General features: G+C 36.7%; 1 protein-coding gene, 2 long non-coding RNA genes and 1 pseudogene across 3 annotated transcripts; 2 read left to right on the forward strand and 2 right to left on the reverse strand.

The window, feature by feature from the left end:
* Positions 1-10,918: 10,918 nt before the first annotated feature.
* Positions 10,919-31,882, forward strand: LOC113737729 (eugenol synthase 1-like). The gene is made up of 6 exons (XM_072056133.1): positions 10,919-10,937; positions 12,272-12,435; positions 19,656-19,790; positions 30,919-31,156; positions 31,294-31,497; positions 31,597-31,882. Exons 1-6 carry the CDS (start codon positions 10,919-10,921, stop codon positions 31,758-31,760), a joined length of 924 nt encoding a protein of 307 aa, XP_071912234.1. The 3' UTR covers positions 31,761-31,882.
* On the reverse strand, positions 12,952-19,409 carry LOC113731044 (V-type proton ATPase 16 kDa proteolipid subunit-like; annotated as a pseudogene).
* On the forward strand, positions 21,444-25,450 carry LOC140009850 (uncharacterized). Its single transcript, XR_011817255.1, has 3 exons — positions 21,444-21,875; positions 24,038-24,118; positions 25,289-25,450. It is a non-coding gene; the product is annotated as an uncharacterized lncRNA (long non-coding RNA).
* Positions 31,883-35,846: 3,964 nt separating the features above from the next.
* LOC113713594 (uncharacterized) lies at positions 35,847-40,848 on the reverse strand. The gene is made up of 2 exons (XR_011817256.1): positions 38,096-40,848; positions 35,847-38,005 (listed from the first exon to the last, which is right to left on the reverse strand). It is a non-coding gene; the product is annotated as an uncharacterized lncRNA (long non-coding RNA).
* Between the last annotated feature and the right edge of the window lie 31,241 nt (positions 40,849-72,089).

The following is a 72,089-nucleotide window of genomic DNA, read 5'->3' on the forward strand; positions in this document are numbered from 1 at the left end:
TAACATTCTTGAATAAATCCGGTCAGAACAGAGCAAATGTAAACCCTAAACCTGGAATTTCGTATCAAACTAGAAATTTTCCGCAGCCAACTTCAACTAACATATACAAGCTTCATTTTACACCATTACCAACCATCATACCATGATTAAACTATGATTATCATATAAAATCAGAAAAATCTCCATAAAATCAGAAATTTAGCTAACTTCACTCTAATCCATAAAATCTTCCATAAAATCACATATCTAGCCACCACAAGTCATGAATTCACCATTATTGGAAACAAACAATGAATCTTTACACACCGTACCTAGATACCTCACAAAAGATAGTAGCTTAGTGGTTCCTTCTCCAAAATAACTCCACCAAGACTTTGGAATCTCCTTAGTAACCAACTTCTATGGAGTGATTTGCAATTCCATCGGTTAAAACTCAAAATTGAAGTAAGAAATTGGAGTGAAAGATGAAGGTTTTTCTCTCTCTCTTGCTCTCCAAGTTTCAGCCATGAGAAGGAAGAAATGGCTTGATTTTTGGTCAAATTTTGGTTTTAGTAAAGATAAGTTTTAAACCAAAAAGTGACAAGTGTCACCATCCTATTCACTTTTGGACTTGTTCTCGCCAGGACTACGGAGTCGATACACATAAACCTACCATGGTACGCGCGAAAGCTAGGCAAGCGGTCCGCCGAACCCTTTGGCTCGCCTTAGGGTGAGGTGGGGCTGTCACAGAAATAAATACGAAGAAATTGGATCGCCTTGTCTAATGCCCCGCTGTGGTCGTAGATAACCAAATTGAACACCATTTAGCTGAAAAGAATAAGAAACAGTAGAGAAACAACTGGAAACAAGATCAACAAACAAAGGATTCAAATTTTTTAAAAATGGTAACTTGATGATAATGTTAGTGAATTTGTTTGTAAAATTATCCTTGAAAATTCAATTTTAAATTTGAATTAGTGTCAAATATTGATAAATGTGAGAACAATATTGAAAAAAAGATTAAAAGTAACTTTGAACTTAGTAAGATGACAAGTTTAAAAATTTTAAAATGAAAAGCATAACATTTTAACGAAACGGAAGTAATAAAACTAAAACAAATAAAAGAGACAGCAATATGAGTTACAAGTTAAGCCAATTTTACATGGGAAAGAGAGAGCCAGTTGTTTTGGCCAATAAGAAATGTGACCGATGAGTCAAGTTGCAGGTTGGCTCACATGGTGTGGCTACAAGTTGTCGGTAACTCCAGGAAGTCGCACACATTGATATTCACGTTTTCCAATTGCTTAAAGAAAGTGCTTAGATAACCGAGGCCGTGATCCATAAATCAGGGACACCTGCTAGAGTTGTGCTTTCTAAAGCCTTAATATTACTTTCTAGAGCCGTGATCTATACATTTATTATTTTTGAGATAATGTGTAATTTATGTATAGTGATATTAGTTAAAAAGAGAATATTATTTTTTTCTTATATTTTTAGTTACTAAATATTTTTTATTTGATGTATTGATAATTGTAGAGAATAAGATCAAATAAAAGGTAAAAATAACATTTTATTCAAAAGGGTAAATTAATATTTTAAGATAAAAATAATTTGATACAAAAAAATAATAAATACGACAAATTTTATGAAACAAAGAAAATACCAAAGAGCATGAGGATGTCTGGTATGCTGGTGGAAGGAGTGGAGGCTCAGTTGGGTACTCGGTAACGCGATAAAAGTTTGAAGCGATGTCTTTAGAGTGTAGCTATGGCCCATCGCGTCAGGAGTGAAGATAGAGCGTGGAGGGAGGAGGGGCTGGAACGGTTGTCCCTGACAACCGTTCCGGAAGGTTCACGGCCATGATTAGGCTAAAAAAAGAAGAACAAGAAGAAATCAGAAAGAGAGAAGAGGGGGGAAGAGAGAGAAAGCTTAACAGAAAGGAAAGAGAAAGAGATTCTACGCATTTATTCTCATAACCGAATTACAAATATAGGGGGACTATTTATGCAATTTTGTCCCAACTGAATTGAGCGCTAATTACCTCCACCGCCACTCTTTAAGTAGAACGGTGTCGTACTACTACTTATTAACTAAACGCAAGAATTGCTACATTAAACAACCTGGTGGCAGTTTATTTGGTCCTGACAATCCCACCCTCTTAGCAAAAGCTTGTCCTCAAGCTTGGAAGTCTAGGAACTGGCTGTCTATGAAGCTTCTATCCTCCCAGGATGACTCCAATTCTAGTAAATTCTTCCATTTTACCAGATACTGGATGACTGGTTGAGCAGCTCTCATTATTGCCCTTCTCTGGAGAACCTTCTCTGGCTTTAATAAGCATTGGTCTGTCGCATCCAATTCTGGCAGGTTGGAATCCATACTCTGTGCAAGTCCTATCTTCCTTTTGAGTAATGAAACATGAAATACTGGATGAATCCGGGCTCCTTCTGGTAATTTGAGCTTGTAGGCTACTGCTCCCACCTTTGCACTAATCTAGAAGGGTCCATAATATTTAGCAGCTAGTTTTAAGCTTCTACAAATAGCAACTGACTGCTACCTATATGGTTGTAATTTGAGGAATACCCAATCCCCTTCCTGGAATACTCTCTCTGAACGATGTTTGTCAGCAAAAACCTTCAAGTGATTTTGAGCTTTGGCCAAGTTCTCTTTGATGAGAGCTATGACCTGAAGCCTTGATTAGACCATATTGTTGGCAGCAGGTATGATGCTATCGTGGAAGGGTCCCAAGGGTATGTGACTAGGTTTATATCCATAGAGCGCCTCAAAGGGTGTTATCTGCAAGCTGGTATGGAAGTTAGTATTGTACCATAGTTTAGCTGTAAGTAGCCAGCTGCTCCAGTGGGAAGGGTGTTCACTGCACATACATCTGAGGTAGTTTCCAAGCACTGATTGACCCTTTCAGTTTGTCTATCTGATTGGGGATGATATGCTGAACTATAGTGTAAATTCATCCCCAGTAAACTGAATAGCTCTTGCTAGAAGTTACTAAGAAAAATCCTATCCCTATCAGTTATGATTGTTTCTGGTAGGCCATGTAGCCTGTATACATTATCAAGAAAAATCTGAACCAATTGCTGTACAGAATAAGGATGAGTAAGCTTGATAAAGTGACTGAACTTAGTGAATCGATCCACCACTACCAGTATGGTGTCAAATCCATGAGATGGTGGTAATTGCTCAATAAAGTCCATGGTGAGGTGTGACCAAGCTTGTTGAGGCACTGGGATAGGCTGCAGTAGACCAGGATAAGGAGCATTTTCGTGTTTGTTCCTCTGGCAAACATCACAAGATCTGACATATTGGATAACATCCCTCTTTAACCCAGGCCAATGGAATAAAGCCTGTATTCTGTGTAGACATCCCCTTTGACCTGAGTGCCCCCCAATGGCTGAGCCATGCAAGAGCCTGATCAGTTTGGCCTTGATGTCATTAGCTGTGCCCACATACAATTTCCCCTTGAACTTGAGTACTCCTCATTCCACCTGGTAATCTGGATCTGCATGGGGATCCAGTAGTAACTCAGCTAACTTCTGTTGAACCGCTGTATCCCCAGTATAACTCTCTAGCAACTCCTACATCCACCTAGGCTGGACTGTTGAGATGGCACATATCTGGTGCTCAGCTTGTTCATTGCCTATGTTAGTCCCTTTCCATTCTCCTTCTGGACAGGACATCAGCTACCCCATTTTCTGAGCTCCTCTTGTATTGTATTTCATAATCCAGTCCAAGTATTTTGGTCACCCATTTGTGTTGCAGAGGATGAGTAAGTATTTGCTCTAACAGATGTTTAAGGGCTTGGTGGTCAGTCTTGATGATAGAGTGATGGCCAACTAAGTAATGCTTCCATTTGCTCACAGCTAGTACCAATGCAAAAAGCTCCTTCTCATAGACTAACAGCCCCAAATTTTGAGCTGATAAAGCTTTGCTAAGGAAGGCCAAAGGATGCCCCTGTTGCATCAATACTGCCCGAATGCCAACCCCACAGGCATCAGTTTCGATCACAAAAGGAAGTTCAAAGTTTGGCATGCTCAACACTAGAGCTGTGGTCATGGCCTTTTTTAAATCTTCAAAAGCCATCTGAGCATTATGGTTCCATGCAAACCCCTCTTTCTTAAGCAGGAGTGTGAGTGGCTTACTGATCACCCCATAACTCTTTATAAACCTTCTGTAGTAACCAGTCAGTCCCGAAAAACCCCTCAATTCCTTTACTGTTTTAGGAACAGGCCATGATTTGATGCACTCTATCTTAGTGGAGTCCATGCTCACTCCTGCTTCAGATATTATGTGCCCCAAGTACTCAATTGAAGTTTGAGCAAAAGAACACTTTGACCTTTTGCAGTATAACTAATTTTCTGCTAACACATTGAGCACAATTGCAGGTGCTATGCATGCAACTCCAAAGTTGGGCTGTACACCAGAATGTCATCGAAGAAAACCAAAACAAACTTCCTTAGGTATGGCTGGAAGATTCTGTTCATCAACGCCTGAAATGTGGTTGGAGCGTTTGTCAGCCCAAAAGGCATCACTAAGAATTCAAAGTGGCCATGGTGTGTCTGGAAAGCAGTTTTGGGAATGTCAATTGCCTTAACTCTTAGCTGATGGTAACTAGCTCTGAGATCTAGTTTAGACATATACTTCGTGCCATATAACTCATCTAACAGCTCATCTATATTGGGGATAGGAAATTTGTCCTTTATAGTTAATTCATTCAGCCTCCTATAGTCTATACAGAGCCTCCAGGAATTATCCTTCTTTTTAACTAGTAATACTGGGGAAGCAAAAGGAATAGTGCTGTGCATAATAATTCCATTAGTGAGCATCTCAACAACCTGCTTTTCAATTTCTGCTTTGTGGGAGTGGGGGTACCTGTATGGCTTGAGTTTAAAAGGCTCAGCACCTGGTTTGAGGTTGATCTGGTGATCCAACTCCCTCTCTGGTAGTAAGCCCTTTGGAGTGGAGAACACCTCTGAATGCTGTTGCAGGATTCTCTTCCTATGGAATCTAGAAGCTGATCTTCTGGCCCCCTTGTTGCTTCTGTCTCCAAGGCTACAAAGCTCTTTTGCTTCTCCTGTATGAACGTTCTGAGGTCCTTGCCCCTCACTAGCCCCAGTGCAGGTTGATTCACAAAATCTTGCAAGTGCAGTAAACTCCCTCTGTCACTAAGTGCAATACTGAGGGAATGGAAATCAAATGTAATGGGACTGAATTGGCACATCCAGTCTACCCCCAATATTATATCCCATCCCCCTAACTCCATTATCTTTAGATCAAATTGGAATCGATAGTCTTGTATCAACCAGCTTACATTGGGGCTAATGGCACCACTAGTGATGTCAGTCCCATCTGCCAAGGTCACAGTAAAAGGACTGACTGAGTGGTATGGCAAGTGCAACAAATTGACAACTTTATGGTGGATGAAGCTGTCAGAACTTCCTGTATCCACCAAGATCTTGACTGGAAGTCCCCCTAAGTTGCCTATCAGCAGGATAGACTTCCTTTTTATAGCTCCAGATAATGCATTGAGGGATATCTCTGCTAGTTCTCCAACCCTTCTAGTGAGTTCGTCTTGCTCTCCCTCAGCATCCTCAAATTCAACCTCCTCCTCCTCTTCAGTATTTAAACAGTTCAGATTTTCTTTTTTGCACTGGTATCTTACTCCAAATTTTTCCCCACATCTGTAGCACAGGCCATGCTTATGCCTATACTGCATTTCCTCAGCTGATATCTTACTGAGGTCTCTATGGATTGAATCAGTTTTCCTAGGGGTAGGGATGATAGATGGTAACTTATATGAGTGTTGGCGAGCTTGGTCATTTGGAAAATTCTTATACATTCCAAATCTTGGTCTACTGCCCCCCTTCCTGATGCCTTACTTTGTTTGGACTGGATTTCTAGGGAGCATTCTTGTTGTTCTGCAACTTCGAAGGCCTTCATTAGTGTCTGTGGTCTAAACATCTTCACCATAGGTTTAATCTCATCTTTGAGTCCATGAATAAAACTAGAAACAAAATAAGATTCATCTAACCTAGGATTCTTCATCAGCATAAGTGTTTTCAATTCCTTAAATTTCTCCTCGTAATCTTCAATAGTGCCTTTCTGATTTAACTTATTAAACTCCTCCACTATGTCACGAGAGTTGCTTCAAGAGAACCTCTCACACAGTAGCTCACTAAATTCTCCCCAAGACAGTCTAGGTTTCGCAAGTTTTACCCCTTGAAATCAGTTGTCAGCCCTCCCTTCCAAAAACATTTCTGCTACATCTACTTTCTGACATTCTGCTATCCGATAATTCAGGAAGTACTTTTGACATTTTCTCACCCACTCCCTAGGGTTCCCAGAACTAAACATTGGCAACTCCATTCGAGGCACATTAGGAATGAACTGCCTACCTCTCAACTCAGGTTGACTCCCTGACCCTTCGTTTGGAGGTGCCAATCTTAAGTGCAATGGAGGCATCAGCAAGATTGGTTTAGTTCCTTCTCCGTCCAAGTCAGAGACGCTTTTCTCCCTCATCAACAGCTTCATCATTGTACTGAACCTCTGCTCCATCTTATTGAATTTCTGGTCCAGACTCCCCACCATTGCTTCCAATTTCGCATTATTTTGATCCATCTCGGCATGAAGCTTCTACTGCAGCTCCTCGACACCTGAGTTCTGCATTGTCGCCATGGATTCCATCAACTCCCGCAACTTACTATCTTGTTTCTTGAGTTGATCTTCCAAACTCCTAAATCGAGTGCTTTCCACCATCTTAGATATCTTCGCGGCCAAGAATCAACCGCTCTGATACCAAATGTCAGGGTCGCAGGTTAATTTCTGGAATTGGAATTGAGTTTAGAGGGCAAGAGGGAAAGAAGAACAAGAAGAAATCAGAAAGAGAGAAGAGGAGGAAAAAGAGAGAAAGCTTAACAGAAAGGAAAGAGAAAGAGATTCTACGCATTTATTCTCATAACCGAATTACAAATGTAGGGGGACTATGTATGCAATTTTGTCCCAACTGAATTGAGCGCTAATTACCTCCGCCGCCACTCTTTAAGTAGAACGGTGTCGTACTACTACTTATTAACTAAACGCAAGAATTGCTACATTAAACGACCTGGTGGCAGTTTATTTGGTCCTAACACGGTTACTCCAGGAAGTCGCACACATTGATATTCACGTTTTCCAATTGCTTAAAGGAAGTGCTTAGATAACCGAGGCCGTGATCCATAAATTAGGGACACCTGCTAGAGTTGTGCTTTCTAAAGCCTTAATATTACTTTCTAGAGCCGTGATCTATAAATTTATTATTTTTGAGATAATATGTAATTTATGTATAGTGATATTAGTTAAAAAGAGAATTTTTATTTTTTTTCTTATATTTTTAGTTACTAAATATGTTTTATTTGATGTATTGATAATTGTAGAGAATAAGATCAAATAAAAGGTAAAAATAACATTTTATTCAAAAGGGTAAATTAATATTTTAAGATAAAAAATAATTTGAGACAAAAAAGTAATAAATACGACAAATTTTATGAAACGAAGAAAATACCAAAGAGCATGAGGATGTCTGGTGTGTTGGTGGAAGGAGTGGAGGCTCAGTTGGGTACCCGGTAATGCAGTAAAAGTTTGAAGTGACGTCTTTAGAGTGTAGCTGTGGCCCATCGCGTCAGGAGGAAGGAGGGGCTGGAACGGTTGTGACAACCGTTCCAGAAGGTTCACAGCCATGATTAGGCCAAAAAAATTTGTGCGGCTCAAATCACTCCTTGTAACTCGATTTTCACGTCGTGTGGGACCCACAAAAATGTTGTTATAGTGTTACTCGCTATTGTTATATTGATACACCTTGTACAGATGATGTTATACCGTGTGCAAATGGTGTTACACCTTCCGGAACGGTTGCTCTGACAACCGTTCCAGCCCCGGATCCGAGCGTGGAGCGGAGCTGGGCAAATTGCAAAATAAGACCTCATAAAGTGAAAAATTTTGTAGGTTGGGTTGCAAATTACATTCCTGCAAGTTTTATGGTAACGATGCAGTAGGTTGGTTGAAATCTTGTATTAAGGAAAGTGTTTTATCAAAATTTTTATCTTATATATTATAAGAAATTTTTTGATATATACTAATAAACCTAGAATGGTTGTTAATTATAAACAATTAAATAGTGAAACCATATTTGATGGATACTTTTTACCACATAAAGAAACCCTTATAAATATGAGTAAAAGAAAGAAAATATATTCTATATTTGATTGTAAAAGCGGATTTTGGCAAATAAAAATGCACCTTGATAGTATTAAATATACAGTATTTAGTACTCCTCAAGGACAATATGAATGGTTAGTTATGCCCCATTTGGATTAAAAAATGCCCCTCAAATATATCAAAGAAAAATGGGATGAAAGTGTAATACACCATGCCACACTGCAATCCGTCGTTTTTGAGGACAAATTTTTAAAAACTATTATGTTCTCATATATTTCATTATGACAGACTAATTGAAATTCTAACACTTGAAATCAATGGTCTAGATTGTGATTAAATGAAAACAGACATCACATATTTCTCAAATTTATCTACTTAGCTGCTAGTAGGTCTTGTGAAAAATATCAGTAGTCTGAAATTGTGTGTATTCAAAGTTACGTTGTATTTGCTTGCCATTCCTTAGGCATTAAATGTTTGTAGTTTAATCCTTGTTTGCAGTGACATTTTTCTTTTTGTTTTTGGGTTAGGGATAAATTTCAAAAGAATAAATTTTATATATACTGACAGTATATACATTATCATGATTGGATGCACGACACATATGCAAAATTTGGGTTTCAAATTCAAATTTAGATTATGTGTCATGCATCCAATGATAAAAGTGTGTACACTATTAGTGTATAAAAGATTAATTTATTTCAAACACCTTTCTTGAAGTTTTTGACAGTATCATCTAACACTCCTAAAATTCCAAAAATATTTACTTGCCTCTCTTATTTTCAGACTTGTGTAACATTATCAACCCAATTAAAATTATAATATTAAAAAACTAATGTGTGGAGTGCATAGATGATTTCATTCCAATTTGCCCTTTGGTTATGTTCCCTTAAGTGTCATGACAAACTAACCTGAAATTCAACAACTTTTGAGAATTTATGAAATTTACTTCATTAAAGGCAAATTATAAGTTTTTATTGGGGTTATGAGATCTTTTAAAAAACTTTATTTTATAATTTAGACAAAAGAAATTAAAAATTTAGAACTTATGAATAAAATCATCTATAATACTACATAAAAGGAAATAACTTTGTTTTGCAACCTGTGAGCATTTCAAATAAATTTGTGTTAGCCATCTCAAATATGTTTTTAAACACTTTTCCTTTATATATATATATATATATATTTTTTTTTCCAAGCCATCGATATAGATAAAAAATGAAAATGCTAAATAATTTAAAAACTTCTCAAATTCACTCAAAATAGCTTACATAAAAGCAAAAAACTTTTGATTTGGCCTAAAAGACATCCAATTAGAATTTCAACAAAAATTAAGATGGATCCAGTTTTAAGCTTTAAAATCATAATCAACCCGATAAATTGTAGCAATTTAGTAGAAGAAATCTACCCTTTCATCAAAATAATTGACCCCCTATTATAACACCTAAAAGTTGAATGCAACAACACACGATTTTGTAGATTGAAAACATTTTAAATTATTTCTTCTTTTGTTGTACTTTAAAAAATTATACTTATGGTTGCAACTGCTTTATTTTATTCCATCAATATTTACATCTTCAAACTTTTGTCTTTTTGTTTAATTTTTGATTAATATACTTTTTATTTTGTAACAATAAGACAAGCGAAGAGCAACATTGGAAAGAAACTACGTCCTCTTTCTTAAAATGAGTATTTTAATAGTATATATTGAAATGGATTACACTGTTAAAAAAATTGAAAATAAAGGAGTCAAGTGCTTAATTTTGAAATTTCAAGGGTGATAGGTGACATTGCCAAAAATTTGATGGGATGTTTTTGAAATTATCCTTTTTGGTTATTTGTGTCATATATGCTTTTGCCTCTAAAAGTTTATATTACGTCAACAAAAGGATGAATGATTGCGAATTTTCATTTAGTTTTGAAGGAGATATACTTGGTCTAGGTCAATGCCAAAATAAGCAGACGTTATTTAACAAGATGATGGATTGCTTAGCCATTATATGCTTTTGCTCATGGGATAATTTTATAAACCTCCCGTAAGATTTGTAATTATTGCAACTCTCTCTTTTAAGGTTTGAAAAATTACAAAAACCTTCCCTAAAAAGTACATTTTGGTAATAGATGATGATGTAAGTACAAAGAGTATAATGAATATCCTATGTTGCCCCTATTAGATTTAGAAAACAAATTAAATGACCAAAAAAAATCAAATATAAGTATTACTTGCTAAGTAAAAAATTTTAAGGTATTTCTTTACAGCAAAATTTATACCATGTTTCAAGGCATCATTTTTTTATGTTTGGACTTCTTTTTCTTTCTTTGATAAGAAACTTGTGAAGAAACTGTTTTAACAAATGCATTTGTATTTGTCTGCTATTTATAAAACCAAGCAAACATTCCATTTAAATGATCTAGATATTGAATCTAACGTATCAATTGAGATGATGTTAAGACTTTTGGATAAAGAAATATTTGCAAACTATGGTTGTCTTTTTTTTTTAACACCCACTTTTTACTTAAAATTTGTAAAATTGTGGGTTATGGAGAGTTTTTTAAACTGATACGGAGGAACAGGAAAAGGATGAAGTCTGGGGACGATGACATGCTGAGGAACACTATTTAAGCAGTGGAAGACCGGAACACAGTATAGTGGATGCCACTATCGTGCACATATCTTCACCAACTGAAAAGCCGCCACTTCCAATAGTTTTTGACAAGCGTCCCAAGCTGATGTGGCATGTCGGCCCGTGGGAAATGTTCAATGCCCCGGTGCTCCCCTGTTTGGAGTAGTTGACCCACCCGCTCCCGATTGCAAACCGGAAGAGTATAAGCCAATGTTTTAAAAATCGGACCGTTAATTGAACCGGTGAAGTGAAAGGATTAAGGTTCAATTGATCGGACCGGTTCAATCTCGATTCAATGAATTTTTTAAAAAATTATTTATATAAATATATATATGTATGTACAAAATAAGATATGTAATGGATTAATTTAATACTTTATATGATGAAAGGTTTACTATTTTTTAATAACTTGGAAGGTTTACTATTTTTTAAAAATAAATTTTTTAAATTATAAGTTAAAATAAATAAATTTCATCTCGATTTCAATTATGTCTAAATCCAATCCAAAAATATCACAATATTTTGAAATTATACAAAATTCACGTCTATGAAAATTTAGATATTGTGAACTTAAATTTTAATTTACGTTTTAGAGATTGCAATTTAAAAAAGGAAGTTTGGAGTTCGAAAGAAGTCAAGAAAATCGAAAATAGAAATGTAAACTTGATAAGAAACAAAAAATGAGATAAAAGTGAGTGGTTGTAACATTAAATAATTTGGGTTAAAAAAATAATTCTTTTTTAACTTTTTTCAATTTAATGGACAAAAACCAAATTAAAATATGGAAGAAAACATCAATAAATTAAAAATAAAGAGGTTTGATTAAAAAGGGAGTGACAAAAAAAAGAAGATAGAGAGAGAGAGAGAGAGAGAGAGTTGAAAATTAAAAAGAAAGAGCCATGAGAGGATGAGATTTTGTAAGAAAAATGGGAAAAAAATATAAGTATTTGCTTTATATAAATAAATTATCAAAAAAAACTAATAAGATGTGATGGTGCAATGGTTAATACATTGGTCTTCTATTACAAAGGTCTTGAGTTCGAATCTTGATAGCTGTATTTTGCCAAAAAAAAAATTGGAAAAAAAAAAGAGGAAGGTTGAAAACCGGTTCAATCGCGGGTTTACGATTTGACCGGTTCTTGATCGGTTTTCTGACAAAGTCAACTATGACATTAAACCGGACCGGTGCCATGGCCGGTTCGCGGTTCAACCTGTCGAACCGGCCGGTCCGGTTCGATTTTCAAAACATTGGTATAAGCAAGAGCGGGCCCAGTGCAGTAGCATAGTGGACAGTTGATTTAAGAGTGAATATAATAAGGAAATGACATAACAAAGTATTAAGCAAGGGGATAACTTCATAAACCTCATCTTAGGTTTCTAACAATTACAGTCACCTCCCCTATTGTTATAAAAAGATTTCATTTTTAGATATCTCAGAATATTCAAGAATGGCAGGAAAAAGCAAGATTTGATCATCGGTGGAACGGGATATATTGGCAAGTTTATGGTTGAGGCAAGTGTTAAGGCTGGCCATCCGACCTTTGTTCTGGTTAGAGAATCTACAGTTTCTGATCCTATTAAGGGAAAAATTGTTGAAGGCTTCAAGAACTCCGGCGCAACTCTGGTTCATGTAAGAAGCGTTAATTTTTTCAATTAATTCACTACTACAAAAGTGTCCTTTTATGACATTCAAAAGCGTCATTATAGATCTATATCATGACGTTTAGGCTATAATGACGCTCTACTGAAAGCGTCATCCATTCTCGCGTCACGATAGGTTTATAACAGTTTTAAGTGTCCCAATTTATCATTATTATGACATTATTAAATGTCATTATTTATGCCTATTATGACACTTTATAATGACAAGAAATGCTTGAGTACAATAACATATCACAACACTTTTTTAATATAAGTAGATAGAAATATTATGACACTTTTGAAGAGTAACTAGATCAAGCCTTTATGACATTTTCTACTTGTTAGTATAGCATCCAAATTAAAGTGTTCCAACTTCCTGTTGCATATTATCTAACGTCAGAAATCACATTTCATCCTGCTGCACAAGCATCTCAGATCCTAAATTTTGAAGGATTGTAACGTAGCTAGTACAATAATATAAAAGAAGCAATACAATCATCCAAAATTGAGCAAAAGTACATCATCCAAAAAATCCACACCAAAAGTGTCTACAAATTACATACTAATTTAGATGATTTTAAATTAGTCGTGTACATATGAAGGACACCTTCAACAGCAACTCAACTACAAAGCAAGGAAGATGTCTTCAAAAAACTGCCACTTGACCCAATGTTGCTTTGTGACGCCCCACATCTCCCTAAGGCGGACCAAAGGGTATCCGCGGACGCCTGCCCAACTCACGCCAGGACTCAAGCAATTCCATTCAATTTCAAACCGAACTAATCACTTCGATGAGAACAACATGAATACAATAATGCGGAAGCGTTCAAGCTTAATAAGTCACTTAATGTATAACCAGCACATCGGGTAATCATGAAACGACTTAAATTCAAAGTACACATCAGGGCCCAAACTTTTCAAGTTTACAATTTCCAAAAGTACAACCCAAACCAGGGCCTAGTCAAAATATATAACAGGAGTTTTAACAAAATTACAACGGATGGTTTCTCCATATTTCTCCAAGAGTCGGTCCTGTTAAGGAAAACAAAACTATAGGGTGAGCGAAACGCTCGTGAGGCCAAAAACACACATGCAAGCACTTAGTCAAATAACAAACCCAATTTAATAAATAAAACCATGTCTTTTCAATAATCAATTATTCAAACAGGAAAAGTAATCAGAAACAATTCAAGGATATAGTAGCTCTCAGGAGCTAAGTTCCACTTGATCTGCCGTTGTCATTCGTATACCTTCCCGCATTGACCCTCCTGTCAACCGGGTCGGTATTTCCATTTCCGTAGATCACCACTTACTTTCCTCCGTCCACCGTACGCCCCAAGGGCCCACAAGTCTATTATTGGGCGATACTCTACGAGTATGCCAAGCAAGACCTCTTATTAGGTTGAGTTTATGTGTATCTCATGGCTCGTCCAAATCCCCGACCAAGCCCATTGCTGGCTCGAGTCTAAGGACGGCCTATGAGTTTGGGCGTCCCCAATTCATTTGAAAGTCGAGGAGGTTCACTCCAACGACATAAGCATTCATGACATAACATTGCATTTCATTCATTCATTCAATACGTTTCATTCATTCATTTGAAATTAGAACGAGTGCGATAAAGTACGCACCCGCCCTTATTTTTAAAACTTTCAACAAATACCACAAATAAGCAAGTATCAAAATTCACACACTTGACACTCACCGAGCAATTCAATAAGAATTATTTTCCGGAAGTTCAAGTGTCCACGGTGAGATCCTCTTGAAGGTCTCCTTGTGCGCCTGGCAATTTAATAGTGGATAATCACACAATTAACCCACTTATCAAGGAAGATTGTACACTAGTACAATCTAAGAATTATTTTGCAAAAAGGAACCTCAATTACACGTAAATCGAGGTTCAACTTGCCTTTTATTAGGTACAATATTATTTGAGTTTTTATCATGAAAATCGAGGGCAAAACGTTTGAATAATACTACGAGAATTAAGAGTTTTGGAAAAACTCCTTTGCCTTGAAATGTGAGAATTTCAGTTTTATCCTAAATCTTTGAAAAATCGTAACTCGCTCGGTATAAGTCGAGAATTGGAAAACTTTATACCGTTGGAATCCTCTGAGAGAGTACTATAAGTTCCTAGAAGAAACTTTTCCATGAATCGAAGTGAAAAGTGGTCAAAAATGGGCTTGAAGACGCAGGGTTGGTTTTCATGGCAGAATTAAGTTGGATTTCGGCCAACTTTGGAGATTCGGCACGATTCACACGTTGCAAACCGGCCTCTGAAATTTTCAGCTCAATTAGTGTTGCAAGTGAAGTGTATGACAAAACAAGCGGATCAAGAATCGGAGTTTCGAGCACCGAGATACGGTAGCCCGAAGTTGAGCAAATTCAAGACTGGATGAGAATTTTCCAGATTTGAACCTCTAACTTTAGTAATTCAATTGGGTATCGAAACGAACTTGAATTGGCACCAAAATTGGCAGTATTTCAATACTATATGGAAAGTATCCCTATATCGAATTTCGGGGAAAAATACCTTCGGCAAGGTAGTTAATTAGCCAACCAAAGTTCAAGAAAAATCCTAAGGCAATCTGCCTTTGACTTTCATTTTCCAAATTTCCAATCGTTTAACCAAGAAAGTTATCCAACCATGGTTCATTTGTAAAATAAGGGTCTAAGATACACCCATAATATCTTTGGTAAGTGTTTAATATCAAAAACATCAACTAACAAGTTCACTCCAAGATTTGGTTCCAAACCAGTCCAAACATTAGGGTTTTCCAAAACAGAGCAGTCCACTTGTTTCAGTCACAACTCAGTCATTATAGCTCGAAATCGAGCATGGCTTACGCCGTTGGAAAATAAATTCATAGAGTTAAAATATCACAGAAGAAATCGTTTCCAAATTCGGCACCCATCTGGTTCAAATTCGGGTATCAAGTTGCTGCCTGAACACCTCATTCCAGATGAACAGAGTAACAGGACAGCGAACTTAATACATTTCGTTCGGCTTGCTCACAAAGAATCAGAACGTGCATTATATACCAAATTAAAGCTAGGAATGTCTAGTTTCAAACGCCACCGACGGCACATGATTTCGACATCCGAGGACAGAGTTATAGCCAAAATACTACTGCTGGTCAGAGCATACGCGAATCAGTTTTCCAGATTTGCTGGTTTCTAAAAAAAAATCATTTGCCCATTCAAACCTCATTATTTTTAAATGAAATTTTTCACACATCTAATACATCCTACAAACATCCAATTCAAGCAATTAAACCATTAAAAATTGGCCTGGAAATGGCCGAACATGGCAGGGGCAAAATCGGAAATTTTAGCTTCTTACACCCAATGAAGTTCCTACTAATTACCCACCACTAATGCATCATTATAACCACTAAACCAACAATATAATCACCATCAATCATCAAATCAGCAACAACAACCCAAGTGTGGGAATTCCAAGAGCCCACAATCACATTTTTACACCATAATCAAGTAACTAAGTGCATGCATGAGTTTAATCTTGCCATATAATCTCCAAAAGATAAGAATCCAAGGGTTGATCATTACCTACTCCTTTGGTTTGCAAGGTCAGAATTTTCGGCCCTCTTAAAGCTCCAAGAAACCGTGATTTCCAGCCCTTGTTTGCAGCTCAAGATGATCCTCAAGTGTCAAGCTAGGTGTGGTGCAAGTTTGGTTAAATTTGGAGATGATTTGGGGTGGTTTTGAGTGAGATTAGTGAGCAGAATTTTTGAAGCAATTGTGTTAGAGAGAGGAGGGAGTTTGGTCGGCTGTGAGGAGAGAGAAAATGGAGGGAAATCTGACTTCCTTTAGCTTCCAAGAGAAGGTGAAATAAGTGGTGGTAATTCACCCAAAAGTCAACTCTCATTAGGGGCCGTTTGGTGCGATTACGGCTCGATTTTCTCGCGCGTTTGGTTCACTAGTGCACTAAACCTCCAAGGCATATATATTCATGTAAATATTATTCACTCTTAATTGTCCCGAAATAAGGGTCTAAAGTCCCTCAATTGAAGTCGCGCGCGTGAAAACGCGTACCGTCAAATTTAACGCTATAACGCGAAACTTTCGGAAAATTCTTATAACGATTGCACTACTAACTATCACTTGAATATTTATTCATAAAATTACCTATTTTAGGACCATAGTACAAGTCTCCAATATTCCAAGCTTATCGTGCTACTACGCGGATAAAATCTCCAAGTACTATTCACTATTTTTACTAAACGCGCTCTAGGAAATTAATTTTCGAAACGAATCATTCTAAAAATATAATGAAGATATACTACCACTTATTTAGGTCTAATAAGACTAGAAAATATTCCTTGGAATTAAAACCCAATTAAATAATTTATTAAGCCATAAATTAGGCATAAAATAATAGTTTTTGCGAGTCCTCACATGCTTTAGTTTTCTTCAATACTTACCTACAAGTGTCGTAAACCAAACAAGACAAATTACAATTCACACAGGCAAATGAGATGATGAATAAGAAACACAAGCAAATATAAGAGAAAAAGAATCCACTCCGTGACTAGCATAACTCCGATCCCCACACGTGGACAAGCAAAAATATTCCAGCTTATAAGTTAAACTGGAATAAAAATTCTCAATCAGCTCTGGATTGGCCTGCTCGGGAAGAAAGGATAATCCCAACAAAAAAGCTTTGGCTGTTGTGCATTTGCTTTGCAGTAGTAACATAAAAATTCTGAAGCACACTTGATAGTGGACATAAAATAAGTAACGTTAGATACAGAAAATCACTAATGGTGCATAACTGCATGATAACTGTTGAGCCAAGGAGATTCATCATAAATCATAAATGAACAAAAATCAAACTAAAAGCTTTTCTGTTCTAAGTTTAAAGACTATGCCTAGAGTGGGAAACCATTTTACTAATTACAACCCAAAGGTGACTGACAGGTTGTAATAAGTAGAGCAAGAAGTTTATCAATTGAAACAAGCAATAGAAGGACACAATCACTAATGAGTAGTCCTTCAAAGTAACCTCACAACACTTACTTTTCTTTTTTGCATGTTTACCCGCCATAAGTATTTTATGATAAGGAATATTTTAAGTTATGTAAAGCATCAGAGATTCAAGTCTCTCTTTCTTTCTTTCTTCTTGTTCTTCCTTTTTATTTTTTAACACAACTACATTGAAAAGTAGGTTCATGAAACAAATATTAAAATACAAAGAAACTGGAAAGTATTAGGTACTTTAATATAAGGAACAACATATCTGGGCACTGACATTGACATTGAGCTTGCCAATTGGGTAGTAGAATCTGGGCATTGAGGAAGTCAGGCCTACCCAAGACCCTTGGATCCTCTAACTTAATACATGCCCTTTACAATGGCATTTGAGACAGTTTCTCATAATTATAGTTTCATAATTTTACTTACTACCTTCATCTTTGCAACAAAATCAAGTTTCTTCACATCAGCTTACGATCTCTACATGTTTGTCTACTAATGGTACAGAGCTACTATGTTTAGAAAGTCAACAAAACCACTAGTTTGTCAGCTATCGAAGTTCATTAATAATCATCTATCTAATGCAGGTTGAAATGCAAAAAGGCAACTACCATACTTCACTTCATGATCTTTAGGTTTCTAGTGAAATTCAAGAGGCAACAATAAATAGCAGGCTGATTTATTACAAAACCAGAAATTCCACAAGATAAGGAGCACGAATAGTAATACAATATGGAAATGCGAATTAACCCTGAAGTAAAGTTACAATAAAACATGGAGACCAGAAATGCATAACACATTCACATAGTTTTCTAGGAAGACAAGCCCCTAATTAGAGTCAAACAATCTCAGATGCAGTAGGCTTATCCCATACTAACATGTACCTTATAACATCTGTTAGAAGTACCGTGTATTCTCATGAGCTCTACTATTCTACAAGGGACTCTATCCTGAAATCCCAGCAAAATGAGCAGAAACAAGCTCCAAAAAGTGAAACCGATATATGTTTCAAACAAAAAAGGCCTAAACTAAATGTAAGTTAGTTAGTTAGACACAGATATCCAACCAATAGAAGCACAATTTACAAACATCAGCAAAAAAAATAGCTGCAAGAACCAACACAAATAGACAATACATCTCTTTAATCAGGACAAAAACAAGTTAAACTACCTGACACCAGCATCACCGACAATTCTGATGGCCATTTCCGCGGAAAGGCCAGCGAGACCGCAAGCCAAGCCAGAAGAAAGATGTGCATAGCCATCAAAGAGGTAACAAGCTTTGGTCTTAGGATTAATTCCAGTACTGATGATGACAGCAATAATCAAACCATAGATACCCAGCACACCAGCCATAACAACCGGGACGATCGACTTCATCACAAGCTCTGGCCGCATCACCCCCACTGATTCCACTCCTACCCACTCTTCGCTGTCCCATAAGCAGCTCCCATGCCTAAATTCCCATAATAAATAGGAAAAATGAAAAACATAAATCGACATGAAATTTGATAAAAAAAAATGTAAACGTAGTTATCTATGTTAGGGTTAGGGATCGTACAGGAGAAGACAAGGGCGGCAGCCGCGCCGAGGAAGCCAAAAAAAGGAGCAATTTCATCGCCGCTAAAAGTTGATGACATTTTTCTTCAGATTAAGATCGCTTTTAGGTTACAAACTAGAAAATTGATCGGAAATTCGATCGAAAGAGCTTTCCGGAATTGGGGGCTCTCTCTCTCTCTCTCTATTGCAGCGATCCGATTGGTAATTTTGGGTGTTTTGACACTGCTGCGCTGTTCCGCTCTAGATCACACGTTTCAATTGGAATGATTGGTTTTATCCGGAGAGGAAAAATTGGGGGATGAAAGAGTAGAGTTTGAGATCAAGTAGGTTCTGGAGAAGGGCTTACAAATTTTTTGAAAAAAAGGCGCCTTAGTGGAGAGTTTTAGCATTTTCTGTTTTTTTTTTCAATCTGTTTCCAACCATTACGATGTTGTTATGGTGTCTTCTTTTTCTTTTTAATGACCATTCCTATTGCATGTCATATTAAGATTGTATTATGACATTTTTCTAAAAGTGTCATAATAAATGTGTCATTAAAGACTATTTTTGTAGTAGTGATTTGACAGTGTTGTCAATTGGGATTCTCTTTTTTTTTTTTTCACTTTTAACTAGTGATGCTTATTTTTGTTCTTGATATTGGAATTCTTTCTTGGAGCAGGGTGACTTGTATGATCATGAAAGTTTAGTGAAGGCCATAAAGCAGGTGGATGTGGTCATATCAACTGTTGGTCAAAATCAATTGGATGATCAGGGGAAGATCATTGACGCAATTAAAGAAGCTGGAAATGTCAAGGTGTGTTGTTTATGTAGTCTTGTTACTAATGATTCTCATAGGCGAGTGTACTTGATTACTTATGTTGTTTTTCTTGGGTTATTCTATCTACGCTGCTACGTTGATGCTGTAATTGCTAATGAGCACTGACACAATTTCCTCGGGCATGCTCACGGTAGGTTCTTGGCGCTGCAATTTACATAATTAAAGGTTTTAACCGTCTAAGAGAGTTTTTTTTGGGTGTTTGAAGTAAAATTTATTGTAACTTATCGTAGAAATCGTAGAAAAATTTTTGTAATATTATTAGTGTGTTTGGATTGTAAATTATTTGAGATAATTTTGTGAAAAATACAGTAGCATTTTTTTGATGTGACGTAGGTGAGATAAAATAGTGATTAAAAAATACATTGATGATGCGAGCAAATCAATGTGTATAAATAAAGTGTAAATAATGTGCATTCCAAACACACTCATATGGTTTTTGAAAAATATTTTCTTTTTCTTTTCTTGTTTTGTTTTCCTTTCCTCTTCCTCCTTGTTTTTCCTTTTCCCTTTCTTCTACCTCTTCCTCCCTTCCTTCCCTCCATCCCCACCACCAACCACTGGATACCATCACTACTTGCCGCCACCACCTCACCCGTCTTTTTTTTCCCGCTCTTCTCTTCCCTATCTTCTCCTTCACTCTCCTCTCCTTCCTCCTTCCTCCTTCCTCTCTCCCTTTCCTTAACCCTCATCCCCAATTAGAGGGGGTTGAGGGAGAGGGAGGAGGCCGAAGGAAGGGAGAGGAGGGTGGGTTGATATGGAGGGAGAGAAGAAGGAGAAAAGAAAGAACGGGAAATTTATTGTATTTTTTGGTCTTTTGAGGTGTGTATTTTAAAAATTTTAAAGAGTTTATTGAGGTTATTTTAATTAAAATTGTTAAAAAACTTATAAGGGAAAATTTTGATAAAGAACTCACTTGCCAAACAATCTCATAGTAAATTTAAAGGTTGTTATGTGTCGTTCGTAGAACTTGATAATACACGAGAAATCATGCATATGGTACTTCCCCAATTTCAGAGTGGAGATGCAACTAAGAATAATTGGCCAATTTGCACAATTGAAATTTCAATCGATTTTAAGCCTACATATTGGGCAGCAGTTAATTGAGGATGTTTTAGTCCTCGGGAGAAACAATTGTGATCTTCACAATCTTTGAATTCGACAAAAGATTGCAGATTGGAATGAAATTTCATAAGAGCACAATTTGTGTCAGTTTTTATCAACTATCTGTGAGGACTCGCAAAATTTACTTATTTAATCTCCTATTTCTAGCTTATTTAATTATTTATTTGGTCTTTTACTCCGAATATTATTTTCTAAGCTCTTGAGACCTAATTACATGGAAATATAGTTTCATTATATTTTTAAAATGACTTGTTTCAAAAATTAATTTTCGGAAGCTCGTTTTGTAAAAATAGTGAACACGTCTTTGGAAATCTTGATCGATTGAGAGTACAATAGGTTTGAAATATTGGAGACATGTACAATGGACCTAAATTAGGCATTTTAATGTTTAAATACTCAAGTGATAGTTATTAGTACTATCGTTATAAGAATTTCTCGGAAGTTTCGCGTTATTGCGCTTAAATTGGAGATACGCGTTTTCACACGCGCAATTTAAATTGAGGAACTTTAGACCCTTATTTTGGGACAATTAAGAGTGAATAATATTTATATGAATATAAATGCATTAGAAGTTTAGTACACTAGTGAAACAAACGCGAGAGGAATCGAGCACAAAACGCGCGCGTGCGCGCACTTTTTGCGGTTGACTTTTGTGCACCCAATCCTTAGTCATTAAGCTTCCTTTGGAAGCCTCATTTCAGACCACAATTTCTCTCTCTTGCTCCCTCATCTGGCCGAACAACAAAGCAAGAAAAACAGCTCAAGAGTTCTTCCAATTCCTCCATCAAATCTTCACCAAACCTCTTCCAATTCACTCCAAATTCGAACTACACTTAGCTTAACACTTGAGGAGTATTTTGAGCTGCAAAAGGGAGCTGAAAAGCCACGGTTTTCTGGAGCAAAGAGTGACCAAAATTTCTGATCTAATCATCCAAGAAGGTAGCAAATCATCCAACCCATAGATCTTAGTTTTTGTAAGATTTATTGCACATATAAGGTTATATAATCATGTGGGTAGTCTTGTTTATGGTATAAAATGTGAAAGTGGGCTCTATGAACTCCCACTCTTGGGTTGTTGCTGATTTGATGTTGGATGATGAAATTAATGGTGGTTTAGTGCTTATATTAGTAGATTAATGTTGTATTGTTGTAGAAAATCAAAGGAGGTGCTTGGAGCAAAAGTGACCGTTTTACCCCTGCCTTGTCCGACCGTTTTCGTGCCAGATTTTGAGATTCTAATGAATTGATTATGTTTTTTATCTATTATTGTAAGTGTGTACAAAATTTCATTGAAAAATAACATGATTTGGTTGGTCAAATGAGTTGATTTCCAAAGTTAGCAAAACTGGAAAATGAATCCCGTATTGCCCAGGCAGTCATTTTGTAACGGCCATAACTCTTTGTTCCGATGTCGAAATCAAGTGCCGTTTGCGGCATTGGAAACTAGACATTCCTAGCTTTCCATCGGTACCAATTTCACATTCTGGTTCCACTTGAGTGAGCCACACCATTCGATTGAATATCACTGTCCTGTTTCGTTGCTCTCCAGGAGACAGGACAGAAATTGCTTCTTGATGCTCAAAAACGAGCTATTTGTGAATGGAATTTGAAAATGGTTTCTTCTGAGAAAATTCAGCTTTAGAAGAGAGCTTTCCAACGCCATCAACCACGCCCAATTCCAAGTTGAATGGAGTGAGTTGTGGCCAAAGTTTGAAACTGCTACAGTGATAGAATTTTCCACTTGGACAGATTTGTAACTAACAATGATTTGGGACTTGTTGTTTTGGAAACTTTGATGTCCGACATCTACCAAACTTTAGATTAGATGTTCCTTGGACTTTTTTTCACAAATAAACCAGATTTGGGTTGGTTGCTTTGGACAAAATGTTTAAAAAGGAAAGAAGAGCTAGAAGACAGTTTTACCTTGGGAAATTTCCTGAACTTTGATGGTTTAGTTAACTACCTTCCCGTGTGAATTTTCAAATGAAATTTGATAGAAGAGTAATCCTCATATGGAGGTTTAATTGTACAAAATTTGGTAATATTCTAAGACCATTTTGATATGCAAATGATGTCACAAAATTCGCTCATCGAATCTGGAAAACTTTTCGTTTTCTCTTAGCCAAATGGTCAAATCTGATTTGGAGAGTTTTATTTCTAGAATTTGGATGTCAATGGTCTTTAAATTGCTCAGTGGATGTTTATGAACTCTTGGTTTCAATAATGGAGAGATTTGGAACTGATTTCATGGTACAAAAAGTTTGTAAACGAAAGAAAAGTGAGAAGGTAGTTTAGCCTTGAAACTCTTCATAAACTTTGGTTGTTTTAATGACTACCTTACCGTGAGAGTTTTTGTACGAAACTTAGTAGAAATGTTGTTCACACATGGAAGATTTAGTGTACCAAGTTTGATGTATTTCTAATGCCAACTTGATGACCAAATGATATTTCAAATCTAGTTTTAAACCTGGAAAATAGCCCAACAGTCTTAACTTTTTCAGCAACTTGGAGGTACTATATCTTGGTGCTCGAAACTCCGTTTCTCGTTCCGCTTGTTTTGTTATACTCTTGGATTGCAACACTAATTGATTTCCAAATTTCAAAGGTTAGTTCAAAACAAGTGAATTTTTGCCGAATTTCTAAAGTTGGCCAAAAACCAACTTAAATCTGTCTTGGTAATTCAAGTTACCAACTTTGAGCCAAAATTTGAGTGCCTTTCACTTACATTCGTGGAAAAGTGTCTTCTAAGAACTTTTAGTACATTGAAAGAGGATTCCAACAGTACCAAGTTTTCCAATTTTGGACTTGTGGAGAGTGAAATATGATTTTTCAAATATTGCTTGTTAAATCTGGAATTTTCTAACTTAAAGGAAACTAAGGGTTTCAAACCCTCCATTTTCCTTCAATATCATTTGATCGTTTTACATTTGATTTCAAAGATGGAAATCAGATTTGTCTTGTATTTTAAAACCCACTTTTGAACCTCGAGTTACACGAACTCTTAGACTTGTCTCTGCGTTAATTTCTTAGATTGTACTAGTGTACAATTTTCCTCGATAATTAGAATGATTTTGAGTGGTAGTTGATTATTGTTTGCTCAGGCACTCGAGGGAATCTCCCAGAGGAACTCGGAGCGGACACCTAAGACGCTTGTTTAAGAACTACTCGCTTGTTTTGACTAGGTGAGTGTTCCATATAGGAATATGTAATTGGAATAAGTCTATGACATGCTTAACCCATGGTCATTAAGTATTTACCACACTCATGCACATTTGAATAATGTATACTTGAATTACTCGACATGAAACACCTGAAGTAGGTATATTTGAACTATTCGATATGAAATGCTTAAAGAGCATACTTATGTGATTACTTGAAATACTAGATATGAAATGTTTGGAGAGCATATTTACATGATGTGTTTAAATGATTAATTATGCTATGGAAGCATAAGTCGGTTGGAGTAAATCTCCTCGACTCTTACGTGGTGAAAGTGAAAAACGGCCAATGGCGGCCTATTGAAATGACATATGTCTACCAATTAACCGTAATTACTACCGTTAACCGTTTACCGTTAACCGTGTTTACTTACCGTTTTCTAATCTATTTGGTTACTTGCTTATTTGGTTATCTGCTTACGTGATCACCAACTTACTTGGTTACTTGACCACCTGATTACTTGATTATCATGAATCACATGTTATATGAAGCTGTCCATCATTATTAGGCGAGTGTGTACTTTACCTCACTCGACCTACTCAAATGATGAATTTTACCTTTTGTCGAATTACTTGGTTACCTGTGCATGTTGTAAGCTCTAAGCTGAACTTGGGCCCTGCCCTTGGTTACTGACCTACTCGAGCCAGGACTGGGTTCGGTCGGGTAGGTTGGAACCCTGGGCCACCGTTTCGGTATACTCGAGTATTACCACTGGAGGGATAAGGCGATGGCCAGACCGTACCGTGGGGATCAGAAGTCATAAGGTGCAGATGACCGACAGAGTTCCACTGGAACACCGTATCCTACCGTATATGTTTACCTTGTATCATGATAATTGTTTAATGCTAAAATGTCAACATGAAATCCTGAACTATGCCTGTGATATGCTCCATACCTGTTACCTGACCAATGTACTTATATCATGATACCTGTCTCATGATAAATGTCTCATACCATGATAAATGTCTCAAATTACTCGTACAATGATTATCACCTCATGATAACACGCCATTGTGTAACATTGAACCATGCATATGATATGCCCAACTTACTTGATTTATTTGAACTGTTAGAGTGTATTGGAACTTCACTGGGCTGTGTAGCTCATCCCACGTTGTGGTTTTCTTTTACAGGGTTCGAGACCAAGGGTGCTCGTGAGTAGTACTAGATTGTTTTCTTTTGAAAACTTTAAATTATATTATAACGGATGGCTATTGTACCCTTTTCCGTTGGGTTGTATTTAAGTTTGGAAGCTGCATAATTGTAAGTGTGAGATATTTGGAGTACTTTAATTATGTATTGAAGTTACTTAAAGTATTTCGAGCTTTTGAATGATGGATTGTAGTGAGTCCTGGCGAGAGCTAGGCAGGCGTCCCGCGGATACCCTTTGGTTCGCCTTAGGGAGAAGTGGGGGCGTTACACTATCATTCCCAAATTCTGATGCAAAGAGCAGTGGAGGTCAGGAATCTCTGATCTAGGGACCACAGAAATGATGGAGAAGTGATCCGAAAACCAGAGAATTGTTATTGATTGAATTGACAGAAAGAAAGGAATTACAGATGAATGTAAATTGTGATTTTACAAAATGGAATATCCCCCATAGCCCTCCAGCTTTCCCTATTTAATACGTGAGTCAGGTGGTGCTCGTGAGGCGGCTAACAAACTTACAAACTTATGACGTTGACTGACGTCATAAGATGCGTATAGATCACTGACTAACTAATTGTAACTAACTCCAGCTGTACTAACCCCATGCACGCACATGCAACCCCATGCACACATGCCAATCCCATGCACAAGCCCTTTCTCGTGTATCAATACCCTCCCCTCAAACACTCCTTGTCCTCAAGGATTGAAATGAGGGAACTGTAGCCGCAAGTCTTGCAAGTACTCCCAGGTGGCATCCTCGGGAAAACTGTTACTCCAGTGAACCAGCACCTGCGTCGCCGCCACTCTTCCACGCTTGACCAAACGGCGGTCCAGAACTGCAATGGGCTCCAGCAGTAACTGCCCTTGGTGTGTAATTCCAGCGGGAATCTGAGCTGAAATAGACCCTGTGCCGACCTTCCTCTTGAGCAAGGAGACATGGAAAGTGTCATGTATGCGAACGTGAGATGGCAAGGCTAATTTGTATGCCATCGCACCTACCTTTGCCGTCACTTGAAATGGACCAAAATAACGAGGAGATAACTTCTGGCAGTGATGAGAGCGCAGAGTGTGCTGCCTGTAAGGTTGAAGCTTGACATAAACCCAATCACCCACATCAAACACCCTCTCCGACCTGTGTCTATCCGCCAACTGCTTCATCCTATGTTGAGCCTTGGACAGATTATGCCGCAGGGAGTGGATGACCTTCTCCCTTGCATGTAGGCTCCTGTCTACAGATTCAACTACCGTGGCTTCAGGTAAGTAAGGGCTGTGCAGTGGAGGAGGCTGGCCATAGACAATCTCATAAGGGGTGAACTTGGCAGAGGAATGAAAATTTGTATTATACCAATACTCAGCCATTGGCAGCCATAAACTCCAATCTTTGGGATGATCACCGGTCATGCACCGCAAATAGTTCTCTAAGCATCTGTTAACTACCTCTGTCTGGCCGTCACTTTGAGGATGGTAAGAGGTGGACATGTTCAGCTGAACATGTTGCAATCTGAAAATTTCCTGCCAGAAGGAACTCAAGAAAATGGGGTCTCGATCACTGATAATGGTCTGAGGAAGACCATGTAGCCGGTAAACCTGGTCCATGAACAGCTGGGCAATTGAAATGGCCGTATAGGGATGAGTCACAGCAATGAAGTGAGCGTATTTGCTGAGCCTATCCACCACCACCAAGATCACCTTCCTGCCATGGGAAAGGGGTAAGCCGTCAATAAAATCCATAGAGATGTTAGTCCAAATCTTCTCTGGTATAGGTAAAGGTTGTAAGAGGCCAGGGTAAGCTGCATTATCTGACTTATTTCGCTGACAAACATCACAGGCTGCTACAAAATGGCCTACATCCTTGAACATACCTGGCCAGTACAAGACCTGCTTAAGTCTCCTGTAAGTGACTTCTATTCCCGAATGCCCCCCTTGTGAACTTGAGTGCCACAAAGCAATCAACCTGTTTCGTAAAGACTGATCATTGCCAACCACCAACTTGCCTCTCCTCCTTAACACCCCTTGCTGCCAAGAATAATTGCTAGAATGCAGACTATTGCTGTTCAGCTTTTGGATCAACTCCTGTACTACCGCATCTTGTTGCCAACTTTGTCGTATATCCTGGGTGAGAGGAGTGGTAACAGTAACCAAAGTGTACAGCAAATTGCCATCTTGTGGCTGTCGGGACAACGCATCCGCTACAATGTTGTCACTTCCCTTCTTATACTGCACCTCATAGTCATATCCCATCAACTTGGCTATCCACTTCTGCTGCAGTGGTGTATGTACCCGTTGCTCCATTATATACTTCAAACTTTGATGATCAGTTTTGATAACGAAATGCCTTCCCACCAAATAAGCTCTCCACTTCAAGACCGCAGTGACTATGGCCAACATTTCCTTTTCATATACGGACAGAGCTTGATGTTTGGTCCCCAGTGCCTTACTAAAAAAAGCTAGGGGTCTCCCTTCTTGCATCAACACCGCCCCAATCCCACTTCCTGAAGCATCGGTCTCCACAATGAATGCTCGAGTAAAATCTGGTAGAGCTAGAACAGGGGGACTGCTCATGACTTCCTGTAATCTTCTAAAAGCTTGAGTAGCCCCATCATGCCACTGAAACTAATTCTTTTTTAACAAGTCTGTCAGTGGTTTAGTAATCTTACCATAGTCCCGTATGAACCTCCCATAGTAACCCGTAAGACCCAGAAATCCTCGCAGCTCCTTGACTGTCTGCGGTATTGGCCAATTTCTCATGGCAGCAGTTTTCTGAGGATCAGCCTGGACACCTTCTGCATTGATAATATGCCCTAAGTAGTCGATCTGCTGCTGAGCAAACCCACACTTGCTCCGTTTTACCTTTAATTCATGCCTTCTCAATAGTCCAAACACAAGTCTCAGCTGCTGCAGGTGCTCCTTCCAATCACCACTGTATACCAGAATGTCATCAAAGAAAACCAAAATAAATTTCCTTAGAAAGGGCCTGAAGATATCATTCATCAGACCTTGAAATGTGGACGGGGCATTAGTTAGCCCAAAGGGCATAACTAAGAATTCATAATGGCCATCATGTGTTCTGAAAGCTGTTTTCTCCACATCTTCCGCCTTCATCCTAATCTGGTGATATCCAGCCCGCAAGTCTAATTTGGTAAAGAGCTTGGCTCCAAAGAGTTCATCCAGCAATTCTTCTATTAGCGGAATAGGAAATTTATTCTTTATAGTGGCACTGTTCAGCTGCCGATAATCAACACACATTCTCCAGGATCCGTCTTTCTTTTTCACCAAAACTACTGGAGAGGAGAAAGGGCTAGAGCTAACCCTCACAATCCCACTTGCAAGCATTTCTGCTACCAGTTTTTCAATTTCACCTTTCTGGAAGGCAGGGTACCTATAGGGCCTCACATTGACCGGTTCAGTGCCATCCTTTAGGACAATCCTATGGTCGTGCAATCGTGCAGGGGGCAAGCCATTAGGTTCCTGGAACAGATCATCATACTCACTCAGCAAAGATTCAAGGTCCAGCGAGTCACCATCCTGTCCTCCATTAGTTCCAGCCGTGATAGTGAAAAGAGATAATGGTTCTGGCTCCGGCTCCTGAATCATTCTGATCATGCATAGTTGCGCCCCTGCAATTTGCTCAGGTTTCCGCAATAGTTTCTGCATTTTCTTTTGCCTCACAAACTGCAACCCATAGTGTTTCATTCCTCTCAAAACCACTTTGTGACCATTTTGCATGAATTCCATCCTGAGGTCACGGAAGTTCCACTTCACCTCACCAATGGTGGTTAACCATTGCATTCCTAGAACTATTTCACACCCCCCTACCGGTAATACCAACAAATCAGCCTTGAATTCCTGACCTTGCATTTTCCAGAAAAAACCTGGGCAAAGGTCGTGGGTAGTCAGCTTATTCCCATCTGCGACCTCTACCGTTAGTGGCTCCACCCCTCGTGTGATCAGCCCCAATTTTTGCACTACCGAAGGGTGAATGAAATTATGTGAGCTGCCACAATCTATGAAAATATTCACAGACTGCCTTCCCACATGTCCCGTGACCCTCATGGTCTTAAAATTGGGGACAGCCATGTTGGTCATGGCATGTAGGGAAATATGAGCTAACTGTCCCTCGTCCACGACATTCTCCTCCCGTTCAGTATCCGTTTCCTCCTTTTCCGGCGTATCATCCCAAACCTCCAACCTATGGAATTGCTTACTTCCACACCTATGCCCCGCTGTAAACCTCTCATCGCACCAAAAACATAACCCCTTTGCCCTTTTTTCATCCATTTCTGCCCTACTTAACCTCCTGAATGGCCTTTTAGCACTCCACTCTTGCTGTCTTTCATTGCTAGGAAGAGCTGGCAACGTCGGTAGGGGCAGTACTGCCTTAGAGTCTGTTTTCCATTTATGACTAGGGACATTCACATGGAACGGTAACGTATTAGAGCGGTCGGAGTAGTTCACGAACGGTTTGGATATTACCTTTCCTTTTGACTGCACCGATATTTTTGCCTCTTCAATTTTGGCTAAGATTCGAGCATGCTGCACATTCTTAGGCATAAACATTCGCACCGTCAACTGAATTTCTGGCTCGTAGCGTAATCCTCTGGCAGATCCACCCTATTGAGAAGTTCCTCGAACACATCGTGGTACTCCTGTACCGATCCGGATTGCTTCAAGCTCTTCAGCTCCCCCATTGGATCATCATACAGAGAATCCCCAAACCGTGAAGACAGCTCTCTCACATACTCTTCCCAGGTAGGAAACTCACGTGTAAGTCTTGCTTTCATAAAAATTTGGTGCCATTGCAGAGCCTTACCTTCTAAATTCATCGCAGCTATTTTAACCTTCACCGAGTTAGGAGTCTCGTCCACCTCAAAAAACTGCTCGCTCTTGTACAACCACCCTCTAAAATCTTCTCCATTGAATCTCGGGAAATCAATTCGTGATAGGCGAGAAGGAACCTGATATCCGCCCCTGCTGCTGGTTTGAGTATCTGAGTTGCGAGGAGAAGAGCCATTTCCTTCCCCCTGAGCCTTCTGTGTGTGTAATTCGATCACCAGATTCCGCAGAGCCGTCATTTCCCTCTCGAACTGCTCCTGTTGCTCCTTCAGCATGGATCTGACGTGCTCCTCGATCTTCCGGACATCCTGCGACCTAGTGCCCTCTGCCATTGAAGAATTGAGCTGGCGTGACCCAGCTCTGATACCACTGATGCAAAGAGCAGTGGAGGTCAGGAATCTCTGATCTAGGGACCACAGAAATGATGGAGAAGTGATCCGAAAACCAGAGAATTGTTATTGATTGAATTGACAGAAAGAAAGGAATTACAGATGAATGTAAATTGTGATTTTACAAAATGGAATATCCCCCATAGCCCTCCAGCTTTCCCTATTTAATACGTGAGTCAGGTGGTGCTCGTGAGGCGGCTAACAAACTTACAAACTTATGACGTTGACTGACGTCATAAGATGCGTATAGATCACTGACTAACTAATTGTAACTAACTCCAGCTGTACTAACCCCATGCACGCACATGCAACCCCATGCACACACGCCAATCCCATGCACAAGCCCTTTCTCGTGTATCAAATTCTGATACATGATTTGGTGAAATTATCAGAGATTCTACCCTTCAGAGTTTGAAGTTGATGTGGATCGCCAAGATGCAGTTGGGCCTGTCAAGTTTGGATTTGTAGCAAAGTCTCAGATTCGTAGAGCTACTGAGGCAGCGAGGATTCCTTACACCTGTATCGCATCTAACGCTTTTGCTGGATATTTTCTTTCAACCTTTGCACAGCAAGGAGCCACTGCTCCACCACGAGATAAAGTTGTCATCTTGGGAGATGGAAATGCCAAAGGTAGGGCAAACAACAGCACTCGGTTGTTCATTTTCACCTACTTCACCTGATCAAAATGTTCTTATCCTCTGCCCAACTTATCCCCTATATTGTACGTTGGTGCTTTAATTTTTTTTTTTTTAATGTTTCAATTGCAGTTATTTTCAATGGAGAACATGACGTTGGTACCTTCACCATCAAAACCGTTCATGATCCAAGAACATTGAACAAAGTTGTCTACATTAATCCTCCTAAGAATCGTGCATCATTTAATGAGTTAGTGGCCATATGGGAGAAGAAGATTGGTAAAACGCTGGAGACGGAATACATTTCTGAGGAACAACTCCTAAAGAACATCCAAGGTGACAAGAAGTTTGATTTCAATTTCCTTAATTCTTCTTAGCAAATCTTATTGTATGAATTATTGGTGCACAAATTTCTGATGGACCATTTCTTCGCAGAGGCTCCAAGTCCACTCGACGCCATATTATCAATTAACCATGCAATTCTGGTAAATGGTACTTCCAACTTTCCAATTGAGCCATCTTTCGGTGTAGAGACTTCAGAGCTTTATCCTGATGTCAAGTACACCACTGTCGAGGAGTTCCTTCATCAATTCGTCTAAGAAGTTTACCAGTCTTCTGATATGGACATGGCCTGGAATAATTGGTTGACAAGCTTTGTCCTACCGAGCCTTGGTGTTGAATTTTTTGTGTTGAATTTCTTGTAATGATCTTTGTTAAATAATTCAGCTACATTTGGTTTTACTTCATCTATTAACACAAGTTTCAAGAAATACGAGGAGTTGTTATTAGAATACTATTGTGCAAGTTACAATCACCTTCTATTTTGATTAATTCTAAATTATATTATACTTCCCAATTTTTATTGGAAAATTTCTTGAATAACTTAAAATTCTTATAATTTGACATGAAAATTTATTATTTTAAAATTAAATAATTTTTCAAAATACATCAACATTTCAAGATGCAATTAGTATAACGAACACTGGTTATCCATACGAGCCTGTTTGGCAAATGAGTTTAATTTAAATGTGTTCTGAGAACACTTCCAGGAACTACACTTGTCACGGTTTGGCTTCTAAGTGGACCAAAAAGCAAGATCAATAACATGGAAGATAATCAAGCCTCCATCTATTAGGTGCTAACATTCGTGATAAATTCGTTGCTAATTGACCTCAAAGCTTTTCTGTTTGATTACTCATTCGTCTTCGTCAGTGACATTATTTAAAATTCTAGAGACGCCTAATCTGTTGCTTGCATTGCCCTAAACATCATAAAATCTTCTTAGATCTGCATTTTAAACATCAAGATTCCAGGAACATTCGACCTGGTAAACTGTCCTCAACTGATAATTTTCTCCATTGCTAATTTTAAAGTTAAAAATATTCTGGTAGGAAGACTGCAAGAATTATCATATTTATACACTTTTGTGGCAGTTAAGTGGGCCAGTAAGCACTAATTTTAAATTGAAAGTCATCACAAGCCAGGTATTAGATGCTGATATTCAAGGAGACGTAAGAATTGGCGTCAATGTTTTTTCTGTTTGACTAAAATTGTTGGAGGCAATCTACATTCTTCTAATTTAACTACGCACAGTGCTATGGTAACTAGTCGTCAGGTGATTGAATAATAAACTAAGGGTCTGTTTAATGGACATCCATTAAGATATATTTCATGTTTCATATTTTTTAAAGGGTAAAAAAATCTCAGTGGCCATTAAACTATTGTCCGGGTCAACTTTTGACCATCAAATAATTTTTTTCGTAATAAATTAGCCACTTAACTAACTAATCAATACAATTGTGGCCATTTTGTAGATTTTAACTTTTAGTGTACCAAATAATTAGAACACTCAGGGGTATTTTTGTCCACCACTAACTCGACCCTATTCCCTTGCTCTATTAAGTTCCAGCAAAACATCTCCTTTTAATTATCTTGATGGCAACAGCTGCACCCTTCCTCTTTCTAGATAAATAGTACTAAATGTATGTATTTTCACCAACTGCAAAATTCATCGAATATAATTAACACTTAATAGTCAAATTATAATGAAAAATTATTTGATGGTCAAAAGGCGATTCGATTAATAGTTTAATGGTCGCTGAGGTGTTTTGCCCTATTTTAAAATGTAAGAATAATTAGAAAAAGTAAAACAAATATAAGAGAGGTTAGGTATGATTAAATAGAAAAAATATATAAATGTAAGGGAGGATAATAATTGTTAATATGTGCATATATATACATGGTAGGTTATGTAAATTTTAGGTGTGTTAACAAGTGTTCAATAGACACCTGTTAGAAAAATCCATAAAATAATTATAGTTGACCGGCAACACAAGGTTTGCATTTCTTTTGCGACAGTGAAGTGCCTTACGCCAACATTTTGTTGTGAATTAAAAAGTACGTCCAGAGATATACGTAACTTTTCCAACTAAAGTGGTAAGATCTCCTAATAAAATGGTAAGTTTGAAGTAGTTATGAAATTTACCATTTTAGTACTAAATCTTAACATAATGAAACTCACTATATTTTTGGCTAAGCTTTGCTCATTTTAGTTGTATGTAAGTTTTTGAAGTAAATAGTAAGTTTGTCCAATGAAGTGGTAAATTGTAGAAGTTACTTTTTAACTAGTATAACTTAACATTTATCTAACAAAATTTACCATTATCGCGATTAAATTTACTAATCTAGCCGTATGTAAGTTTCTTGAGTAAAATTGTAAGTTTGTGCAATGAAGCATTAAATTTTAAAATTGAAATTTTGGACTATCTAACGGGTGCCCAGAGGGCACTTGTTAAGATATATTTCAAGTGTTATATTTTTGAAAATATAAGATTAATTAGAAAAGTAAATACATATAAGGGCGGGTAGGCAAGATTAAATAGAAAAAATATATAAATGCAAGAGAGAATAATAATTGTTAGTATGTGTGTATATATGGTGGGCTCGGTGAATGCTAGGTGTGTTAATGAGTGCCGTGTTAGAAAATCCCTTTAAATTTTTATTAGTAATTAAACTTACTATTTATCTAGCAAAACTTGCTGATTAAAATTAATAACCTAATTGTATGCAAGTTTTTCAAGTAAAATGGTAAGTTTATGCAATAAAATAATAAATTTCAAAAAGTTACCTTTTTATTTGTATAACTTACCATTTATCAAAACTATTATTGTGTTTAAACTTACTAATCTAGTTGTATGTAAGCTTCTCAAGTAAAATAGGAAGTTATGCAATGGTGTAGTTAGTTTTAATTTTTCATTTAAGTTACCTTTTCATAGCACATAGTTACCATTTATTTTCCAAAACTTACTATAACTGTTTTGAACTTGCTAATCTAGCTTTATGTAGGTTTCACAAATAAATTGGTAAGTCTATACAATAAAGTAATAAATTTTAGTAGATAATAAAATTTACCTTTTAATTAATAAGACCTGCCATTTATGTTCCAAAACTTACTATTATGGTAATTAAGTTTACTAATCTAGCTTTGCATAAGTTTCACAAATAAGTAAAATATTCATGATGAACTCATATCCATCAAAGAATATTCATGATTCCAATTAGTTGACAAAACGATTGGATTGTGATGATTGCGATTTCATATGAACCCAAAGTAAGACGAGACCTAGAGTGCGTTTGATAAAACTGAAGTTTGAAATCTAAATTTTAAAGTCGGAATCTATTAAATTATTAAATTTTTAAGTATTAAATCTAATATATTTGAGTGCATATCATATTCAATGATACGTAAATAGCTTATCACTTAATTTTGAGAGCAAGTTTTGCCTAGGAAATTCAGTGCCACTTAATTAATTCAGATATTCAATTTTTTTTTATCAAATGGTCTGAATATATTAAAGTCTGAATCCATTAAATTTAAATATTGAATTGAGTTATCAAACAAACCAAAAATCAGACAACCATTTAATAAGCACCATATGAGCAATATTTTTACTGATTTTTCTAAAAATGCCCAGTAAGCACACATTAATACACTTACTAAACTTGATATACGATGTGAATATACACATTCTCATTTATTGCATCTCCTATAGACATTTATTAATACACTTACTAAACTTAATATACCATGTGAATATACACATTCTCATTTATTGCATCTCCCATAGACATTTTACATTTAGATACATAACATGTTTCCTTCACTTTTGCAAAAAGTAAACGCTCGAGATAATCTATTGTACCTCCAATATTTAGAATCTTTTCAACTCCTATATTGAGAGGCTTTCCAAACTAACACTCGTTGCACCTCTTAAATTTGGGGTCTTTCCGAAATAACTTTAATATTGTGGAAAGATGTTCCCGGATTAACGGTACTCTTGGAAAAGGTTAACATCAAATATCACTCTTGACAAAAATAGGATGAATTACTTATTACCTTCCTATAGTTTTACATAATGTTAGATGACCTTCCTAAGATTTTAAAATAGCCACATAAGTCCTGTGATTTTATATAAAGTGAAAAATAGATAAAATACACAATTAATTACAGCATTTATATCAAATACGTTTTAAAAATGCATGTGATAAAATCTTAATATCTATATAATCCCTTTAAAGTTTGTATAAATATCCATTTTACCCCATTGTTTTTTTTTAAAACAAACCGCCACTCACGCCTAGTAGGCAGCCTCTTCCATTTTATTAAAAACAATAAAAAAAAAAAATTACACACAGAGGGGGAACCGAACCTTACCATATCCTAATTCAAAATTACAAATGCCAAGTTGGTCTAACCGCACCAAACCCTTAGATCATCTAGGTAAGCTGTGCTGCAAGTGAAACAAAACAAAAGAACCAGTTGATATAGTAAACGATGCCAAAGAATCTGCCACCATATTGCCTCCCCGGAAACAATGGGTAACCGAATGCATTAGAGAATCAAATAAACGGATCTTCCGTATAATCAAACGAATCGATGGAGGACTCAATGCTTTAAAATCCAATATATACCATAAAACCTTAGAATCCACCTCCACCATAACTCTAGACTCACCCATTAAAGCACAAATCTCCAGACCAGTACACAATGCCCTAGCCTCTACTTGCAGAGCAGAAAGATTACCATAAAATTTAGAAAAGGCGAATAACACGTCCCCGTTGGAATCCCAAAGAATGCCGCCTCCACCGCTCAATCCCGGATTACCCTGCAATGATTCATTTGTATTTAATTTAACGTAACCTACCGAAGGAGAACTCCAGGAGACCCGAGAAACTTTAAACACAGAAGGAACTTCCTGCAAGCAATTTACAACCTTCGACCAAGGGGTACCCATCGGGAAAAATACGTTAAACTTTGCTCGAAACATTATTAGCAACTCAGAGGTTATCTAGAAGACCAATTGTCGCCAATCAATAACCACTCCATCAAATTGAAACTTTATTTTGAAAATGCCAAATAAACCAAAAAAGAACCGAAGGAGTTACCCGCAATAGCCACCTCATCCTCAAATTGGTAGCCTTAAGCAACCCCAGGAAAACAACCTACCACGTACTCCCATGTTCGGACGGAAAATACCAAGTGGGCCTTGGAAATATGCTCACACTACATTTGAGGTCTCACTTTTGGCAAACGGCTGATAGATTGACTCGCTCTCCGAAGACAAGCAACAAACACACTTAGACGGACCAGCAATCCGAAACCTGAAGAGATGTTCATCTACAGGCAGTTTTTGCTTTAACAATCTCCACGTAAAAAATGAAACCTTAAGCGGCAATCCCGACTGCCAAACAAATGTGTATATCCAAGATTCCTATGGAGAACCATCTAATATTGGAATCATAAAGCAGATCTCAAATTCTCCCGACATCAACAAGGCCCAAAAAGGAGTGTTTGGATCCTCCCCTGTAGCTAGACAAACCTCCCCCAACATTTGACAAATCTCTTGCGGTACCAAGCCCTCCCACATCTGTTGGACAACACATCTTCGCCCAAGCTACCCAATGAAATCGACGACCAAACTGTGAATCACCCCAAAGGAAGTTCGCAAAAATTTGCTGAATCTGGTAGATCACACCTTTGGGAGGAGCTACACGGATAGCAAATACACCGGCATCGCTGACAAGACCGATTTAATCAAAATCACACGAGCTCCAATTGACAACCACCTTACACTCCATTGTTGTATACGTGCCACCACTGCATCAATAATATGTGTGAAATATGTTTTCCTCTTCCGGCCCACAAACATTGGGCACCCCAAATATCTAACCAAGAACTGCCTAGAAGGAAAACCCGTCAACTTATGTATTAAGCTCTTTCGAGTTGCGGGAGCCCTTGGTGAAACCAAAAAACAACTCTTTGAAACATTAACTAATTGACCCAAACACTCGTTGACTGCCCTTCTTGAATATAATAATGTAATTTGCATATGCTAAATGAGTCACAAGAGGACAATGTTGAGCCACGAAATATGAGGTGAAAGACTTGTTAAGTTGCAATGCATTCAGACCCTTTGATAACACCTCAGTAGAAATGATGAATAATGCTGGAGACAACAGATCCCCTTGCCTTAGCTCTCGAGAGGATGCGAAGAAACCACATGGCCTACAGCACCGAGAACTTACACGATGATATGATTCTCCAAACCATGTCTATCGAAATCTAAAAGAAACCAAAAGCTCGCATAACCTGTAAAAGAAACATGCAAGACACCTGGTCATAAGCTTTTGCCATGTCAAGCTTTAGGGCCACATTACCATCTTGAACTTTTTTGGAGATTGATGAAAACATCTCCTGTGCCAGCAAAATATTATCTGAAATCAACCGACCCTTGATGAATGCACTCTATTGAGGGGAGATGATTTTTCCAAAAACAGGAGCCAGCTGGGAAGCCAGTAGTTTAGAAATAATTTTGGCAATAAAATTACATAAACTTATTAGAAAAAAATCAGTAAAACCAGCGGGATTAATCACCTTAGGAATTAACGCAAACAACGTTGAGGAAAACCCAATTGGTAAACTAGCCCCAACCAAAAATTCCTAAATGAGTGAATGGCCGAAATAGTCACTCAACTATTTAAAATGGTATCCTTTGATTATCAAACTTTTTTTATGACCAAAAAGGTCACTAAACTCGCATAAGCACGCCAGCGGAGTCATTTTATCGAATTTTACCAGTGAATCATCCGGTTACATGGCTATGTAGAGTGGAGGAATATTTGTGAAGGGATAAAAATGTCCCAAAAAAATATGGCAAACCTATTTCTTCATTCCTCGCAAGTTGTAGCAAAAAAAGATGCTGATCTCTTCGTGGCTAGTTTCTCCGCCGTTCTTACATCAGAGATTCGCTTCGCCATCACTTTCTCGCGCTCTTGGGCTTCCTCCTCACTTCTCACCAACTGGGCTTTCAATTCCTCATCCTCCAGCACAAAACAAACCCTCAACCTGGGCTTCCTTCGACATCTCCGAGTTGTGCTGAATCGCTAGGCTAAAGGGGAAAACGTCAGACTATCTGCAACTAAGGAGGTGGGTTTTCGGGTTAGAAATGAGTTGACCTGGAAACAGACTTTCTGGGAACCGGCTGCGACGCCAATTCCAGCAGCCATAGATGGTGGTTTTACTTGTATCCGGTGTTGGTGAGAATCAATATACACATGGGAGGAGCCCGTTGCAAGGCTCAGATCTAAAATATCCGGTGTTGTTCAAGCTAAAATTATATAAACAAAAATGGAAAAAAAAAGGCTCAGATCTATCAAAAAATCAGGCAAAGAGGGAGGTGCCCATTGCAAATAATGCCATCAAGAGCCAAGTTACAAACCCATAAGCTCCATGTCCAAATGACAACTCAGAGAGAAAAACAAGAATCATCACAGCTTGACAACACACTAGAAGACAAAGAAGAAGATAATGACGATGGTGATGATCTTGATGCAAGGAAAGAGTTAAATAATAAGTGGAAGGGAATCTTGCATTTTACTAGAACCGTGATCTTGATGCATGGAGAAGAGTACAATTCTGCTTTATTCTTTTTCACACTAGAAGACAATTTTCCCATACCAACACAGCTTGGGAGAAAGGAAGAAACAGGTTTGTATATTTTTTTTGGACATTTTTACCCCTTCACAAATATTCCTCTACTCTACATAGCCTTGTAACCGGATCATTCACCTGTAAAAATCGGTAAAATGACTCCGCTAGCACGTTTATGTGAGCTTAGTGACCTTTTTGGGCTAAAAAATTGTTTGACGACTAAAGGGTGCCATTTTGAATAGTTAAGTGACCATTTCCGCCATTCACTCTTCCTAAATTGCTAGAGAGACCTATGGGCCAACTATCTCCCAAGTAGCCGTGAAAAGGTACCAGTGAATCCATCGGGCCGGGGCACCCTCACCCTGACCTTCTCCACCAAAAGGACTTGTACCAAAGCAGCATTATCTTTTTGATTGATTAACCTCGGAATCAATTGCAACAAAGGACCGTCATCACTCCCTTATGTTTGCTCCGCAGAAACGGCTCTCCAAAAAAACCAAATAGCCTCTTGTTGAATTTCTGACTCCTCCAACCAACTCCCATGCTCATCTTTAATCTGGTGTATGAATATTCGTAACCTTTGCTTTTTCAAAGATGCATGAAAAAACTTTGAGTTAGCATCCCTCTTCCTGAGCCATCGTATCCAAGATTTTTTATGCCAAAAAGCAGCCTCCCTATGTAAAGCCGCCCATTAGTGTTTTCTGCCTGGTCTGTAATTTGGACAGGTTTAATTCAGATGGATCTTCTTCAAGAATCAATTCCTGTTGCGGGACAGATTCTTCAACCACTCGTACCACATCAAAAATACTTCCAAAAACCTCCTTACTCCACTGCCTCAAACACTACTTTACCCGATTCATCTTCAGGAATAGCACCCTCATTTGACACCCCGTATCATCCCCATCCCAAGCATCACGAACTACCTGCAAAAAATCTGGATGAGATGGCCAAAAATTTAAAAACGCAAAGCTCCTAGGAACCTCCTCCAGGCACGGCTTAAATCTAAGCAAAAGCGGGGGGTGATCAGACCCTAGCGGATTCAGATGTAACACCGATGAAGACAGCTTGAGGTCTGCCCAAAGTTGGCTAAGCAACAATCTATCAAGTCGTTTCCAAACTCTACCCGTTCCAAATCTATTATTACACCACGAAAACTTAGAACCCGAAAATCCCGCATCTAACAGGTCCAGGGAATCAATAAACTCCTGAAAACCACTAGCTTCGTGTGCCATGAAAGGCCATCCACCCTTCTTCTCATCCGAGGACAAAATAGCATTAAAATCACCACAAACTAGCATTGGAAGCCCGGTGTCCAAATTTGAGATATCCCTCCACAATTCCTGATGCACCAATTGACCACACAAAGCATGTACAAAAACACCAATAAAAGGACATCCCAATTGTGAAGAAACAATCTTGAAAGCCAAAAATTTGCTCGATTGAGCTATTAGATTTACATCAAAATTCTCATCAAAGAACACCCAGATTCTACCCTCAGAATTCGCAAATGCCTTGTGAAACCTTAACTTACCTCTATACAACTCAAGATTGGACACATCGATTAAAGGTTCACTTAACGAAACAAGAAAAACCATGTAATTGCCTTAGTTTACGTAATCGTGTCAAAGCAATCGACTTTTGCATCCCTCTTACATCCCAAAAAAGGGCCTTAATCATTTATAGGAACGAACAAGAGAAGCTTGAGAAGGCGAAGTTACCTTTTTTAGAGACCTTTTGCTCCAAAACATTTTCCAGTCATCAGGATTTTTTAAACCATCGAGTCGCCAGCGGAGCATCTCTATGGATTCGTGGGGGGCCTTGCGCGGTGATAAGTTCATGTTATTATTCAAATGTTGCTCAAGTTGCAACACATTAACGTCTTCCACATCCTTAGGTCCCTCTTCCAACACCCGATCGGCCGTAGCATCCAAAATGCTTTCAGCTGCCTTCAAAACAACCCCATCTACTATTGCCTCTATACTCCCGAGGACTGCCCCAGCCAAGCCCTGACCATTCAACGAGCTAGTAGTGTTTGCGAACGTCTGAAAATAAGGAAATTTCATCACTGACATCCTATCCCCAGCAACTACAGCTTTATCAGAAACTGCTACCCTCGAGAGCGGAGGCAAATACTAATGGGATACATCAGAAACTGCTACCCAGCACCGTCATTAGCTTGCATCCCTGCTCCCCTAAGCTGCACCGACAACATGTTACCATCCACCGTAGCAGCAGCAATGTCATCATCAGCCATCCTACTTCTCTAGATGACAACCGCAAACTGTCACCCTCCTCCGCAGCAGCTCCGACATTCTTCTTTTCCACCGTTATGGCCACACCCTCCAACGTCGCTGCAACATTCTCATGTATCCCATTAGTATTTTGCCTCCGCTCTCGGCAATACAGCCGCCTCACGCAACCCCAGGTTCTTAACCCAACACTTAGATTCCTCGTGCCCCTGTCGAAAACCGCAAGAGCACTACTTTGGGAGCTCCTTCGGTTCCAATACCTGCCAGAATCCCTCCTTCTCCCCCGTTCAAATCCCAACTCAAACTCTACTGAGGAGAGGCTTCAGCAAATCAACTTCAACGCAGACCCTCGTGATGCTTGGCCGAGATAGCGAACTCGTTGCCGCATCCATGAATAATGACCGACCCAAAATTGACACAATATGGAACAGACATGCCTTGTTAAAGTAATGAATCGGTAGTTTCGGCAGGGAAAACCAAACCGGGGCAAGTGACGGCTCTTTATCAACGTGAAACGAGGTCATCCATTTGAACACACGCATCCGGCAGCCAAGCACGTACCAAATGTTTCTACCCCAGACCGGACCAGTGCAAGCTAGAAAGGAGAGGTGACCCTACCCAAATCCACAGGCGAAAAAACAATTGCAGGCTCCCTCCTTCTGGTCGTTTTATCAATCAGCAAATTGAATGAAGTGTGGTCGTTGACGAAAACAGTGAAGAGAATGGCTTCGATTGGAAAGAAGGAATCGAAGATTTGGGATGCCCTTCAATAGGCGGCTGAAGGGCGGCTGAGGGTGCCATAATGGCAAACGAGTCCGAGAACGACAAAATCCTAGAAAGCCACTAGTGAAGGAATTTTTTCACGTCTATCCCCTTGTGATTTTTTTTTATTTATTCACTTAATCTCCATATGCTTATATAAATAAGGTGGTTAAGTCATCAATTGATTTAGTATTTAAGTAAGAGCACTATTGGTGTTTCAACTAACAATATTACATAGCCTATTTTTTGTCAAATTTTCACTCTACAAAAATCATAGTGGACATTTTGAAATATTAGAGGAGTCATGTGATAATAGATGAATCATAAGGGGGTTATATGTAATTTACTCATAAAAATATAAATAGAGAAATATGTGGGGCTAGAACAAAGGAAAACATCATAAAGTTTTCATTTTTCTACTCTCTTAAATTATTGGCTTTGGCCCTTAATAGCCATCAACTTAACAAGAACTTAATAGCTAAAGTTGATAAAATGTTCATTGATTTACAACATCTGAAACTTAGTTGGTATTTTAAACTATTAATAGTCAAGTTCTTAGTTAAGGTCAATTGTTTTGGTCGCTGTAAACAAAAATTCAAGATTTTAAAAGTATATGCAAGCAATTGAGTACACTATACAAATAATTGTTTTAGTTGGTGTAACCTTCACAAGGTCAAATAAACTCGTAAAGTGATCGTTTAATGATTATGGAAAATCGATTCAAAACATATCATACATCATTTGAGGAAGTTTTTCGTCCTTCACTTTTAAGATATTAATTTTACGTCTCTTATAAATTCAAGTTAATAAAATTTACTCCCAAATCTGATTTTTGTCTAGTTTTTATTCTAAAATCACCACTTTACTCACTTATGATCATTTTTTAGGAGCATAAAAATGAATATGAGTTGGTTCAGATCTTACTTTTTTAAGAGAAAAATGTATTTAGTACAGGGTAGATTCAATTCTTTTTTTTAAAGGAAACAATGAGAATGGATCAGGTCATTTGTTTAACTACAAATAGTATCTAATCTTTTTTGTCCTAAAAAATGATCATATGTGAGTCACACGATGGATTCAGGACAAAAAGTGGTTGGAAACCTAGGTTGGAACCAAATTTTACTGGCATAAATTTGTAAATGACGTAAAATTAATATTTAAAAATAAAGGACGAAAAATTCATTTGACAAAATATGAGGGATAGTTTAAATAATTTTTTCTAATCATTATGTAGAAACAAATTACCAGCTGTACTAAAAGAATTATGATACTAACTTCTGACTTAGCAAAATTGGTAGTAACCAATTACATGAAGAACTTATCAACCATTTTGTACATGACCCTGAAATTTTGTCGGCAATCATTGAGATCAAACAACTGAGTGAACATCTCTGTTGATCCAGGCATCCCATCAAACATTTAAGTGAAATGTGCTAAAAAAAGGGTAAATTAACAAGCATTACATCTCAATTGATCCGAGTTTTCCAAATCTGCTTTTAGTTTTCCAACTACTAGTCGAATATTTGTGCACATATTGGCATCTCCTAGGTGTCTGTTGCCTAGAAGAAATTCTTTTCTCGTCCATGTTATGCCATTTAGGGATAGCAATAGGTAGGGCAGAATCCAATACCTATAGGTATCCGACTCGATGGTTAATCTGATTAGACGATCGATGGATTATTTGTTAGGGTTTGGTATTGTTAAGGAGTTATCGACGGGTAATCTAATAGGATTTGGCAAGAGGACCCAATATATATGTACACACACATATACTTAGGTACCAATTTTATAGTTTGATGACAAGTTTCTTAATCTTATAACCTAATAGCATGTAACCCAACTCCAACACAAACGAACGCAATTACTATTAAAAACAAAATAGTATTGGTTTAACCCTTTATTAAATGTTGGATTTTTCTCATGCAAGCTCTTTGGCTTTACCCAAGTTTAAAACTCAATGTTGTGACGACCCCACCTCCCCCTAAGGCGTACCAAAGGGTTCGGCGGATCGCCTGCCCAGCTCTCGCCAGGACTCACTCACTATGGAACTCGAATCATGTATATACATCCATAGACAATAGATGCTCAAGTAAAAGATAAGAAACTTCTACACACCAGAAGTTTTCAAAGTTTTTACCATTCAAGTACAACCATCGAATATACAAGGGTTCTCATTCCTCATACAACCAGCCCGTGCCAAGCACTAGGGCGAGAACCATTACAAGGCCAAAGAACTAGATCAACTAGACTATACCGAACGCTCGTCCTTGCTCGCCTTCCCCTGCTAAGGAAAACAATTGACGTGGTATGAGCTAAAAAGCCCAGTGAGGTTCTATATATATAAACAAGTAATTAAACAAGGAACAGTAGTCATGTAATAATAATTAATCCAGAAAACATGTCCAATATAAAGCAATGATAATGCATTCATTAAAAGGATACGGGCTCCCAAGGAGCTCTTTGTTCGTTCGTTCGTTCCCCTGACATTTCCCCTTATTCCTCCAATTATTTGAAAATTTCCTTTTTGAGAAGTAAAACCCTCGTGCCTGCGTTCGTTCATTCATCCCTTTCCGGACGTTGGCCGGACTCCACCCATCCGGACGTTGGCCGGACTCCACCTACCCGGACATGGCCGGTCTACAAGGTAATACTCGAGTATACCAAATTCACCCAGGTTCCTAATCGCTCGACCGAGTCCGCTTCTGGCTCGAGACGACCGGTAACAAGGGCAAGGGCCCAGTTCAGCCAAAAGGCTTACATTCATGCGCAACTAGTATTTCAACATTTAATCACCGAAAATTTCATATTTATTTAGGTCGAGTGCGATAAAGTACACACTCACCTAGCAAAAGTTCATTTTAAAAATCATAGAAAACAAGTAACATGTAATCAAATAGTCACAAATAACCACATAGATCCAACAATCCACATAGTCATAGGAACAAAACGTATATAGAACACTCACCTATTTACGCACAACAACGTGCAAAATATCCTTCCGGATATTATCTTTAGTCACAGAGAAAACCTAAGATTAAATGAAAAGAATATTACCACTCATTTGTCACAACCAATTAGGTGCAATCAAAGAGACTCGTCGCATGATGAGTAGAACGTATAAAAAGACTTTAAAGTGGAACGTGGACATTTGGACTCGTGGATAAAAATAACTAGGGTTTCATAGACCACACATAAAACCAACTCAAAAGGGTTATAAAATTTTCTAATGGAAACACTTGAACTAAAGACAAATCAAAATCCAACTAGATAGACTAGGAAATACCATTTTCGGAATCGTTTATGTGGTTGAAACTTATCTTATATTCAAGTAAATATTATAGACTAATTGTCTTAATGAAATTCATGAAAAAGAGAGGACAAAATACTCAAGAAAATCCTAAACTACTCCTCTTTATTTGGTAAGAGTAAGTAAACATTTGGAGTTTCCAATTGAAGAAGGATCATGTTTTTAAGATGGAAAAACGGTCATAGTATTTTACAAGTTCAAATAAACCTTAGCTTTCGGGCGAAAATTTGGGCAGCATGCCCTTTGTGTTTACCTAATTTTCCAGCCATTTTGGCTTCATTATTTTTCCTCAACCACAACCCAACATCACACATAAGCAATTCAAGTCAAGAGCCGTTCCATAGGCTCACAATATCATAAGAATAAGAAATACAGAAATAACAAGTGCAGAAATTCAATTTAGCAAAAGACAGATTTGATGTATGAAAGCGCAAATAACTTATCCGAGGCTACGCTTATCGGATTAAGACGTAACTTATGCCGTTTCGAAGCTAAGACACAGGGCTACAATGTTCATGAAGGTCACTTAGTCCAGTTTCTAATGTAACTTGGTCAAATTCTCAAATTACTAAACCAGAAATCAATTCGTCGGCTGTTTAAATGCATTACACTGTAATGGACATATCTCAGAGTACACAAGTCCGAATCAGGTTTTCTTAGAGGCATTTGAAAGATAATTCAGAATACTACAACTTTCATGTTTTGGCCATAAGCTAAATCAGAATGAATACTAGTCAAAAAACGTGATAAACTGGACTTAACTGATGAAACGGACTGCTGGGAAATTTTTAAAATAGTGAGGGTATTTTGGACTTTTCACATCCTACATTGCTCCGATTGAGCTGAAATTTTATAGGCACCTATAAAACACCATTCTCTACAACTTTTCTTCTTTGACCTAAGGCCAATTCGGCCTCTAAGATAAGGCTACAAAACCGGACAGAAGTGAAACATGAAATTCCAGAAATCTGGAATTCTTATAATCAATTGCTAACTTCTTTGTTTTTGGCTTGCTTCACCATCTTAACTTCCCATATTAAACTTTAAACATCAAAGCCCCAAATTTTAAGCACTATAAAAATCATAGGAAAGCTGAAAAATATTCCAATAAAATGAAAAATCATGACCCAAGCCTCTATTTCGCCACATACCTCAATAACTCAACCATATGTGACATATTTAGCAACTAATCGTGAATTTAATCGGAGAGTCAAGGTTCCAGCATGTATACCTTTCCAAGGAGACTAGAAACAAGTGTTCAAGGCCTTTGTTCCTCAAGAAAATTACACCGGTAGGTAGCCTTTGTGCTAGATAACAACTTAATCGGAGTAGATTTGCGCGAATAGAAGAAACTTTTCAAGATTTGGAGAAGAAATGAAGGAGAATGAGATGAACTCTCTTTGTCTCTCTCTCTCTCTCTCTTATTTCGGCCAAGATGCAGAATTAATGAAGGAAATTAAGCTAAGCTTGTGTTATAAGAAGGTTGGAAAGCTAAGGATTAATTCTAGCCACAAGTTTGGCTAACACTTGGACTAATCTTGACCACAAATTTTTCTCTCTCTTGTTGCATTTCTAACCTCTAATTTTCGGCCAATAGGAGGGCTAAGAGGGGGAAGATATTTTGCTCCATTAATGATAAACTTGTATGGCAAGAAAGTGGTGATCAAGTGGTGGTTCAATCGGTAGTGCGCGGGACCCGCCGGTTCGCGCCGTTTTTCTTAAAACTCACGTACTAGGGTTTTTACTTTCCATTTACTAACCTTATCTCATGGCTACTACTCACATATTATTTCTCATTTAAAAGTCACTTTTAATCATCAAATTGATCCTCGGCCAGAACCGAAAATTCATCCGGCGGAAAAATCGAAAAACCCTAATTTTGCTCAAGTCATGAAACCGAAGCGGAAAACCCTATTTTCTAGGTTCATCTGCACTTATAGTTGAACAATTAGATAGTAGAGCTTTAATAAATAATAATTTTCAAATAAAAGGCATTTTTGAGGAAAAAAAATGTAGAAAATTTACGGGTCCTCACAAATGTAATGTATTAATTTAACATGATATATATACATATATATTTTTAGTTTGATAAAAGTTAATTTTTCCTTTTCGAACTATTCAACTTAGTAAGTTGAGGGTACTCGATGAATGATCCGAATCCATGAGTAAGAGGGTTTGGTAATGGCAATTAAAACCCATATGGTTATCCAATTGGGTTTGATAAAATACTTAGACATATAGGTTAGGGTTTGATAAGAGAGATTTTCAAGGTTACCCGACCTGCTGCCATGACTAATGTCATTTACTTTACTTAGGACTATCAATGGAGTCGGACCAACTCGAACTTGGCTTGCTCAGATCAAGAAAAATTTCGATAAGCCTAACCTTTCATTGAGTTGGGCTAAGTTTGGACCTAAATATTATGTCTGAATTAAATATGAGCCAAGTTTGGACATTATTAGGTTCAAATCTGATGTAGTTCCAGTCCTTTAATCTGCATCTATATATATAATTATATATAATATATTCAAAGTTTAATATATATATATATATCTAAATATATAACACTAATACTTTATAATTTTGAGTTATGTGTCAAAACATGTTAATATATATAAGAAATATTAAATATACAAAATTATGTCAAAAGATTCAGAAGGAAATCTTAGAACAAGCAAATTGAGGACCTTTGAAGATGTATTGATTGCTGATTATGTTTTATTACTATTTTCCATATATTTTGAACTAATTGTATATATTATTGTTGAAAAATTCTTGGTTTATATATTTTTTGATGAACTATTACTGGTCCATATATAGTTTTAATAATGAGGTCCTGTGTGTGACGCCCCGCAAGAAGGAGGTTTTCCTTTGGTAGAAATCTTTGTTGGACGAGTGGAGTAAAACAGTTTTTCAACTCGGATAAGAAACGAAAAAATTTTGGAAAAAGGAAAGGGCCAAATCCGGCCGGAAATCCGGCCAGAAACCGGCCGGATAGCTGGCCGGATTGCCTTGCAATTTTGAAAAAAAAATGGTTCAGTCTCGGCCTCATATCCGGCCAGGAATCCGGCCGGGAATCCGGCCAGAAAGTGGCCGGATTCTGACGTGGCACAGCCGGTCAGCAGCTTTGACCGGCTGTTTCCTTGATAAATATCTTGTTTTGGCTGCTTTTGCTCTTCATTTTTGCCCCTGCTCAACCGAGCTTCATAGAGAGAAAACTCTCAAATTTCCTAATTTCAATCTTTGCAAATATCTTGGGTTTCAACCGATGGTTTTGGAAGCTACTTCACACAAGGGTTTGCTATGGTGGATTAAAGCTTGTGATGGATGGATTTTTGAAGGGAAGCTCTAGGTTGATAGCTCTCTTGAATTTGAGGTGAGTTGAATAAACAAGTTTCCTTTGGTTCTAATATTGGTTAATTAGTGGTTTGTAGTGGCCATGTGTATTATTTTGTGGAGTATTTCATGGGTTTGAGATAAGTTGGTCCAATTTCTGATTTATTGGATATTTTTCTGATTTACTATGATTATGGTTAGTTGGCTTGAATTGATGGATTGAAATGGTGTTAAATGAAGTGATTGTGCGTTAATTGTGATCGTTTGCGGAAAATTTACGTTTATGGTATAATTTCTGGTTTTAGGGTTTCAATTTGGGAATTTTTTCAAGGTTGGCTTATGAGCTTCTAATTGGCTCAATTGAGGGGTATTAAGGCCCTAATTGGATATGTTTTATCGTTTGTGAATTGTATGAGCAATTGTGGTTAATTGCTATGTGATTGGGTTTGTTTGTAGGTTGGAAAAATAAAGGAATTAAGGGGAAATGCTGTCCGATTTTGGATAGCGTTGGTTGCTTTGAGTTAAGTTAAACGGCTTGGACTTGAACGATGAAATTGGCTATATTGGACGAGGATTGTGAGCCGTGGAGGTGAGTGACCTCAAACGATTTCCAACGTTACCTTTGAAATGTTTCTTGCATCGTTTCTTTGATTGCATATCCCGTGTGCCGGCATATAAGTTCTTGACATGTTTTGACTCAAATGAGTACTTGGAATTCGTGTGCTGGACCCCAACGTCTCCTCCACCGTTTAATGTTCCTGTAGAGCACCAATGGGCTCTTTCTCAATGTTCAATGTTCAATGTAAAGTGTTTAATGTTTAATGATTGTTTGGAGCGTTGGACGTCTAAGTACCATGATTTCACTGGCTCACGAGAGAAATGAAAGTGCATTGATTATTGAATCATGACATTATCGAAATGAATGTTTGTGAAACTGATTTGATAATTGATTTTATTGGTTACTCGCTGAGCTTCTAGCTCACCCCAAAATGTTTTATTCCCCTCCACAGGACTCAAGGCAAAGCGAAGGCTTGTAGTGCTTATTCATGCGAGTGGATAGATTATCTTGTGTACAGTTTGAATTTGGATTTCCTGTTGTGTAATAGTTCATATTAGGGATTGTATTGAACGTTTGGAATTGATTGGATGTGTAATGGTCTAGTGTTGGACTTCCCATGGATCAGAGTGGCGCAGCGGATGCGTGGACGCTTCGCTCTCGACGTGTAATCATTGGTTAAGTTGATATATATTTGAGTTTTATATTGTAATTTGTTCGAGGACTGTAGTGTTTGACCGAGTCCTGGCGAGAGCTGGGCAGGCGGCCCGCCGAACCCTCTGGTACGCCTTAGGGGGAGGTGGGGTCGTTACACTGTGGATGTTAAATTAGCTTTAGAACATAATAGTTATAGTAATTATATTAAGAAAATTAAGAAGCAATAAATGAGTTTTGGCTAAACTCTATTTAGACTCACAACTTCAATATTTTGTGAGTCAAGTATGAACTTCACATTTATTAATCCAAAACTCATAACCCGAAATTTGAAAATGGTACTAACTGTATGAGCTGAATCTGGACTTATAAAATCCAGATTCAATCGGGCCTAACTTCACCCATTAGCCGATGCAGCAATATCTAAATGTTTTTCAAGCCTCGACTTAAGACTGCTAGAAAATGTTTGAGGTAGTTCATGATGATGGAGAGAGAGGCCTTCACCCACAATGACCGTAACTTTGAAGGTTGGAATTGGCCTTGTTTGAAGAGTAGAGTAATCAAATTTTCCTCTTCCCACACCTCATCCAATGCTTGCACCTTTACGGATGGTTTTAGGTTCTTTTGTTCTTTGGACTAGATTTATGAACATGATTCTGATTTACCACTATTCTGCGTGGAATGCTGCCATTCCATTCATGCCAAAGATTTCTCTTACCTATATTTGCTTCACATATCGTCTGTGCACACATATAAAGTTATCAATTTACATAGGCACTGCGAGAAGTCATACAGCAATACTATAACATCTACATGCACCATCAGCAAAAGATTTTATTTTCAATTCAAACATGTACATCATACATAGAGTCAGCAATTATCAGTGTTTTGATTGGAGTTATTAAAATGTCTTTAGGAACAAATGTTTAGCCAAGGAAAGTCAATAACTTTTTTATTCTTGTCAAGAAGAACTCGATAGGATTAGGATTGTCCGAACATATAAATGTACATTATGTACCTTGTCTTGAATATTACTCCTAGAACATGCAGTTTAGGCACATAGTCAGAAGGAAGCTTGTACAATGCATAGCTACAAGTAAACAAAAACAGGAATGGCAAGCAGCTATCCACCAGGAAGACATTCAAGACTAGCAGAAATTGATAAGTGCCTACAAAGATCTTAATCTTCTTCAGAAAGATACATAAACAACTCATCCGTTGCTGAGGATAATTGAAAAAAAAAGGAAACAAAAAGACATATGCACCACTTTCAAGTATACACATGTAACAAGAGATGCATAGAGGGAAACCTTTATGGTAGGAAGCCCTTTGACTGCTCCTACCGTAGGAAACCATGCAGAACTGGACACGTGTATTTGGTCCAAAAGCACCAAATGGAGCCGTCATGTGGCAATGGTAACACGCGTGGAGAAGGATGGAACGAACGCTGATGTCCAACCAATAAACTACTAACTATTTATGAGCATTTTACTTTTAATCAATTAATTTATATTAAATACATAAATGTATATAAGTGAAATTCAAAAAGTGTTACACTAATATTATTATGAAAGGAAAACTAGTAGGTTTTGTATTTAACATAAATTAAATACGTAAAAGTAAAAAAAGAAATTACCCACTTTTTACTAGCTCTTTACGAGTTTCTTCTATTATATGAATAAAGTACTTGCTATTTATAGGCATTTTACTCTGAATCATATAATTTATGTTAAATACATAACTATTTGTAAGTAAAATTTAAAAAGTAATATACTAATTTTTTTATGAAAGGAAAACTAGTAGGTTTTGTATTTAACATAAATTAAATACGTGAAAGTAAAAAAGAAATTACCCACTTTTTACTAGCTCTTTACGGGTTTCTTTTATTATATGAATAAAGTACTAGCTATTTATAGGCATTTTACTCTGAAACATATAATTTATGTTAAATACATAAATGTTTGTAAGTAAAATTTATGTCAAAGGGCTTCCCAACAATTATTTCATTGTTTCCCCACCGCTTTATGTAAGGATCGAAGACAACCTAAGAGGGGGTGAATTAGGTAGTTGAAAAAACTGACCAAGTTGTGAGTCACTTTTTGAGTACTTGCCCTCTTTTTCTAAAAGACTGTACAATGGAGCAATTGATGAGAAAGCACAATTGCTTGTGAGTAGAAGAGATGAGTAATTTATATATCAAGACAGTAAGTAAAAGAGATAGAGTATCAAACCAAATACCAAACTCTTGAGTTTGAATATCACTTTATAGAGCAAGATTCTTCAAGTTGATCAACTTACAACTAATTTTTTGTATACAAAGGAAGGATCACTTCCTATTTACCCCAAACCACACTTGGTCAAGCAAGGAAGTTTTACTATCACTCGGATAACCCTCACAAAACTACACTATTGAAGTAATTGAATCACACTAGAAAAGTTTATCGAAAATTACACAACTAAGAGTACAAATTTTCTTTGAAGAGTATTTTCACACTAAAATCACTCTAGATTTCTTGTAGTCTCAATGTGCAAAGTTGCTTTGAAGTGGTTGATTTTGTTCGATTTATATGGGACCAAAAAGTTCCTCAATTAATGCGTCCAACGGATAGAATGCAGCTGAAGAGTCAACTAACCGTTGGTAGTGTCGGACGTCCGGTAGACCAACTTCTTACGTCCGAACGTAGACAGTGAGCTCAAGAAATTTTCTTGAATTATTTCGGATGTCCAATACCTTTAATATATGCGTCTGAAGGTAGGAAGTGAAACTGAGAATTTTTCTTCAATTCTTTTAGGACGTATGGTGCCTCCAAGGCTTTGCGTCCGAAGTGTCGCAACACTTGTCGGACATTGGGTGCTCTGATGATGTGCGTATGATCGAGGTCAGTGAGGTTAGAGGGAATGACACAATATCTTCGGACGTCCGAGGGTGAAGTTCTTCATGCGTCCGAAGTTACGCAAAGGTTGTCAGACGTCTGATCCAGTCTTCTTGTGCGTCCGACAGCAGTTTCAGCATCATTTGTGCTTCTTTGAACCTGTTTTGCTCTATTTCTGAAAGCATCTATTTAGAGAACACTAGTAACATTCATTTATTTTGTAATCATCAAAAGCTACACACTGAAATAAACAATCTCCCCTTTTTTATGATGACAAAACAATGGTTTGAGGAAAATAATTGGGGCACAACTTCCCATTACTTGATGCATCCAAAGAGTGGATACTAATAATGTCCTCTCACATATAGATTACTATCCATTGACACTCCCCCTTAGAATGACTCTCTCTCACGTATAGATTACATATCCATTTCTCCCCCTTTTTGTCATCATTGAATCAACCAGAATCCAGTATCCGATACACATAATTAATATTTTCAGCAATATTAGAAGCCAAAACTATCAACAATTATCAGCAATATTATCAACACTTATCAGTAAAATCAGAAGCCAAAACACAGCATCATCAATATTGGCACTTGTCAATAGCAATCATTCATCCAGTCAATATCAGAAATCAGAGGTCAAATTGAATTAAACAGCATTCATCCAAAAATCAGGGATAATCCACAAAAGCAACATTCATTCGAAACATAAAAGATAACCAAATAGTTTTACAGACCAGCAGAGGAAGGAAAATAGAATTCTTAATACAGAACACACGAAATGTTTAAAATGCAAGAGATGCCAAAAGCCTATTACGAACTACCATTCTAGTCATGAAGTGCATTTGCCTAGAAGTGTCTAAATGGTAATCTTGGACGATCCAGGCCTCCTCCTTGTTAGGCGAAACTAAGCAGGATCCACTTCTTCCTCTTCAGTGTCCTCATCATCATCCTCTTCAGTTTCTTCTTCAGTTGCTGGAGCTTTTTCCTTGTCCTGTGGCTGAGAACTGGAGGCAAGGTACTCTGGAGTAGTTTAAGTAGTTGGCTCAATTTTAGTTTCCTTTTGGTGTGCATTCACATTATCTTGAGGAATGGGAGGCACAAGCAGATTCCTTTTATCAATGAAAGTGGCTTGTTGTTCGGATGACATGGTCATCATCAGACCATTTTCCAGGAGTAGGATGTGTTATTTAAGATCCTCAAACAAAGAAATGACATCAGAATTGGATGAAGAGGATTTAATGGCTGACTTTCTAGGATGGATAGTAAAGGGTGAGACAAACATGGACTAATCTCGAGGAGTCCAAGGGGTAACAGGAATTTCATGAAAATTCTTTCTCCTAGACTCCGAAATAGTTTCCTTGTAGCACTAATGACTCTAAAAAAATTTCAGATTTTTTCTTTCAAAATAAGTCTTGGAGAAAACAGTTGATACACTTTCTTTTGGTGATTTTCTAGTAAAGGAAATTTCAAGATGAGCAAAGATAGAAGTAAAAAATTTTTCATAGGAAAGTTTTGTACGGCTATCAGTGCTGATTTTGAGTAGAAATTTGCACATAGCAAAGCCAAAATCAATTCTGATTTTCTCAAGAAAGCAATAGAACACATAAAACTCCATTTTGTTGGTATCAGTCCTATGACCATCACTAGGGACCAACAGATTCGAAATTATGAAAAAAATGATCAAGTTCTGAGGATTGAGACCCTCCAATCTTACCTCAGCAGGAGTATTAAAATGAGTTTGAAAATAAGTCATCAATTTAGCAACATGAAAATAATGATATGCAGAAGAAAATTCTTCATATGGAAAGAAGTTTACAATTTTTTCTTAAAACCATCTTCAATTTTGGTTTCCAGAACAGTGTTGACAATGTCAGAGTTCAACTCTATGTTAACAGAGTTGACACGTAAAACTAGATCAGTGTGTGATCTACCCTTCCTAAGGTTGGCAAAGAATTGATGAAGCATATCAGGATACTATGTGTTTGGAATGGTCAGAAAATGAGTCCATTTTTGGAATTCAAAAAGCTTAAGAACTGGTTCAAGATCAAGCTTACGAAATTCGTAAGGGATGATAGTCCTCCGAGTAATGAAACCTTTCTACGAGATCCATTCGAACCTCTCCCTGGCATCATCATCAATGAACTTGGGTAAGGGGATAGGTTCCTCTGCAGTTTGAGCCTCAAGTTGCTCTTTGGCAGGACGCTTTCTCTTTCCACTGTGTTGATTGGTTGGCATAGTATTCTGGACATCAGACCTTGTCCTTGGTGACTTCCTGGTAGAAGGTTCAGCAGTTTGCTGGTCCCCAGCATTTTTCTCTGCAGCCTGCTGTTTCTCACTTTGCTCAACAGAAGGATCAGCAGTTTGCTTTTCCTTAGTTTGAGCAATCCCCTTCCTTTTAGCGGACCTTTTTCCCTTTTTATTGTGAGATTCCGTCACATTTCTGGGTGATTTCGTGATGGATGCATTAGCATTGGTGGGCTGCTCCAGGTCTTCTTCACTATCATTGACTGGATGCTCTTCAGTTTGATGCTCCTCCATCTGCCCAACAGATGGCTCACCAGTTTGAACATTCTGCTTCTTCTTTGCAGACTGCTTCGTCTTTCCACAACGAGTTCTAGTTCCCTTTCTGGATGATTTGGTGGAAGGTTCGATGACCTGAACATCTTTATCCTCTTCATCTCTATGCCTGAAGGTGCGTTCGGCACTAACAGACCCTCCTCTAGTTTTCACCATGATGCAATGCAAGATGATGTTATTGCAGAGTATGATGCGAGTGGGTAATGAAATGAACTATGAGCACAGATGAACTACAATGACTGCTTGAATTGACCACAAATAGTGAAAATTGAGTGGTTAGGGTTTCGGGTGAGAATTGGGATTTATGGTGCAGTTGGCAGTTGAGAGAAGTTATGAGGAGCAATAAATGTGCAATAAGAATGTAACGGTGTTGGACAGAGCAATTTCTTGAAACTTGTTTCGAAGAGAGATGAATTTGAATTTTGAAAGTGAGAGAATATGAAGAGTTGCGTCCGAGACAAAGGGTAAAAATGAACTGAATGAAGCAGAGGACTTCCTTATAAGATGCAATTTTTGAGTGTCGGACGGCCGAACGAAATAAAACGTCCAACACAACCATCCGAACCAGAACTTTCTGAAAAAATGATCAAGAACACTGTCAGACGTCCGTTCTAACACATCAAACGTCCGATAAAGAGTGACCAGAAAATTTTTAGAATATTTTTCTGAAACGCCCAATTTTGTTCTCAAAAACACAAATTGATCCAGTGGTAAGGTTTTTGTGAGAATATCAGTAATTTGATCTTTTAAGCAGACATATTGAACACAAATTTCACCTTTATGGACAAGATCGCGAATGAAATGATGCTTTATGCCTATGTGCTTTGTCCTAGAATGTTGAATGAGATTTTTTGTCAAATTTATGGCACTAGTGTTATCATAATACATAGGCACACAATCGTACATTAATCCAAAATCATTCAATGTGTTTTTTATCCACAATAATTGAGCACAACAAGCTCCGGCTGCAACATATTTCGCTTCGGTTATAGACAACGAAATAGTATTTTGTTTTTTACTAAACCAAGATACTAGACAATTTCTAAGAAAGTTACATATACCTGTTGTACTCTTTCTATCTATCCTACAACCACCAAAATCAGCATCCGAAAATCCACATAAAGAAAATTCATGACACTTAGAATACCATAGGCCAAAATTCAAGGTTTCTTTTAGGTATCTAAGAATTCTTTTTACCGCATTCAAGTGAGATTCCTTTGGACAAGACTGAAAACAAGCACACAAGCATACAACAAACATGATATCAAGTCTACTAGCGGTTAAGTAAAGTAAACTACCAATCATATCTCTATACTTCTTTTTATCAACTCTTGTACCTTCTTCATCCTTGTCAAGCTTGGTAGATGTGCACATAGGTGTTCCAACTTGCTTTGAATCTTCCATTCCAAACCTTTTGAATAGCTCCTTGGTGTATTTTGCTTGCTTAATGAACGTTCCTTCTCGGGTTTGAACCACTTGGAGTCCAAGGAAGAAATTTAATTCTCCCATCATGCTCATCTCAAACTCTTTTTGCATAATTGTGGAAAAAATCTTTGCACAGGCTCTCATTAGTAGTACAAAATATAATATCATCCACATATATTTGTACAATTAAAAGATCACATGAACTTTGTTTAGTGAAAAGAGTAGTATCTACAATGTCTCTTTTAAAATTATTTTCAATCAAAAAATCATTTAAACATTCATACCATGCCCTTGAAATTGTTTTAATCTATACAAATCTTTTGAGAGTTTTAACATATGATTAGGATAAATCTCATTTTCAAAATCAGGAGGTTGATCAACATATACTTCTTGATCAATAAAGCCATTTAAGAAAGCACTTTTAACATCCATTTGAAATAATTTAAAATTCTTGAAACATGCAAAGGTAAAAAACATTCTAATTGATTCTAGCCTAACTATGGGCGCAAATATTTCATCAAAATCTATTCCTTTTTCTTGAGCATATCCCTTAGCTACAAGTCTGGCCTAATTCCTTACTACCTCACCTTTATCATTGATTTTGTTTCTAAAAATTCATTTTGTGCCAATGATAGGATGATCTTGAGGTCTTTCAACTAATGTCCAAATCTTGTTCCTTTCAAATTGATTTAGCTCCTCTTCCATAGCTAAAATCCAATTCTCATCTTTCAAAGCATCAATAACATTGTTGGATTCAAAATGTGAGACTAATGCAAAATTATCCATCAATTGTTTAGAGGAGGAACAAGTTCTGATCTTCTCGGATGGATCACTAATGATGAGCTCCTTAAGATGGTTTTGAACAAATTTTCGGGCTCTTGGAAGATCGTTAGGTGTACTAACATCTCTGTTATTGTTTTCCAGTGCTGGACTGTCTTGAGAATCATCTTCCTTTGAGTCATTTTCTAGTGAAGTAGTGTCTTGGTCATTGATTGTGAGCTTCTTTAGTCCTTTTTGAACACCTGTATCATTATTTTCACCACAACTTTTGAAAATATCACCATTAGATTCATCAAAAGTAATATGTATAGCTTCCTCTATAACTAGAGTCCTTCGATTATAAACACTAAAACCTCTCTTATTCTCACAATATCTCAAGACAATTCCTTCATCAGATTTTTTATCAAACTTATCAAGATATTCCTTGCTGTTTAAAATAAAACATTTGCAACCAAAAACTTTGAGGTATCCAACAACAAGCTTTTTATCAAACATTAACTCATAAGAGGTTTTGTTCAAAATTGGTTTTAAAAGAATTCTATTCATAGTATAGCAGGCTGTATTTATGGCTTCAATCTAAAAATATTTTGGCAAAATTGCAGTCATTTAACATGGTTCTAGCAGCCTCTTGAAGTGTTCTATTATTTATTTCAACAACTCCATTTTATTGGGGAACTCTTGCAATTGAAAATTCATGAGTAATTCCATTGTTATCACAAAATTCTGGAAAGCCACAAAAATGAAATTATGAGCCATTGTCACTTCTGATCTTGATGATTTTCAACCCAATCAGATTTTGAACATTTGCAAATAATGAAACAAAGTTTTTGAAAGTATCATCTTTGTGTGCAAGAAACATCATCCAAGTGTATCTAGAATAATCATCAATAACAACAAGGCAATATCTTTTGCCACCTAAACTAGTTGTTTGTGTAGGGTCAAATAAATCAAGATATAAAAGTTCCAAAGGTTTTGTGGTAGAAACACAGTTCTTGGGTTTAAAATAAACTTTGACTTGTTTTTCAAATTGACAAGCATCACAGATTTTATTCTTTTCAAATTTGATTTTTGGCAACCCTCTAACAAGTTCCTTTTTGGAAATCTCTTTTAGCAAATCCATGTTGAAATGACAAAGGCTTCTATGCCACAACTAAGGGTCTTCATTTGCAACTTTAAGACATTTAAGACTAGAAGAATCAACATTTTCCAGAATAACTACATAAATGTCATTAACTCTTTTTCCTTTGAAGATAGTGTTGAATTTTGAGTCAAGAACAAGACATTCATGCTTTTTTAATAACACAAACAAATTTTTATCACACAATTGACTAACACTTAACAACTTATAACTCAGATTATCAACTAAAAGAACATTGTGAACAAAGATTTGACCATTCTTACCAATATCACCAATTCCAACAGTTTTGGATTTATTATCGTCTCCAAAAGGTACTTTTTCGCTTGTTTTTGGCTTGTGCTTGATGAATTGTGATAGATCACCAGTCATATGCCTTGAGAATCCACTATCTATGAACCATTTTGATTTCTTGATAATATTTATCAAGTTCACCTACACAAAAGTTCACAAGATAATATTTGGTACTCTTTACTTTTTGGATCTTTGAGAGTTAGTATTATGTCTAACTATCCACATGCATTTCATACCATTTCTCATATAACAATTACTCTTTATGTGACCAATTTGACAACAAAAGCTGTAGATGGTCAGTGAGTTGCTCATATGGACAGGTTTAACAAATTTGATTTGCCTTCTCTTATAAATGGTAAATTCGTTTGCATTAGAATTCAACCTTTTCTTATAAATGTCAAAATGAGGTTTTGTATCATTCCTTTGAAAGCAGTTTTATTTCTTATGTTGAAGTAATTGATTAAGATCATCCATTATTCTTTTCAAACTTCCTTGTTCATTTTTTAGCATGTCACAGAAATTTGTTTTTCTATCGAGTTCAGCATGTAAATCATTTTCAATCCTTTTCAGGTTTTCATTTTCATTTTTCAGATTCTTGTTTTGTTGAAAAAGGTTTGCATTGTCTTGAATCAGAAAATTGATCTTTTGTTTTAATTCCTTGTTTCTAACATATGATTCTTTCAAGTTATTATGCATTCTTTTCATAAAAGAATTAACATCATCATCAGATTCATCATCACTATCAGTTTGAGAGTTACAAGCAGTTACTTCTTCATCACCGATGGCCATGAAAGCCATTTGGGCAGATTCCTCTTCTTCTTCGACTTCATCTTCTGAGTTGCAGTCATTCCAAGTGATCTGAAAGTTGTTAAGATTTGGTTTTTGTTCAATTTTTCCTTCTTTCTTTTTCTTCATTGGACACTCGCTCGCATAGTGTCCAGGTTGGCCGCACTCGAAACATTTGTCAGTTTGCTTCTTATTGAACTCTTACTTCCCTTTGTTTCTTAAGTTATTGAACTGATTTGGAATGAATTGTTAGGTCCTTTTTTTTCTGAATCCCCTCTTGTTGAGAATTCTCTTGAAGGTTCTTGTGATGAGTGCAATATCACTGTCATCAACTTTCACATCATCTCTATCCAAGGAAGCTGAGTCATCTTTATTTTGCGAGGCTTTTAGAGAAATACTCTTTCTCACCTTTGTATCTTCTTCCTCCTGTACCTTGGACTTGAGTTTCAGCTATAAGAAATTAGAGAATTAACAAGTGATTCAATAGGTAAGGAATTTAGATCTCTAGCTTCTTCAATGGCAGTCACTTTACTCTCCCAATCCTTGGATAAAGCATTCCGAATTTTTCTATTTTTTTCGCCTAGAGAATATTCCTTTTCCAGCACTTCTAAGTCCTTAATGAGATCATTGAATTTACAATACATCTTATCAATATTTTCATGAGATTTCATCTTAAAAGATTCATATTTAGTGACCAGAATAGATTTCTTTTGTTCTCTCACATTCTCACTTCCTTCATGGATTTCTCTAAATTTATCTCAAATCTCTTTTGCAGATCTACAGCGTTTGACTCTAATACATTTATTTGAATTTAGAGCACTGTATAACACATTCATAGCCTTGCCATTCAAAATGAGGTAGATTCTATCATCACCAGTCAACTCATTTCTAGTTTTTGGTCTTGGTCTATGAGTGACTTCATCAACAATAGAGGCATCACATAGACCTTCATTGACAATAAACCATAACTCGATATCAATAGATTGTAAGAAAATAATCATCATTTCCTTCCAACTCACACAATTTGATCCATTGAACATTGGGGGTCTAATGACGGATTGTCCTTTAAAAAATATGGCATTGTTGGCTGTCATTTTTACTCCAAAGCTGATTGAGCTTAATTTCTAGGAGACCAAGTTCTGATACCAATTGTAAAAATCGAAGACAACCTAAGAGGGGGTGAATTAGGTAGTTTAAAAAACTGGCCAAGTTATGAGTCACTTTTGAGTACTTGCCCTCTTTTTTTAAAAGACCACACAATGGAGCAATTGATGAGAATGCACAAGTGCTTGTGAATAGAAGAGATGAGCAATTTATATATCAAGACAGTAAGTAAAAGAGATAGAGTATCAAACCAAATACCAAACTCCTTTTGAGTTTGAATATCACGTTATAGAGCAAGCTTCTTCAAGTTGATCAACTTACAACCAATCTTTTATGTACAAAGGAAGGATCACTTCCTCCTTGCCCCAAGCCACACTTGATCAAGCAAGGAAGTTTTACTATCGCTCGGATAACCCTCACAAAACTACACTATTGAAGTAATTGAATCACACTAGAAAAGCTTATCGAAAATGATACATCTAGGAGTACAAATCTTCTTTGAAGAGTATTTTCACATTAAATTCACTCTAGATTTCCTGTAGTCTCAATGTGCAAAGTTGCTTTGAAGTGGTTGATTTTGTTCTATTTATATGGGACCAAAAAGTTCCTCAATTAATGATTTCAACGGATAGAAAGCAGTTGAAAAGTCAACTAGCCGTTAGTAGTGTCGGACGTCCGGTAGACTAACTTCTTGCGTCTGAACGTAGGTAGTAAGCTCAAGAAATTTTCTTGAATTATTTTGGAAGTCCGGTACCTTTAATATATGCATCCAAAGATAGGAGGTAAAATTGAGAATTCTTCTTCAATTCTTTTCGGACGTCCGGTGCCTCCAAGGCTTTGCGTCCGAAGTGTCGCAACGCTTGTCGGACGTCTGGTACTCTGATGATGTGCGTCCGATCGAGGTTAGTGACCTTAGAGGGAATGACTCAATATCTTCGGAAGTTCGAGGGTGAAGTTCTTTATGCGTTCGAAGTTGCGTAAAGGTTGTCGGACGTCCGATCTAGTCTTCTTGTGTGTCCGACAGCAGTTTCAGCATCCTTTGTGCTTAATCTTTGAACCTGTTTTGCTCTATTTCTGAAATGGTCTATTTAAAGAACATTAGTAACATCCATTTGTTTTGTAATAATCAAGACCTACGGATTGAGATAAACACTTTATTACATTCAACAAAATTCTGAAAGTACTATTTAGTGCACCTAATATACCAAAAAATGTAGTAAAATTAATAACAACATACTAACAATAAATACCCATGACTTAAATATACTAAGCAATCATAAAAATTATTAGGGTTATATAGTTACTGTAGAAGTTGGTGACAAACAACGTGCAACCTATATTCCATTCAAACTGACAATAGTACGAAAAAAAAGACTAATTAATGAAAAGATCATCTCGAAAAATTTTTAAATTCATAGTCACAATATGTGAGCTCGTGATAAATACAAAAAAGTTGGTAGCATAATTTTTTCCCTGAAAGCATATCATTTACAATTTCCTTAATTTCATGTTCACACTATTAGCTTGTTCATTTTTGTAAATGTAACACAATTATAATACAAATATATTACTATATAATTGTAATAAATTATATCATATATTATGTAAATATACGGTTGTCAATTAATTAAATAATTATAATATATATTTATACAATATATTATACATGTGTTTATAATAATTATAAATACAAATATAACTATTTTTATTATTGTAAATATATTATAATGATTATAAATATATTATATAATTATACTAATATCATATAATTATATATAATATTTTAATTAGAATATACATATCATATATAATTATATACTTTTTGTAGCGGATGGTTGGACAATTACTAGGGAATCAGTCCAGGTAGGCCCACAGAGCATGACACATGGTGAAGAAGGCCTTTATGCTGACGGAGACATTTTGTTGAAGTGGAAATGCGCGTGAACTAATATAACCAAAATGCCGTGTCCGGATGGTTAAAGTGCAAACGCGCAGGGACAGATAGAACCAAAATATCGTGTCCGGATGCGAATCATCCAATTACCAAGGAATACCGTACGCTGTTGACTGTTTAGGATAATAGAGGAAGGGATAATTGCAGGATTATACCAGAGGTACACAACATTTGCAAATTAAGCCATAACGAATGGAAATATGCGACAACTGACAGTAAATGTAATTGTGTGTCAAGAAAGAACGGAATTTACAACTTGATGATAATTTCAAATTTGCCACATGCAGTGGAGAAGAAGTGGGAAGAGCAAAAAACGAGGGGTGAATGTACTGGTTGGGCATCAAATTAAAATAGAAAATGATTCACACATATGTATAATATATGTTTAGTACCCAAACGTTCAACATAAGCATCCGATTCAGCTTTCGGTTGTCTGTTCTTCAAAACAATTTTGTAACGGATTTGAAAACATCAAAATATCATTAATGGTTTTTGATTTGCATCGACACTGAATATATGAAATTGAAGCCGAGGTATACTTTGTAAAAGTACGTAGTTGCAATTGTCGTATTGGAAAAATATGAAAGAAATGTTGTTTGACTACAGTTAAGTATTAAAAATTGTATTTGCTACTAACATCACCGTCCATAAAATTAACAAGCACATTTTATGGACTGATGCTCAGGAAACCGTGTACGAATTTAGTTACTGTTGTACTAATTTTTCGAAAAGTGAGCATGACAATGTAATGTGGCGTTTCAGAATAGGGTTTGGAAGGGAGAATTGGAATAATTATGATAGTAATGCATATGTTAATTATAAAGTTTAAGGACTAATTATTTTTTTATTACAATATTAGTATAGTTATATAATATATTTATAATCGTTATAATATTTTCATAATAACAAATATCGTTATGTTTGTATTTATAATTATCATATACACATGTATAATATATTGTATAAATATATAATATAATCATTTCATTAATAGAGGACTGTATATTTACGAAACATATGTGTTACAAATTGATTAAATTTATATACTAATATATTTATATTGTGACGCCCCCACATCTCCCTAAGGCGAACCAAAGGGTATCCGCGGGACGCCTGCCCAACTCTCGCCAAGACTCAAGCAATTCCATTCAATTTAAAACCGAACCGAACATCTCGAAGAGAGCAACATGAAAACAAATAATGCGGAAGCGTTCACATTTACCAAGTCACTTAACATGTAACCAGTACATCGGGTAATCATAATACGACTTAAATTCTAAATACACGTCAGGGCCCAAATTTTACATTTCAATTCCAAAAGTACAACCCAAACCAGGGCCTAGCCAAAATATAGTAGGAATCTTAAACAAAAGTACAACGAAGGGTTTCTCCATACTTCTCCGAGATTCGGTCCTGTTAAGGAAAACAAATCTACAGGGTGAGCAAAACGCTCGTGAGGCCAAGAACACACATGCAAGCATATTGCTCAAATAACAATATCAATTTACAAGTCAAGCAATAATATTGCAATAATTAACAATTCGAGCGGGAAAAGTAAACAGAAACAATTCAAGGATATAGTAGCTCTCAGGAGCTGAGTTCCACTTGCACGAGCAATAACCTCCATGAATTGACACTCCGTCAATCGAGTAGGTTTAGTCCGTAGAACTCCACTTAACCTGTTCCCTTTCACCTTACATACCCCTGTATCGGGCACGCCTGTCATTAGTTTGTGGCGATACTATTCAAGTATGCCAAGTAAGACCTCTCATTAGGTCAAACTTATATATCTCATGGTTCGCCAAGGTTCCCGACCAAACCCATGCCTGCTCGAGTCCAAGGTCGGCCAATGAGATTTGGGCGTCCCCCATGTGCACTTGTGTGTCGAGGAGATTCACTCCAACGACGTATGCAGCTAGCATACCAATACATTTCATTCATTCAAGGCATTTCAATCATTATAATTTCATTTCTAATGAGAACGAGTGTGGTAAAGTACACACTCGGCTCCACTTTCAAGATTTCCAAATTATTAATAATAATTAAACATGTAACAAGTTTACATACACCTGACACTCACCAAATATTAGGTGTGAGTAAGGTCAAGGAAAGTTCAAGCGTCCACCGGGGAATCCTCTTGAAGATCCTCGTGTGTGCCTGAGCAAATAATAGTGAATTTATCATTCACATCCCAAATATCGAGGAATAACTCGTTCACTAGCATTAATCGAGGGAATTCCGTGAAAATGAACCTCCATTACTCGTAAATCGAGGTTCGAGTGGGGTTTGATATCATTCAAAAGTATTTAAGTCTTTATCTAGGAAATCGGGGATAAAACGTTTAGATAATATTAAAAGAATAAAGAGTTCTTGAAAAACTCTATTTCTTTGAAATTGGAAAATTTTCAGTTTTATTATGAATTTTTGAAAAATCGTAACTCACTCGGCACAAGTCGAGAATTGGAAAACTTTATACCGATGGAAACCTCTTAGAAATTACTATAAGTTCCTAGAAGACACTTTTCCATGAATCGAAGTGGAAAGTGCTCAAAAATGAGCTTGAAGGTACAGATTCGGTGTACAAAGCAGAATTAAGTTGGATTTCGGCCAACTTTGAAAATTCGGCACGACTTACACGTTGTAAACTGGCCTCTGAAATTTGTAACTCAATTAGAGTTGCAAGTGAGGTTTATAGCAAAGCAAGCGGATCAAGAATTGGAGTTTCGAGTACCGAGATACGGTAGCTCAAAGTTGGGGAAATTCAAGACTGGAGAAGAATTTCCAGATTTGAACCTCCAACACTAGAAATTTAATTAGGTATCGAAACAAACTTGGATTGGTAACAAAATTGGCAGTATTTTACTCCAATATGAAAGGTATCTCTCTATCAAATTTTAGGGAAAAATACCCTAGGGAAGGTAGTTAACTAATCATCCAAAGTTCCGGAAAATTTCTAAGGCAATCTGCCTTTTGACTTTCATTTCCCAATTCAAATCGTTTAACCAAGAAAGCTATCCAACCATGGTTCATTGGTGAAATAAAGGTCTAAGATACATCCATGATACCTTTGGTAATGGTTTAGCATCAAAAATTTCAATTAATAAGATCACTCCCGGGTTTTGTCCCAAATCAGTCCAAATATTACGTTTTTTCCAAAACAGGGCAGTCCTCTTGTTTTGGTCACAACTCAGTCAATTTAACTCAGAATTGAGCATGGTTTATGCCGTTGGAAAATACATTCATAGGACTAAAAGTTCACAGAAGGAAACGTTCTGAAATTTGGCAAGCAACCAGCTCGAAATTGAGCCTCAAGTTGCTGCCTCTACAAACCATTCCAGCAGATCCGAGAGACAGGACAGCTATCTTAAAACGAATGGTTCGGCTCCTACACAAGGAATCAGAATACAAATTTTATACCGTTGAAAAGGTATGGATATCTAGTTTCGAATGCCACTGACGGCACTCAATTTCGATGTTGGAGGACAAAGTTATGGTCAAAATACTACCTCTGGACAGGGCTATCCGAAAATAATTTTCCAGCTTGCCTAGTTCATGAATAAATTCATTTGCCCATCTAAACGTTAATGTTTTCCAATGAAAATTTTTACACATATAACATAACATATAAACATCAGGTTCACGCCAATAAATCACCAAAAATTGGCCTTATCATGTCCGAACAAAACAGGGGCAGTTTCGGAAACTTCTTGTCATGACCTCAACTTTGAGTTTCCAACAATAATACTCCATAAATCCATCATTTTAACCACTAAACTACCATTAAATCCAACATTAATCCTCTAATCAGCAACAACCCAAGTGTGGGAATTCATAGAGCCCACTTTTTCAAATTTTCCAACCATATCAAGCCATCCATACACATGCAATAGCTTAAAGATGTATTTCTACCATCATAATCCAAGTTTAAGGTGTAGGATGAGGTTATACCTCCTTAGTGCTTTAAACCAGAAATTTTCGGTCCTCAAGAGGCTCCAAGAAACCGTGAAATGCAGCCCTTTAGTTAGCTAGATCCAACCTCCAAGTAGTTTGCTAGATAGTCTTCAAGTTTGGTGAAGATTGGTTGAAGTTTTGTGGTTAATTTGATGAAGAAATTTGTGAAGCAAGGGAGTGAGAGAGAGGGAAGGCTGGCCGGCTGTTGGTGAGAGAAGAAAGAGTGAAATTTGATCAAGGTTAGCTTCCAAGAGAAGATTAAAATGAGTGGTGTACATTCACTCCAAAGTCAACCCTTATTAGGGCTCATTTGGTGCGTTTTGGGCTCGATTTCTCTCGCGTTTGGTTCACTAGTGCACTAAACCTCTAATGTACTTATGTTCATATAAATATTATTCACTCTTAATTGTTTCGAAATAAGAGTCTAAAGTCCCTCAAATAAAGTCGCGCGTGTGAAAACGCGTACCGTCAATTTTAACGCTATAACGCGAAACTTCCGAGAAATTCTTATAACGATTGCACTACTAACTATCACTTGAGTATTTATTCATAAGATTACCTATTTTAGAACCATAATACAAGTCTCCAATATTCCAAATTTATTGTGCTCCTACGCAGTAAAATCTCCGAGCACTATTCACTATTTTTACTAAACGCACTCCAGGAAATTAATTTTTGAGACGAGTCACTTTAAAAATATAACGAAATTATATTATCATGTATTTTGGTCTAATACGACTAGAAAATATTTCTCGTGGTAAAAATCCAATTAAATAATTTATTAAGCCATAAATTAGGCTTAAAAATAATAGTTTTTACGAGTTCTCACATATATTACTTATAAATATATTTATAAATGTATATTAGATGTTCATGTTATTATAATACTTGTGTATAGTATATTAATATATAGTTATATTAATATTACAAAATTTTTATAATTTTATTTTATCATATATAATATTTAATTTGATTAGTTACAAACTTAGAATAATGGTATTATTAGCTATGTGTAATATATAATGTGCAGGGGTGTAGGTAATTTAATTGATAATATGAATTGTAGTATTAAGTATACATGCTTATTAATAAAAATTATGAATTAGTTATACTAAATTTAGTAATACATTTGTACTAATATTTTTACGAAAGGAAAACTAGTAGATTTTGTATTTAATATAAATTAAATACGTGTATACTATATTAGTATAACTGTATTACTAAATGTATTAGTACAAATTTTTTTTTTGGTGTAAGTGGGAGGATTCGAACCCGAGATTTCTTGCTTACACTCCCTCCCCCCGTACCACCCAACCCAACTCTCCCTCCCCAAGAGACTTGTATTGAAGGTGAAAAATGAGCTTGTGTTCTACATTCATCAACTCACTATTTATAGTGATTACATAAAACAAACTAGCAAAATATCCAACTAACAATATTTCTAAAAATCTCAACAAAATATAATTTTCTTCTACTAGCAAATCTTAGTTGAAATATTTGTTAACAAACCAACATGATCTTTGGTTAACAAATATCCTTATTCTTCTAATAACTAAATTATTTTGATATCAAACATAATCTAGCAAAATCTGTAAGAAAATTGGCATATCTCAACACTTCTCCTTGCCACTTTTGCTGCAGATTTTGAATTGTCTTCTCAAATCTTTGAATCTTATTTTGTACGAGACTTTTGTAAGAAGTTTTGCAATTGATGATTAACCTTGCAATGAACTTCTTCCTTTGGGTTTTTATTCAAGCTAAATATTAATCTTGCAACGAACCACTTCTTTTGTCTTCTCATGCCAAACTCCGCATAAAAGATTATTTTTTTTAATGTTTCCAAATAACCTTTTCATAGGTTTAAAGTGGAACATCTTTTGATGATATTTGAACCTATACAGAAAATATGAAATTCTGCATGGTTCTTCATTGTGTCATCACCATCAAAATCTGTAGACTCAAAAACAGAAATATTATATCTTGATAAATATCAGGAATCAATTTGATACCTCCTGACTTATCAATGATCTCCTCCTGAATTTTTCAGAATCTGAATTCTTGATTTCATTATCGTGTTCCATTTTAAAATTGTCAAAATCTAACCAATTCATAGAGAAACTTTTTCTTTTTATTTTAATTGAGAATAATTTATTCTCAATCAAATCATAGCCATTAACCTTGTGAAAACGGCATAAGAAACTGATATGTGAATGTTGGCCTTGGATCTCTATCTAACTACAACTCTGTGGTCTCTAATTTGTATATCCATCAACTCTTCAAATACTGGCGAAACAAAATTGGTTTCCACCATATCCCGTAGATCATTGACTACCAAATTAGTCCGAAAATTGATGGCCCAAATTTGGTAAGTTTCACCACTAAAAGTTGAAACATTTGATAAAAAGTTCTTTCCTGTCATGAATTTGAACCTATAAAGAATTCTTACCAATGCACTCACTCTAAAAAAAAAAGACTCAGGCCCACTAAGATATAGGCTCTTGATACCACTTTGTTGGTTTTTTGGGGCATAAACTAAGAAACAACACCTTAGTGTTGCAAAAAAAAGTTATAAGAGACTTGTATTGAAGGTGAAAAATGAGCTTGTGTTCTACATTCATCAACTCACTATTTATAGTGATTACATGAAACAAACTAGCAAAATATTCAACTAACAATATTTCTAAAAATTTCAACAAAATATAATCTTCTTCTACTAGTAAATCTTAGCTAAAATATTTGTTAACAAACCAACATGATCTTTGGTTGACAAATATCCTTATTCTTCTAATAACTAAATTATTTTGATATCAAACATAATCTAGCAAAATCTGTAGGAAAATTGGCATATCTCAACAAATTCAAATTTTATAGTTCAGAGGGTCAGACAAACTAGAACAGAGCATAAGCGGGCAGTGGCTTCTTGAGTCTAGATTTCTCATCACTCCTAGATAAACAATTGTTGAGTTCTTTTCTACGAAATCTGTTTGCTTTCCAACCCTGCAAGTAGTAAATAACTAAATTACATGAAGAATACGAAATACAGTTTGAGGACTCGAAAATTTGTCTTATTTTTAATCGTTTAATTTTATTTTCTTTGATGTATTTTCGTACTATACTTTATTATATAGAATTTCCATAGATTTTTATAAGCAGTATAAGATAGTTCATGATACGTTTGGCGGGTAGTAAGGACGTCGAACCCGCTAGTGCAGTAAGTGTGATAAATTTTTGATAAATAAGTGAAACGTACACAAAGGAATATTGCTGTACAAGGTGTTAGGAGATAATTGAAAATTAGTTAGATAGATTACCATTGTGAGACGAGAGAATAAGTTTGAAGACAAAAGGTGCCAAGTGTCGCGATTTGGTTAGTGTTGGGCTTTGACTATTTTTCCTCCATCTTTACTAAACCCAAAATTTGACCAAGATGTAAGGATCGGAGACAACTAAGTCGAAGAGATAAACAATGTAAAGATCACAAACGTAACAATAGGTAAATAAAAAGAAAAGAATAGCAAACCAATTAACTACCCAACTCCTCTTGAGCTTGTAGATTAATTTAAACAAGGTTCTTCAAATTGATGAATTACAATCACTCTTGCGTACAAAGGAATGTTCACCTCCTCCTTACCCCGAACACCACTCGGTCAAGCCAAGAAGTTTTACGATCCCTCAGGACAACCCTCACAGAGCTACACTCATGAAGTATTCACTCACAAATGAAAAGCTTACAATGAACTTCACACCACTAAGACTACAAATCTTCTTTGAAAAGTATTTTCTCACTAAAATCACTCTAGATCTCTTGTATCTTCAGTGTGCAAAAGTTGTTTGAAATATCTGACCAACCACTATATATATATGATCAAGAAAGTGCCTCATTAATACTTCCAACGGATAGAAAGTAGCTGAAGAGTCAATTAGCCGTTGGAGTGTTGAACGTCCGATAGCCCTGTTTTATGCGTCTGACGGCAGGCAGTGAGTTTAAGAGATTTTTTTCAATTCTTTCGAACGTCCGGTAGGCTGGTTTTCTGCGTCCGAACGTATGATGTAAAACTGAAAATTTTTCTTCAATTCTTTCGGAAGTCCGGTAGGCTGATTTTCTGCATCCGAAGTTGCGCAATGATTATCGGTCGTCCGATCCTGACTTCTTGAGCGTCCGACAGTTTCAGCATACTTTGTCTTCTTTCAATTACATTTGTTCATGGAATCAAATAACTTCATAACTGAAAATATATCTTGAAGAGATATTAGTATCATCTATTTGTTTTGTAAACATCAAAAGATAGGGATCAAGATCAACATTCTCCCCCTTTTTGATGATGACAAAACAATGGATGAAAAAAAATAAAAATAAGTATAAGTTCCCTCTCAAACATTGTATCCAAACTTATAATTTCAGAATAACTCCCCCTTACATATAACATAACTTCTCCTTACACATAGTATCCATTTCTCCCCCTTTTTGTCATCATAAGATGAGAGTAAAAACTAACTACCAAAATTCAGCAACAATAACAGAGAATCCAATATTCCAAATAAAAATAGAGAAATGACAGCAATCACCAACATATCACAGCAAATCATCATGAGATCGACATTATTCTTTTTACTCCCTTTTTGACATCATACAAATTCAGTAAAAAATCAAGAAAAACTTAGTTCACAGCATCAGAAACATCAAAAGAGAATTACAAAAAAAGCATTATGAACAAGAATTTCATCAGTCTTACCAATATCTCCTACTTGTTAGAATTAGTATCATGTCTAACTATTCACATGCATTTCATGCCTCTTCTCATGTTCTTTCTCACATAACAATCACTTTTCATGTGACCTTTTTTATAACAAAAATTACACATAATCAAAGGATTATTTACATAAACAGGTTTAACAAATCTAACTTGTCTTCTTCTGTGAATAGTAAATTCATTTGCACTAGAGTTCAATCTTTTTCCATGTATGTCAAAATGAATCTTTGATTTATTACCTTGAAAACAGTCTTACTTTTTATGTTAGAGCAATTCATTTAAATTATCCATTCTATTTTTCAAATCACCTTGTTCCTCTTTGAACATTTCATAAAGTCTTGTTTTTCTATGAAGCTTATTTTGTATATCAATCTCATTCCTTTTTAAGAAATCATTTTTCAGTTTTCAACTTTTTCTTTTCTTCAAAAAGGCGTGT

Source organism: Coffea arabica, chromosome 1c, assembly GCF_036785885.1.
Source record: "Coffea arabica cultivar ET-39 chromosome 1c, Coffea Arabica ET-39 HiFi, whole genome shotgun sequence".
Classification (NCBI taxonomy): Eukaryota; Viridiplantae; Streptophyta; class Magnoliopsida; order Gentianales; family Rubiaceae; genus Coffea; species Coffea arabica.

Coding starts and splice junctions, on each gene's coding strand:
- LOC113737729 (XM_072056133.1), top strand. Junction 12,436..19,655: donor CCGGCGCAACTCTGGTTCAT/GTAAGAAGCGTT, acceptor TTCTTGGAGCAG/GGTGACTTGTATGATCATGA. Junction 19,791..30,918: donor AAGAAGCTGGAAATGTCAAG/GTGTGTTGTTTA, acceptor TGAAATTATCAG/AGATTCTACCCTTCAGAGTT.